Source organism: Nannospalax galili, unplaced genomic scaffold (genome assembly GCF_000622305.1).
Source record: "Nannospalax galili isolate Female #2095 unplaced genomic scaffold, S.galili_v1.0 scaffold1688, whole genome shotgun sequence".
Lineage (NCBI taxonomy): Eukaryota > Metazoa > Chordata > Mammalia > Rodentia > Spalacidae > Nannospalax > Nannospalax galili.
The window spans coordinates 955,188-1,022,999 of NW_008358621.1; the positions used below are offsets into that span (position 1 = coordinate 955,188).

The 67,812-nt window shown below is 51.2% G+C and overlaps 1 protein-coding gene and 1 long non-coding RNA gene across 3 annotated transcripts in view; one reads left to right on the forward strand and one right to left on the reverse strand.

Annotated features, from left to right (window-relative positions):
* Nucleotides 1-3,470: 3,470 nt before the first annotated feature.
* Iffo2 (intermediate filament family orphan 2) lies at nucleotides 3,471-48,899 on the reverse strand. 2 transcript variants are annotated; one of them, XM_008821816.2, is made up of 9 exons: nucleotides 47,936-48,896; nucleotides 16,531-16,591; nucleotides 14,669-14,764; nucleotides 13,422-13,562; nucleotides 12,056-12,195; nucleotides 6,861-6,981; nucleotides 6,639-6,731; nucleotides 5,647-5,777; nucleotides 3,471-4,516 (listed from the first exon to the last, which is right to left on the reverse strand). In XM_008821816.2, exons 1-9 carry the CDS (start codon nucleotides 48,580-48,582, stop codon nucleotides 4,411-4,413), a joined length of 1,536 nt encoding a protein of 511 aa, XP_008820038.1. In that variant the 5' UTR covers nucleotides 48,583-48,896; the 3' UTR covers nucleotides 3,471-4,410. The 2 variants fall into 2 exon arrangements, with proteins under 2 accessions (XP_008820038.1, XP_029413888.1); XM_029558028.1 differs by lacking the exon at nucleotides 3,471-4,516 and adding an exon at nucleotides 4,535-4,777 and having other exon boundaries at nucleotides 47,936-48,899.
* A 13,363-nt stretch (nucleotides 48,900-62,262) lies between these two features.
* The window catches only part of LOC115068223, a 9,544-nt gene continuing 3,994 nt past the window's right edge, over nucleotides 62,263-67,812 (forward strand). Inside the window, exon 1 of the long non-coding RNA XR_003847596.1 lies at nucleotides 62,263-62,359. This is a non-coding gene — a long non-coding RNA (uncharacterized LOC115068223). The remainder of the gene's footprint in view (nucleotides 62,360-67,812) is intronic.

Below are 67,812 nucleotides of genomic sequence, written 5' to 3' on the forward strand. Positions count from 1 at the left end.
AATCCACTTCTGAGGGGGAAGATGAGCTGTTAGCTGTCATGTGGGTGCTGGGAACTGAACCCAGGTCCTCTGCAAGAGCAGCCAGTGCTTGTAATCACTGACCCATCTCTTCAGCTCCCAAAATAAATATTTTTAAAAACCACATGATTTAAAATTCCCCATTTTACCACTGATTGGTTAATATGTTTGCTTTAGTCTTCTTACCCCACCCCCATCAATCACCACACTGAAAAGAAGCACACACCATCTGTTTTAAGACATTTTACTTTATTTAAAAGAAGCCAATATACAGGCTATAAAGGGCACAATATTTACAACAGTACAGTAAACAGGTTGGTTCCCAGTAGGATCAGTAGTCTTTCCGTGAATACAAACCCCTCCCCAATGATATTAGACCCAGCTGACACAGCAACCGAGGGGTAGGGCAGGACTAAAAACCAGATAGATGCTAAAATGTGCATAAGGGGTCATGGTGGGGACTTTGCCTCATGTCTCTGAGAGCTTGGGAGGACACAGAAATGGGGAAGTTGCCCAAGACTCACACTACCCACGCTGAGCCAGACAAGCCCCTCCCAGAGACAGTGTTTGACTTTTCCCCAGACCCCTCACAGGCTCCAGACTCCCCACTCCTCCCTCTAGGAGCATGTCCTTCAAGAGCCAAGCTTGGAGTCCCAGAGGGAAGACCCAGGTATGAGGAATCCCTCCAACACCCTGGTCCTTCATCCAGGGTTCAAGGATTGCAAGCCCAGGCCTTGGCCAGGAGTAGATACAGCCAGGGCTGAGCTCTGAGCATCTCAGCCCCTTTACTCCTGCCCCAGCTGCCTGACAGCCTCAGGCACACTATGGCCCAGGCCCCAAAGAGGTCCTGTGCTCCCTAAGCCCACAGTTGCACTGCTAACCCCACCCTATGTGTCTCAACCCTGTCCCTACAGAGCTTGAGTGGGAAGTTAAGTCTTGCCAGAGGGAAGCTGGGGTAACTAATCAGTGCCTACCCTCTGAAACACCTCCCCAACCTCAATTCTGAATTCCCTACAGCCCACCTGCCCCCAACAGAGCTCCTTCCCAAGACTTCCAAGGAGCTGAGGGACGAGGGAAGGAGAAAAGAGATGAAGCAGGGCCTCACCTCTACTGAAGCTGCTTCTGCTCCAGCTGTGTGTGGATGATCATGAAGATGGAAGGCGAGGTGGAGAGGGGTACCATTATAATACATCCCACGGCAATGTGTCTGGGGTCACCCACAGCAAAATGCCGGGCCACCATGACTGCCTACACTAGATTAAAAAAATCCTTTCTTTTCATAAAAATAGATGAGTCTCTTGCTTTATAAATAGAGGACATTTAGTTTACGTTATACCTTATCTTAGCCCCGTAGCCAGCCCCCTCTCCTCCCACCCCAAAGTCAAGGTGGCTTGACTCTCCACAAGCCATCTGAGCTCTATCCCAAGGTCCAAGGTGGACAGGCCTTCCAGATACACTGGCATGGGGAGCAAAATACGTCTGTTTCCCAACCATTTTTCTCCTTTGAAGTCTCAGAGGAGTGTGAGGACTGTGTGTGTGTGTGTGTGTGTGTGTGTGTGTGTGTGTTTCACAACCAAGCAGGGACCTGAAAGGAGCCATCTTCACTGCTGCACCCCAATCCTGTGTATATAAACCCCCCAAAACTAGGAGAGTGACAGAGAGCAGCACGGAGAGAGCCCATCTGAGAACAGTCCTAAAACACCAGTGTCAATATGACACCAGACTCAGAAATAGAAAACCCCCCCAAAAAAGTATTTACAGCTTTACAAGGATGGGCCAGTTCAGCCCAACTGGGCAGGTGCTGCCCCAGTGAGTGCTGGGGTCTTTCTTGGCAAGCTGTGGGCTCACAGTGAGGGGACAAGCAAGGCCCACTGGCAATGCATTAAAACAAAAAAGAACTTGAGTGGAGCCAGAGGCAGCCAGGCCGAGACTCTGGAACCAGCCCAGGAGGCAAGCCTACCACACTCTTGCTCTGTCCCTCATCCTCCTGCCCCAAAGCCTTGCTTCCCAGGGGAAAGCAAATATTGAAAGCCAGCAGGAGCCTGCCTTTCTCATATGCCCTAGACAAATGACATATGAATAAAATGGAGAAAGCAACACTTACACCACAGGACACCACTGCCATGGTAACTTTCCTCACCCCCAAATACTTACATTGTTGCCTTACTGTCTTAACTCTAGAGATACATGTCACCCTCCCACCACCATGAAGAACAACTCAGGGCCAGCTTCTACCCTGCCTGCTCTACTCTACCACTAGATGGACACTTCCCTCAGCCTCAGCTGAGGAGCCCCACAGGGACAGCCATCTTCCCACCCTCATGGAAACGGAAAATCTTTTCAGCAGCTGAGGTCCAAACCCAATTGGCTCTGACACCCTTTGGTTAAAATAAAAACAATAATAACAACAATGGACAATAATAATAATAACAATAATAATAATAATAATAATAATAAGCGGTGTGTGAACCCTGTAACCTTTAAAACATGGGTTGGTGAGAAGGTGGGGAAGGCTGTCTCTCTTCCCAAACCACTGTCCCTCCAAGTACCTATCAAAAGGGACTGTTTGACTAACAAGAGATGATAAGAGAATGCTTATACCAGGCTGCACAAGGGACCAGGGAGATGTCCCCCCAGTCATAGAAAATAAATGAAAAAAACACGAGAAAGACCACCAAAATTCTGATAAATTACATCAAATCACCAACAGACACATTCTCATTCCCACTATACATACATATGAATATTATACACACTGGTTTTAAGACGAAAAACAGGTCAGACCAATCAGAGAGAGCAAAGGCCCTTAAAGGGCCTGGTACCTGTGGAGGAGAATCAGGACACCACCATCCACTCCAGCCCAGAGCCCTATGCCCCTCCACACATAGCTCTCAGAGAGGGCCAAGGTTCTGGTCCCTGGGCACATTTTGTTCCTTTGACCTCCAGAGGGAACCCCTGGATCAACAAAAACAACATAGGTCATCATACTGGAGTGGGCCAAAACTTAGAAATAATTAAAAAAAAAAAAAAAAAGCAAAGCCTGCTTGCTGAGCAAGTTCCCAGTTGAGACTTGATGGTCTGTCTTAGGGCCCCTCAACTCAGGCCCATTGGAGCCTTGGGGAGACACTGGCTCAGAGTGACTCCCCAATAGGCCAATTGAGCGGGTAGAGACTATGAGCAGACAGACAGCCCTCACGGGGCTCCTGTTCTGGCCACCACAAGCCAGCCAGCAGCCACTTCCCTCCTCTTCCCTTTCTAAGGCTTCTTTGCAGCCAGTGGGACAGTGGAGGGCCAAGTCTCCAAGTGCCACCATGGACAGACCAGGCCTGGCCCCTTCACTTTCTCACAGAGAAATTACAACTTTAGAACCCTGAGAGGTGGCTGAGAGGTGGAGAATATCAAGTCACCAGGAGAATAAAAGACCACCACCCCACCCACCCCACCCACCCCACCCCATAGGGGTTCCAAAGAAAGCAAGCAGGCATGTGGGCCAGCTTGCAGGACTCGGGCTTCATCAGCAACTTGACAGGAGCCTCCCTCTCCCCAGACACTCCTCGCCCTCAGCCTCAGAGACTGCAAGGGACACATCCTAACCTCGGCCTCCCTCCCAGCTCCCAGGAGTCCGGGTGAGGGCCTGCCTTCCCTAATGATATAAGGCAAGCTGCTTTTAGTTTTGTTTTTTGCATAGTAGTTTAAACACAGTGAGGCTCCACCTTCCCCACAGTGCCTTGCTCCAACATCGCCACTAGATCCAGAAAAGAAAGAAAGAAAAGAAAAATTGGTCTTCCCTCCCTTCCAATCACCTTCCTCCCCTTCACTGGGTGAGAAGGCTCCGGGAGGTCCTCACCCCAGCCTGGAGGTAACTGGCTCAGTCCTGGGGAAGGCAGATTCTCCCAAATGACTTTTCAGTCAAGTCAGAGCCAGGACAGAGGAAGGGAGGGCAAAGCTCATGGCCAATCAGAGGAGCAGGTGGGAGGGAGGAAAACCATGTGATACCACACCCCTGGCCCTACCCTCACCTTACAGTTTTATATAAAAAACACCTGCTAGGAAGAATTCTTTGGAGCTCAAAGTGGCTCAGCTTAAGGGAGAAGGCACGGTTTCACTGCATCGTCACACAGAAGTCTGCATTTGTGATGTGGAAAACGATAGAAATTGACAGCACCATTCCGTGGGTGGGTGGGTGAGTGGGTGGGTGAGGAGGAGCACTAGACAGTGGTGGTGGGTGGTGTAGGAAGGAGGGAAGCAGCGGTCCCGAGGGGCCTCCAGAGAAGGGAGGACAGAAGTCTGTGTGGCGAGGACTAGAGCCCAATCCAGGAGCCCTGTTGGCTCAGTTGGGAGAGGAGGCTAGGCCCCATCACCAAGACCACCAGCTGAGCAGGGCCTCTGTCATCAGCTGACCATGGGCTCCACGTCCGCCTCCCGCTCCAAGTCGTCCTGGATCTCATCCGTACTTCCTGAGTCGCTGCTGGCCATGGAGCTGGGGGATGGTGAATTCCTAGAACACATGGAAGCCGGGACTTTCAGAGAGCAGTCTGGGACCCAACAGCCGAGGGACAAGATACTGGACCTGCCCTGACTACATGTCCCTCCAACTTCTGTAAGTTGATGAGCAGAAGGTCAGTGGCTCTTGAGACCCTTTGGGACCCCCTACCCAGGCTTTGGTTGGTCTGGTGCTTGGCTTCTCTAGAGCTCCTTGGGAGCTGGGATCATGGCTCAAACTTGGTTCTTATCCTGCAGCCATCCTTCCATTCCAGGCCTGGACACAAAGCAGGTGCTCAGTAAACCCCAGGTAACTTGGAACACAAAGGGAAGCTACACAGGTTAGGGGAAATGACCCTACAGTTCAGTCTGGGCTCTTCATGATTGCTGAGGGGTCTTTGGCAAGCTCCACTTGTCTATGGTCATAGTGGGTTCTGGGGGATTCTATGTGCAAAAGGTTGGACAGGTTGATCTGAGCCTCTCCACCCCCTGTGCTTCCCAAAGAGCACCTGTTCCCGCCTGTACAGTGACATGGTCATCACAAGGAAACAATCACAATCTACATGAATCTGAGCTTTGTGTCAAGCATTCCCCATGTTCCATCTCACCCTATTATCTGAGCATCCATCCCCCAGCAAGGCCACATGCCTGAAGGGGGCCCCTCTTTGCATGTCATGTCTGATACATTGCTGGTCTCCTAGAGGCACACCCATGTGAGCTGGGTTGGAAGATGGGAAAGGAGGCAGTATTTCTATGGACACAACTCCCCCAGCAATAGTGGGGCATGCCCTGTCCCCTCCCCCTACACCTACTCAGTAGATAATGGAGCCTATGTGCCCCAAGGGCAGAGGCTCAGACTTTCCATCATCAAATCATCCCTGTGGCCTTGCACACACTAGGCCTGACAACGACTTGTTGAGTCAATGGGTTGTTGAAAAAGTTCATGAGATTAGGTACTTAATTCACCTAGTACATAGTAGGTATGCTCTAACCATGCAGGGCTTAGGTGGGTGGGTGGGTGGGTAGATGAATGGATGGATAGATGGACGGATGAAATGCAGTGAAGCTATAAGCTGCAGTCCCAGAAAGTATCCCTAAGGCTCTGTCACAGATGTCCAGGGAGCACAGGCACACAAGGGTGCATACCTGTCTGCGGAGCCTTTGATGAGCCTGCGGCAGGTCTCCATCTGCACATCCAGGCCTCGTTTCATGCTACACATCTCCATGTACTCATGCAGGTGCCGGTTCATGTCGCTCTTGGCTGTGGCCAGTTCCAGCTGGAAGACGTCCATAAGGAACAAGGAGAGTGAGGAGAAATGGACAAGCTACCCCAGGGGCAGCACCTACCACAATCTCCCTCCTCTATTTCCCTGGTGGTTGCGCCATCAAGGCTTCCCCTGAACACCATGCCCTAAAGACCCTGATTCCTGGACGTCCACCTTCCTCTCCCTTCACTCTCTGCACACCAGTCAATATCCTCTAGAAGTGCTTCTGGTCAAAGGAGAATGGTTGCTTAGCAACTCCACAAGTATCCTGTCCAGCTAACCCCCATCTAGTTCAGGGTGACTTCCCTCTGCTCAGTATCTCTAGGCAACTTGCTATCGACCCAAGCTGGAAGCTCAAGTCTCTTTCATGTTGCCGAGCCTTCTCCTGTATCGTGACACCTCCTCCTCCAGCGAAAGCACTGAGCTTCTCCTTTTCCAGCCCAAGAAGAATACTCTCTCATATGGCCAAAGCCAAGCACATTGTCCTGAATGCCACTTCCTGGCTGGGGGTATCACGTAAATCACTTGGCCTCTTTGGACATAATTTCCGATACTTTACCATGAGTGTCCGTACCTACCATAGGGGAGAAAGGAAGGATACCCAGACTGACCAGAGCTGACTTCTGAGTCATGCCAAATGATGCTAGGCACTGGGTAAGCCTATTGTGTGAGCTGTCCTGTCTCAGCCTCTCTAGGGAAGTCAGGGATTGCTGCCCCCACTTTACAGATGAGGAAACCAAAGCCCTAATAAGACTTCTGACTCCTGCCCCCATGCTTGCCCCATTTTGCCCCCATGGGCACCTGACCACCCGGGATCTCAACTGTGTGGCTCCCAGGTGACACAGCAGCAGGCTCCACAGCCCAAGCACTCACCTCAATCTGGCCTATGGTTTCCTGGTACTCCTTGTCTCTCGTCTTGAAGAAAGATTCAGTCTCGTGGATCAAGTTGCCCAAGTTTTCCTCTTGCTGGGGAAATAGGACAGAAGGGACAGTTTAGCTGGAGAGCAGCAGTTGTGGGGGAAGTAGGGATGAGGGATCATGGGGAGGGGGTGCACCCAGTCCCCAGCCCTCAGCAAAGCTGGGCCCCAGACTCGCCTCGCCCTGTAGGTCGATGGTGGGGTTGCAGTTGGTGAAATCCTCCCAGAGCAGCAGAGTGTCCTCGTTCTCTTCCCATGTCAAGCTGTCACAGTCATCATCAAAGTCAAAGGTCTCCCGCCTAGGGGTGACAGCAGAGGGCATGACTGAACAGGACTTCAGGCCATACAAGGGACAGAAAGGGGCACTGTCCCAGTGAGTGTGCACCTCCAAGGTGTACCTCAAAACACGTGGGACTGATAGCCAGAGGGACCAGTGTCATTTATTTTTTTTATTTCTATTTTATGTGTATGAGTGTTTTGCCTGCATGCATGTATGCACACCATGTGTGCACAGTGCCTGTGGAGGACAGAAGAGGGTGTTGGAGCCCCTGGAACTAGAGTTAGTTAGATGGTTGTTAGCTGCCATATGCATGCTTGGAACTAAACTTGGGTCCTCTGCAGAGCAGCCAGTGCTCCCTAGGATGACTGTTTTACTCTTCTTCTTTTTTTAAATTTTATTTTATGTGTATGCGTGTATTGCCTGCATGCAGATAAGTGCACCTGTGTCATGCGATACCCGCAGAGGACAGAAGAGGCTGCCGGATTCCCTGGGACTGGAGTTACGGACAGTTGTTAGCTGCCATGTGGGTGCTGGGATTCGAACCCGGGTCTTCTGCAAGAACAACCAGTGTTCTTAACCGCTGAGCCATCTCTCCAGTCCTGAAAGAGCTTTACTCTTTTAAAACGCAGAATATATCTGTGTCTTATTTGTACAACTAGAAGTCTGGTTTTAAGCCAGGAGTAGAGGAGTACAAGTCTAGAATCCCAGGACTCTGGAGGCTGAGGCAGCAATATCAAGTTCAAGGCCAGCCTAGGTTATATAGTGAGCTCTGACCAGCCTAGGCTAGTGTGAAACCCTGACTCAAAAAAATTCCCCTCAAACACACACACACACACACACACACACACACACACGCATGCACACACACCCTCTAATTAATGCAGATTAAAAACCTTTCCAGCACTCGGGAAGCTGAGGCAGGTGGATCTCTGTAAGTTTGAGGCCAGCCTGGTCTACATAATGAGTTCCAGGCCAGCTGGAGCTGCAGGGAGACCCTGTCCCAAAAAGGTCAAAAAAAAAAAAACCAACAACAAAAGACAAAACCCTTTTCTTCTCAACTCCAAGCTTGTGGTTTGTTTGTATGTCTGTAGAGCTGGGGATAGAACCCAGAGCCTTGGGCATGCTAGGCAAGCATTCTACTACTGAGCTATACCCAACCTTCCTTCTTTCACTCATTTTATAGCTCTCGCTGAAGTCTCTAAGATCATTTCTATCATATTCCTCTCATTACACAGATGAGAAGATCCACACAGCCATGGCACATGAGGGTCTGCAAACTTCTATCCCAGGCTCTCCCACCACCTATGCTACTTCCTCCCCCAGCTCCTTCCTAGATCTCCTAGAGCTGTTCTCCACAACAGTGGGTCAGGACCTAACAGCAGTGGCCAGGAGGAATTTCTGATATAAAGCTTCCTAGAGCACCCCTTGGAGTGAGGCCGAGCTGGCGCCTCTGCCCAGCAGCAGTTCCCACAGGCACCTGTAGGTGGCTCCTGTGAGTCAGGGACCAGGGCTTGGGGAGGGAGGGCACTGGAGAGGGAGGTGCTCCTGCTGCACAGCCCCTGGGGTCCACCCATCATCACATCACATAGTTCACTACTGACTTCACTTCCTTCCCAGTGGCTGGGATCTGAAGGAAAGTCCCACTGAGGGACGGCTAGCCGGAAGAGACAGGAAGAGGAATAAAGCAGGAATGGAAAGCCCCCACCCCCACCCTCCTGGGCAGGCTTTGAAGGAGGCTGAAATTCCTCCTCTCTGCTTTGGTCAGAAGCCCAAGCCACTCATCTGGATCAAAATAAAACAAGGCTCTGACATGGGTGTATCATTTAAAGACTCACTAGAGCTGGCGGGAGGGTAGCCTCTGGGCTAGGCCCAGGCTCACAGACATTTCAGAGTGGAAGAAAGAGATCCTAAGTCAGGTCCCTGCCTACCAGGCTAGAGCCACAGGATGGAGGTGAAGGGAGATCAAAGGACTTGTATTTTTACTTAGACAATTAGAAGACCAGACAAATCTGATTAGACATGGAACCCAATGCAGACTTGTCAACATCCCAGTGCCCAGTGCAGAAGGGATCACTTCTTGCCTTAGAGATGGCCAGTGTTCTAACACTCAGAGGGACTTCTGCCAGGAGCCCCTGATTCAGCTCCTTGGATAGGTACCTCTGCACTGTACCACATTTCTGGTCATCTTAAATGAGTCCCTGGGAGCTTCATGAAAATACAGACAGCTGATTTCTTCTGAGAAGCCCTTTAATTCAACCAAATGAAGGTAATTGTGATCTTTGGGCATCTGACCATGACTTCAGTTCAGGAACTTCCACAGCAACGTTGAAAGAAACCTAAAGCCAAGCCCCTCTTAGGGATGGGGCTCAGCTGGTAGAATGCTTGGCTAGCATGCACATGGTCTTGGGGTCAGTCTCCAGCACCGCATAACCAAGCAAGAGTCTCAACACTCAGAGGGTAGAGGCAGTAGGATCAGGGGTGGGGTTCAAGGTCATCCTAGGCTACATAGGGAGTTTGAGGCCAGCTGGGCTACATGGAACTGTCTCAAAAAAAAAAAAAAAAAAAAAAAAAAAAGGAAAAGGGGAAAAATAAGCCCTTATGGGCTGGAGAAATGGCTCAGCAATTAAGAGCTCTGGCTGGTGCTCTCTGCTCTTCCAAAGAACCCAGGTTCGGTTTGCAGCACCCACTTGATGGCTAACAGCTGTCCTTAACTCCAGTTCTAGGGGCTCCAATGGCTCTTCTGACCTCTGTGGGCATTGCATGACGCATACATTACAGGCAAAACATTTCCAGTGATACAGAATGCACTTACACACATGTAAGCAAAACACACATAAAATAAAAATAAATAAATATGGGGCTGGAGAGATGGCTCAGCAGTTCAGAGCACTGGATGTTCTCGCAGAAGACCTGGGTTTGGATCCCAGTACCCATATGACGGCTAACCATTCATAGCTCCAGTTCCAGGGGATCAAATGCCCTCTTCTGTCCTCCATGGGCATTGCATGACACGGGTGCACTTACATACATGCAGGTAAAACAGTCATACACATAAAATAAAAATAAAAAGTTTTAAATAATAAACATTCTTGGCCTTTTTTTTTTTTGAGACAGGGTCTCCCTGTAGCCCCAGCTGTCCTGGAACTCACTAGGTAGACCAGGCTGATCTTGAACTCACAGCAATCTGCCTACCTCTGCCTCCCAAGTGCTGGGATTAAAGGCGTGCACCACCACTCCCGGCAATAATAAACATTTTTTTTTAAAGAAAATCAATCCCTCTAGTCAGTGGAAGATGAGAACATGAGATGGGGGCACTCCATCATGAGATGAACCAAGAGTCAAGGGGCGTCCTTAATACTACCAACTACAACTATCCAAAGGCAGCGTCATCTGCTTCTTGAAGGGAAGTGTCAGGTGAGGCACTCCCAACCCTACCCTGACCCTGCTTATCTTCCTTATGAGTGTCCAGCTCAGCCAAAAAGGGACCAGACAGGGACAGGGATGCAGCAGACAGAAGAGACATCTCTCCCAAGCAGGAGGATGGCTGGGAGGGAATAGAACACTGAACCAAGTTGGTGGGCCTGGCTCTGTCCTAACCCTTGTGTGCCCCTCTGAAATGGTTTCCTCATCTGTATGCTGAAGGACTAGTGGCCTCATCTTTAGATGGGCCAGCTGGGGAAAAGCTGAGCTGTCAGGGTCCAGGTATCTGTATGCATGGGGCTCTAGAGAGAGAGGGTAGGGCATAGGAGGGAAGAAAAGGAGAGCCCAACCCCAACCTTGACACACCTGGTGTCCCCTCCCCATCCTACCTTGGGGCTACATGGATTAAAGTTAAGAAGGATTAGAGTTGAGAACACAGCACTAAACAGGCCAAGGCCACAAGGCCACCCTGGCCCTGGGGCTCTGGTACACCAGTTCTCTGTAGGGTAGAGAAGGGGTGCCCTAAATAGTGGCATTTGCCAATCTCCTGCAATAGCAAAGTTTAAGCTATAAATGTGACATCCCTGAGCCTGACACAGACAGTGTGCATGCACGCACATGTACACACACACACACACACACACACGCACACATGCACACACGCACACAGCTTTCAAGGGCTGGTACCAACCAGCTCTGGCCACCATTCGCATACTCAGGCCAGACTCTCCCACTCAGGCCGCATCCCCTAGTAGGGGGCACTAGCGACAAGCAGCTGGGGTCTGAGTCCCAGCCCTATCATGTAACCACCCTCAGAGCCTCTGTTTTCCTTGTTTTCAAAAGGACAGTGATTATCCTGCCTACTTGAAGGCAGGTGAAGGTCTGGAATCAGGTGCGCTCAAGTGGAGGGCACTCGTGAATTTGATCAAGGCTTTTCCCATGAGCCTTGTGTGTAAACTCACTGGCCCACCAAGGGAGACTCCAGTCTCTCAGACTGAGCCTGTGGCATGGCCTGTTTGGGAATAGCCCACCAGGGTGACAGCATACCACTGGCCTTTCCAGGATTCATGAAGTCATCAGATAGATTCTACACATGAACAACATGAGGACAGCTCAATCCCTTCATTCCCTCCCTAGCTGAAGCAATATCCCCACTGCCTCTTTTAGCGGGGAAAGTTTTCTAAAGGGAAGAAAAAGGTGGCAGGTGACAAAGGATCATGGGCACATGTGTCTGAATTTGGCAGATGCTAGCTAGTCAGCCATGGACCATGCCATGTGTTGAAACAGAAAGCTTTCTAAACTCTCCATTTAAAAATGAATCCAGGGGCAAGGGAGGTGTCTCAATAGGCAAAGTGCTTGTCTTATAAGACATAAGGACCTGAGTTTAATTCCCATATAACAAAGCTAGGCATGGTAATGTGTGCTTGTAATCTCAGTACTGGGGAGGAGACAATTGAATCCCTGGGGCTTACTGACCAGCCAATCTAGTCTAACTAGCAAGCTCCAGGTCAATGAAAGACCCTGTATCCAAGAAATGCTACCTGAGAAATGCTACCCAAGGTTGACCTCTGGCCTTCAAATGTAGGAAAACACACACACACACACACACATCTGGGACTACTCTCAATCTAGCCACCAGTATGTCCCCTGGCTGAATGAGCCGGGATACTCACAGCTGGTTAAACATACGCTTCATCTCGTCGGTGATGTTCATGGAGCCGACCTCTTCATCTGAGAACCGATTCACCTCCCCATCCTGCTCAGAGATGTCATCATCTGAAGCCACCTTACGGTCTTTCTTTTTGGGAACCACCTGGACAGGGAAAGAAAAAATCAAAGTAACTAGGGTGCTTGGTGGAGGTGGAGGGTTGTGGGGGGTAGCCAGGAAGGAAAGTCGTGCTCAGGGGGTAGATGGAGCATGGCTGGCCGCAGGGAGATGCACAGGTCCTCTAAGAAGCAGGCAGTGTTAGCAAGCATGAGGTGGGAGGCATGCAGGGTGGAGAATACAGACAGGACCAAGCCCTAGGAGGCCTGGAGGTTGGTCTAGCTCAGCTCAGCCTTCACCGGAAAGCCGCCCAATGATCTGGGGCAGGGGCAGGCCAGACCAAGGCACTGTCACCTGGGATGTCTCAAAGCCAGCCAGAGAGACCAAGAAACCCTGACAAAGGCCAAAACACCGGCATGCTTCCAGAACCTTCCTTTTACATGCAGAGACAGGGATGGTTCACCAAGCTTCTGCTCCAAGCAGACAAGATCAGAGAAAGGGAGGGCTGCGTGGCTCTCCCAGGAATCAGTTCCTCTGGGAGTGGGGGTGGTATGCAGCAAGAAGGCATGGGATGGAGAAAGGGCTCAGAGAGGTCCCCCAGCTACATCCAGAATCACACACAGAAAGCAATGAACGACACACCGCACTGCCCTGAAGCATAAGCCAAACCATGACCCAAAACTCAGGAAACAGTCTTCAGAGAATGCCTTGATATGCAGGACCACACTTGGACCCTCTCCAGGACTGCCTACCGGTGTCAACCACCTGCCTTCTCTCCTGGGCACCTACCTGTGCACAGAAGGTCAGGGGTTGTCAAGAGATACTTTAGGGGAATGAGAACTAGGCAAAGACTTGCTCTTTTGGAATTCTGAGGCCCAGCTGTCAGAGCTGAAGCCAACTCCCCATCACCAAGTCAGAGCTCCCTCATCATGGGGACAATGCTTGGTCTCAGAAGATGAAGCAACATGACAGGCAGAGGGCACAGGGTAGACCTGGGGACAAGTACTGGAGGTCAGAAGACCCGTGTCCTGGTCCAGATCCACCTTTCCCTTTCTTGGTACATCACACTCTACCCCTAGGACTTCCGTCTCCTCAGCTCTAAACTACAAGTCCCTGGGTCTGTATGTACCTGGGGAAGCCAGAGGACCAAGTGACTACTCTCGGGGTGGGGAGTGAGTGGGATGTGGAGGGAAAGAGGAGGCGGCTGTGGTGGAAGTCAGGGCTCCTCTGAAAGGGTTGGGGTGGAGGCTGGTGAGCGGGAAGGCCCTGGTCACCTGAAAGATCTTGGACACGTCTTCCGAGTTCCGCTGCTGTGCGACATCGCACAGCTTGGCCGTGATATCGATTCGGCGGCAGATGTCCATGTCCACCTTCATGGCCTTTTCTTGGATCTTTGTGTCCAGGTCTGTCATGGGCTGCAGGGAGGACAGCAGGGGTTACATAAGCGAGGGACGGAGCAAGCATGAGGGGGCCAGGCAAAGGAGTGGGGAGACTCCTAGGGGTGGGGAGGCCCCTGGAGTCAATAGGAGGGGATTGATCCTTTCCTGGGGGTGAAAGGTAGGTTGGCACTGCTCAGGGTGGGAAGGGACATGGGAGCCTCAGGACGGAGGATGTGAGACCATGTGTCCCCCTTGGGGCGGCAGGGCACAACATCAATGTTCATTTAGTTGGATCAAAGAAAAAGCAAGACCACGCTTACTGTCAAAAGATACCCTTCAAGGCTGGGGCACAGCTTGCTCAGCAAGGGTAAGATCTTGGGTTTGCTCCCCCAGCAACAGAAATTTTTAAAATGCAGAAAGATGTCCCTTCTTTTCCCACATCCATGCCCCACTGTGCCCCATAGCAGGCCTGCCTCAGATTCTTGCCACAGCTGACAGCAGGCATCACCTAGAAAGAGTGGGGTACCCCTGCACCCAAGTCTGGAGGAGCCAGGTGACCGTCACCTGGGCTCCACAACGTCTTCTAATCACACCAGTCTATGTGTTCCTGAGAACCAGGAGCCGAGCCAGGCTGAGTCACTGAGTCTCTTTTCTGATGGGCTTTCCCAGCAGACTGCCCAATGCCAACCACTGCCCCATCCACGGTCAGTCACTCAGAGGGGCCACAGATGGCCAAGAAGATGCACACACCAGTCATTCCCAACTTGACAAGGCTAACCTATGAGAGGCCTTGGGCCTGGATATTCTCAGATAGGCATGGCCCAGACCACATGGTCACCCCATGCCAGACACCAAGGCATGGGAAGAGTAAAGCATCACAGACAGACAGACGTCAGGGACCCAGGGAGGGTGATGGGTTAAGCAGCGGATTAATGCACCTCTACTCAGACAGAGGGAAGCAATGTGGGGTGGGGGGGGGCAGGGAGGCGCCTGGTCCCTGGATGTATCCCTCATCCTCAGAACAAACCAGCCAGCCAGTACTGTAACTACAAGCCGAGCTCGAGCCTCTGAGTGAATGAAGCGTTTTTGCATGATGGGTATAGGAAGGATATAATGCCTGGGGTGGTGACCAAGGCACTTACGTCACTCATGAGCCCCTTGAACACTACCAGCTCAGCCTTGAGCCGCTCAATCTTCTCGTTCATCTCCTCTTGGATGGCCTCGGCTTCCTGTGCCGCCTGTGGATGGACAGAGATGGGCAGGCTTTAGAGGAGACGAGAGGCTGGATACCTGTGTCCAGAGCCCTGGGCACCCCATGTCCAAGCAAGCTGAGTACCTATGTTCCTTCCCTCAGCCCAGCCTGGCTGCTGACTGCTCCCAATACTTTCTAAAAAATCATTTATGGCAAGTTACAAAGCATGGCAGGTAACAGGAGAAAGAAAGACGGTGGCAAGGAGGCCTGATCCAGGCACTTTAAAATACAAGGCCGTGCCCCGACCTGCAGTTGCCCAACTCTGACCATCTTTGGCCCAGAAAATAACAAGTTTATGTTGGTCAGCCTAGGCAGGCATCTGGAGGTGTGGGCTCGGGAGTGGGTGTGTTTGTATAAAAAAGTCTGGAAGGTCTTATACCAATTGATAAATGAGAGAGCAGAACCATGGATGATTTTGATTCTTTGTGCTTTTATGAACTTTTTCGATGACATGACTACAAATGTTATAAAAAGGTAAAAAGGACAACTTCCCCCCCTTTTTTAAATTTTTCTTTATTATTTTTATTTTATGTGTATGCGTGTATTGCCTGCATGCAGGTAAGTGCTCCTGTGTCGTGCAATGCCCACGGAGGTCAGAAGAGGCTGTTGGATCCCCTGGGACTGGAGTTACGGACAGTTGTTAGATGCCATGTGGGGGCTGGGATTTGAACCCCGGTCTTCTGCAAGAACAGTCAGTGTTCTTAACTGCTGAGAATGCCCACGGAGGTCAGAAGAGGCTGTTGGATCCCCTGGGACTGGAGTTACGGACAGTTGTTAGATGCCATGTGGATGCTGGATTCGAACCTAGGTCTTCTTCAAGAACAGCCAGTGTTCTTAACCGCTGAGCCATCTCTCCCGCCCCCATCCCCCCCTTTAAAAAAAGAAACAGGGTCACATGTAGCCCAGGTTGACCTCAAACTGGAATGTAGCTAAGGATGACCTTGAACCTTGATCCTCCTGTCTCTACCTTCCAAGTTCTGGAATTACAGGCATGCACCACCAGTCCAGTTTAGGCAGGTGAGGCAAGCACTCTACCATCTGAACTACAGCCCCAGGCCGTGGATACTTATTTCAATGTCTCTAACTTTCTTAGAAAATAAACACTTTAAATATTGGAAAAAAATTTTCTGATTTTTTTTTTTTTTCCTGGTGGTGCTAGGGATCAAGTGTGAGGCTTTGAATAACAGGCAAAGTACTCAGTCACTGAGCTGCATCTCCTGCCCAAATTTTTGTTGTGTTTTATTGAAACAGGGTCTCATGAAACCCAAGCTGGCCTCAAACTCATTACACAGCCCCAGGCTGGTCTTTAAAATTCTCCTGCCTCAGCCTCCCTAGAACTAGGGAAACAAGCCAAGAGTGAAGTGCGCCACTCAGGGTTCCCCACAGGCACGTAAGAAACTGAGCCCAAATGCAAGGTGGCTAGGGGAATGTTCTAGGCAGGCAACTGCCACAGAGCCTGTTGGGGCTGGGGCTGATGTGTCTCAGGCTCTCTCCAAGACATCAGTCCCAACCTGGGGGACTTGCAAGTGGACGATCAGAGACATCTGGATACCACCTAGCCCAAGCAGCAGGTGAGGAATCAGAGGCCAGACAGGGAAGTGGCTGACCCCACATCATCCAGTAAGACCCAGATTTCCTGAGTCCTGTGCCTGAGCTCCTCTGCCCTGCAGGGCTCTCTGCTTTGCCCCTCAAAGCCTTCACCCCACAGCCATCCCACAAGCCTCTCCTGCTGGGGACTCTGAGGGCACTTACCTCCTGCAGTGTGTCCACCATGGTCTGAAGGTTCATGCGCTTGGCCAGCTCCTCCTCCCACCTGTAAAAGCCAAGAGGGACAAAGAGGTCAGAGGTTCTCCTCCTGGCAATCCCCCAGTTCCACCCTCATCACCCACACAGGGCAGGGAAGGTGCCTAAGAGAATCCTGTCTGCCTTCCAGGAGCTCCCAGCTTGGGAGTGGAGGGTGGGAGAAGACAGCCAGCTTGGTGCTAACCGTGAGGCCAGTTGGTAGCAAGTGCCACCTTCATAAGCATGGCACTATGGGACACAGACAGGAAGGACCACTGCCCCATGCAAACCAGGAAGGGCTGTGCAGATGCTGCTGCTCCTGCTATTGCTGCAAGATAGAGCACTAAAGCTGGGCCTCAGGATCCTGCTCTGGGCCTGCAAGAAACAACCTTCCCGTGCTGAGCACTGTACTCCCAGGGCCTGTTTGCTTTGCAGCCCACCCTAGCAGCCACAGAAATTGCCTAAGTAGGTGTTGCTATCCCATCTCACAGATGCAGAGATTGGGCTCAGAAAGGTTAATTGTTCTGCTCAAAGGCACACAGCTAGTCCAGAGGTGGGCACAGAATTCAAACCTAGGTCTATCTGTCTTATTACAGGAAAACAACACAATAAAGAGCCCTCCCTCACTTCTTTTTTTAAAAAAAAATTATTATTTTTACTTTATGTATATGCGTATATTGCCTGCATGTAGATAAGTGCACCTGTGTCATGCAGTGCCTGAGGAGGACCAAGGAAGTTGTCAGATCCCCTGGAACTGGAGTTAGGGATAGTTGTTAGCTGCCATGCGGGTGCTGGAATTCAAACCTGAGTCTTCTGCAAGAACCTTCAGTGTTCTTAACCGCTGAGCCATCTCTCCAGCACCCCCCCACTTCTTTAGCATTGATGATGATGATGATTTTGTGCTCTCTCGCTCTCTCTCTCACTCTCTCTCTCTCTCTCTGAGACAGGGTCTCTTTATAGTCCCAGCTGGCCTGGAAAACCAGGGTGGTCTTGATCTCACAGTGATCCACCTGCCTCTGCCTCCAGAGTTCTGGGATTAAAGGTGTGTATCATGCCCAACACATTTATTATTTTTAATATTTACATGTAGGAGTGTTTTGCCTGCATCTAAGTACACCATACATATGCAGTGCTAGCAGAGGCCACAAGAGGGCGCTGGATCCCCCTGGAACTGGAGTTAGGAACAACAGTTGTTAACCGCCATGTAAGTGCTGGGTACTCAACCTGGGTCCTTTGCAAGAGCAGACAGTACTCAACGGCTGAGCCATCTCTCCAGCCCCTTCTTTAGAATTTATTATTTCCCAAACCCTATACCAAGGACACTGTACTACAGCTTTTTTTACGCATGTGTTGGTTAAAGATGAACAGGAAAGAACAGAGGGGTATAAGCACAAGAGGAACCACTGTGTAACCCAGCATTAACCACAGTGCACCCCAGCATTAACCGCAGGATGGGGAGGAGCAGCTCCAGAGAGCTGTCACCATCTGGGAGGATTTTAACAAAGGAAACAGTACCAGCTCCCCACTTCCTCCATAGTGGCATATTCCACATAATGCAATTCACCCACCCCCCACCCCCCCACTCCCCCACTCCCGTGCATGGGATGTGTGCCACCATTACCATCCCCAAGTCACAGCAGATAAACAAAGCAGGCCTGAGAGCCCCCAGCCCAAGGTGGTATGAGGGCAGGGGGAGCCTGGACTTAACCTCCAAGGCTGAGCTCCCCACCAGAGTCCCCTCCTTGCCCCCAGGAGCTGAGGCGGTTCCTGTTCTCCTCTGCCTTGGGAAAGACAGACAGCTTCTGTCTGTCTTGCCCCATGCCGCCCTCCCTAACAAGGCTGCAGAGCAAGGAGGTCTGAAGTCTCTTAAGATGCTGTCAGGCCCATCTAAAAATAGGCCAGGGGGGAGGACTGGATGAAGGGCCGGTTACGTCACCAGTTTTTGAAAACAAGAGAAAACGGATACTGTTTGCACACACAGAGGAAAATTCCTCCTCTCTCCACACAAGCCAGCCCTACTGGGCTCCCGGGGGGACACGTGCCCTCCTAGTCCACTTCCGTCTTTACCAGTCTGACGTTAGCCGCATGGCAAGGCCCATGTCTGCCATGGGCTCCAGAATCTGGATCTACAGAGTACAGAGGACACAGAGGAAGCCACAGGGGGCAGGGACCTCAGGGCCTCACATGGGCAGGACCATGTCATTAGATGCCCCTATACAGAAAACAAAATGAGATTCTGGGTGCACAAGTCATTTGCTCAAGGCACATAGTACATCACAGACAGGGTTGAGTAGAGATCCAGGCCATCTATCACTAAAAAGGGCAGGGTCATTCTGAGGGACAGGAGTGCTGGGCTACCCTCACCCCTGCAGGCAGCCCAGGGGCATCTGGAGCTTCCTTCAAGAGAGGTGATGGCCTAGGACACAGGTCCCAGCTGAACCATCTCTCCTGGCCACGCTGCTCCAAGCAGGAGGGCAGAGGAGGGCAAAAGAGGCAGAAGAGAAAGAGAGACGTGCAGTTAAGTCTGACTTCTGGGGTCAGCCCCTCTCACACCAACAACAGGAACAGACTAGCAGGAGTTGAGGGAGGGAGAATGAAACACCACTGGTCCCCCAGACACCCTAGAATGCAGTAAAATTCCCCTAGCTTTCCTTCCCAGCAACCATCTAGTCAGAGGCCAGGCAGGAACCAACAGACCTTTTACACAGCTGGAGAAGTGACTTGGCCCACCCCAACTCAGAGTGTGAACTGAGCCATGTATCTGGATGTCAAGACAGGAACAACAACCATCAGTTGGCAGACCTTGTCTGGGTCTCACATACGGGATTCATTCCCTCATATACACATCATTGGTTTTCATGTAGATTACTAATACACTGTGGTAAAGAGTTTTTATCCAAAATCACTTTGCAGATGAAGGAGCTGGGGTTCTGAGAGGTAAGGTGACATATCCAGTCACACTGCTATGTAGGTGGCTGGGTTAGCTCAGCTCTGATACAGCTAGATCCTGCAGGGGAGTCACCCAGCCATTTTGTCCCCACATAGAGCCCAACTCAGCAGGTCTGCCCGAGGCAAACAACTCCCAAGAGATGTTGGTCTGCAGATGTTGGCTGGCATTCTGGGTGGCCACATGACCCAGTGCCTCCACTTCCCAGTCCCCGTTCCTCTTACCTGCACCCACCCCCCCATCATCCTTCCCAGACTGTACCCCAAGGATGGGTTTGCACAAATGACATCGTGGGCCTTTTATTTCCAAAGCCAGGCTAGGAAGCTGGTCCACAGACCCCAGATGGAAGCCAGACCCTGCAGGTGGATAGCAGCTGCCACACAGACTGAGCCCACAGCCCCTTACAGACACTGCCCCCAGGGGTGATGGAGGGAAAACCTGGCTCAGCCAGTCGGAGTGCTGATGGTGCAGAAAGCTGCTGCCCTTCAGCCACTGGGCTTGCCAGGGTGAAGGGCCAGACGCACGGTGGATCTTCCCCAAATGCCCCATGTTCACTGCGATTTAGCCCAGAGCCAGGGAGCACCCAGCATCACCAAAAACTGGTCAACCAAGTTGCTGGCTGGGGTGTTAGCCCCTGCTCCCCAAATGCCATCCTGCCCCTGCCTGGAGCTACTACCCACGGAGGGCAGAGGGGCGACTGGCACATACAAGGACAGAGCAGCAGAAAGACATAGGAGAACCTGCTGTCAGAAGGTGATACACATTTAGAGACTTGGTGGATATGCTTTCCTGCAAGCCTTTATTCCCCAACTCTCAGCCCTACAGCACAGCAAATGATTCTCCCATAGTCACCACTGCTAGGCAAGCACACCACGGTGTAGCTCTGAGCTGGACAGAATGATCAGGGTCATCTTCAAGAGACCACCTTTTGGGCAGGAGGGTGAGCGGTTCTACCTTAACCTGACACTTCATCCTTTTGATTTCTCTCAGGTGTGGGATGACAGAAACAAGAACACAAGAGGACCACCTCTAGGTGTGTTTCCATGTTAGGCACCCATCCGTGAACGCACAAAATAGCACTTAATCCCCCAAGGACTGTCTCCACGGTGCAGATGAGGAAACAGGCTTAGCCATTAGGTAATCTTTCCCCTTTCCCTCCCTCCTCCTCTGCCTCCTGAAACCCTACCCCCTTCTCCCAGGCTGTCCCAAGTGTTATTTTCTCTCCAGCCACATCTACTTCAATCTCCACAACAGTTTTCCTTCTCAGAATTCCACAAACATGAGGTAACCAGGCCCAGGAACCATGACAGGTCTTCCTAGGTGGCCTGGCCATCGTGTGCTGTGGCTTACAGATCTCCCCTGAAGGGGCCAGCCCCATTAAGACAGGGAAAGCGATGAGCCTCACCACGAGGCTACCTCCACCTCCACCGTCTTCACCACACCATGGTCCTACGGCACCTATATCACCTTGTTTTGAGCAGCCTGGGCCCTAACTAGATGGGTAAAGAGGTATTAAGAGGTAAGATTTCCAGAGTGGTGGGACAAGAAGTACAGAGAGCGGGTCTAGAGTCCTTGTGTTGGTCAAAGAACTAGTTATAGTCATTCCATGCTGCATTCCCTGCACCTAAAGCCCTACCACCCCTTGGTAAGGAGCGGAATATTTATTGAATGGAATGGGAGTCTATTCTTCTACCATGTGGGAGTCTGTGCTGGATAGCTTTAGTGTCAACTTGACACACCTGGGTTGAGGGAGCCTCAGTTGGGGAATTGCTTCCATGACTGGCCTGTGGCCATGTCTGTGGAGTATCTTCTTGAACATTGAGTGATGTGGGAGGGTCCAGCCCACTGTGGATGGTGCCACCCCTGGGCAGGTGGGCCTGTGTTGTATAAGAAAGTAGGCTGAGCAGGGGCCAGGGGAGCAAGCCAGTAAGCAGTGTTCCTCCATGGCCTGAACTCCAGCTCCTGCCTGCAGGTTCCTGCCCTGAGTTCCTACCTTGGGTTCCCTAATGAACTGTGACCTGGGAGATATAAGTCAAATAAACCCTTTCCTCCCCAAGTTGGTATTTTGTCACAACAGCGGAAAAATAAACTAGAACAGGGTCCCAAGATTGAATTCAGGTTTGGCAGCAAGCATCTACACCTGCTGAGCCATCCTGCTGGCCTTTATTGAATGGTATGGGATGGATACAGGGACTGGATGGATAGGAGGTAGATTAATGGATGAATTGGATGGATGGGTGGATGGATGGATGAATGTATAGATGGGTGGCTGGCTGGCTGGCTGGCTGGCTGGATGGATGGATGGGATAATGGATGGGAGGACGAATGAATGGATAAGTAGATGGATGAATAGATTCAAGCATAGTCAAGCCCTTTCCTCCAGCCTAAGCTGTGCCCCTCAGCATCTTATCTTTGCTTCCTGGCCTGGGGATTCCACAGTCAAGTTCCCAGCACAGACAGGCTCTCTCTGTGTCCGCTTGGCTCCACACACCTCTCTGGAGAGACAGGGGGAGGGTCAGCCAGGGCTGGAAGCCTGTAAGAGAAGGAGGAATCTTCCCCTCCCATTACCCACAACCATCCAAGGCCAGGAGGGGAGGCAGGAACCTCAGGACAATCAGTACAGGGAGAGGAAATGACCACACAAAGTAGCCCGGCTAGCTGCTGCTGAAAGCTGGGCCCCACCACCATCTTAGGGAAAGAGACACATGTGGGAGGCTAGTGGCCTGGAGGGGGAGGTGAAAGCCTTTATAGCCAGATGTGGTCTCTCAGCATTCCTGAGGAGCCAGTACCAGGACCACGTGACAGATGAGAAGTCTCAGCTGGCCACTGGGGGAGGGGGTAGCTTCAAGGCTAGCTGCCTAAGCCAGGGCCAGTCACTTCCCCTCCTCCATCAGCTCAAAATGACACACAGACCCAGGAAGGAGCCCACGAAGCCTGGCTCCAGAGGGGTAGAGGCGGAAACCCAAGCTGAAGCTGCTGGTAGAGGGGCTGACTCACAGGGCTTTCACTTCCTGTGCTGTCACAGAAAGAGGCTCAGGAGCCTGAAGGAAAGTGGGTACAGCCCCCGCAAACAGCGCTCTGGGGACAACAGCCTGGGCCCCTGAGTCCTGCATTACCTGGACTGTAGGGACAGTTCTGTAACCAGCTGAGGATATTATAAACAGACACTATAGAAACAAAGGACCCCAAGAATGGAATTTCCCCCAGGAATCTCATGCTGGGACAAGGAAAAGGCTCAAGCCAGAGTGGGAGAATCTTGTCTCCCAGAGGAAAGAGATTTCACAATTCTAAGAATCAGACCACCTTGCAAGATGAGACTGAAGGCCAGACAACCAAGGGTCAGTGGTGGGTGGGACCACATCCTGACCAGGGATGCTTAGATGTGCATGTCCCCGGCTCTATTTAAACTTCAATCTCACTTTAAGACCCCAAAGATGGACTGGAAAGGGTCACTGGATCTCTTTGTCTCTCTTCCCATTGTGGCCATGTTGAATAAATCTCTGTTTTCTGCTTTTCACTGTTAATTTGGCTGTTTTAATCATCTTCTCAAGAATGGGTGGCAGACCTCGGCTTCTCAGAGTACAGACTGTGACCTCAAGGGTTGTAGCAGCTCCACTCCTGCCCCAACACTCCCCAGCTGAGCAAATCCATCACCCTCTCTGGGCCTTGGTCTCCCACCAGAAGTGGGAAAACACCTCCCTGCTTCTGAAGGTGGTTGCGAGAACCACCCTGCATGAGGAAGAGGGTGAAAACCCCAAGTCCCACCTCTGGCATACAGCAGAGCATCACCACCCAGCAGCTAGCTCAGTTTGGCTCCAAGAGCAGGCCAGGCAGGCAGGGAGCTGGACAGGAGCCTCAGGGAGCCAGGAAGAAGCCTCAAGAATGGTCACACCTCTCTGGAGAAGGCAAGCAGCTGACACACCCAGCCAACTCACTCAGGCTACGGGAACAGCTCAGGTGAGGCTGGGCTCAAGCCATCAATGGAAAACTTCATTCTGGGCCAAGCGTGGGCCTGACCCTGGGTAGGGTAGGTAGAGGCAGATAGCAGCTTCCTTCCTGACAAGTTTGGCCATGCCTTCTTTGCTCCATCCTCCCCATGAGGAGTTCACCCTCCAGCCCTGTGGCAGGGCCAGGTACAGGCAGTCAAGGGGCACTGTCCTGTCCCTACCTGGTCAGGGTCTCCCAGCAAAGTTAAGGCCCAACTGGATGCCTATCTGTACTATACAAGAGTTGCAGCACAGGCCAACCAGAGAGCCTCAGGCTGCACAACTCAGGATGGACTCTCTTGGGAAAACCCAGAGCCTCACCGCTTCTCTGCATCTTCCTAAGGCCATCACCAACCTCAACTGAGCCCAGGGCCTCATTCCACACCATCCCCTTCTGTACCTCGAACCCATTCATGTTTGCAGCAGAATACAGAAAAAAGGGGCTGGGAGGGAGGGAGGTTGGGGCACAGTGACCAAACAAGTCCATGCCCCAGGAAGCTAAAGGCTAAGCCACAAATCCAGGAGCCACTTCCTTCTTCCCCTCCTGACTTCCTCCTCCTTGGACTGTTAACACTTCTTCCTAGGTGATGACAACCAGGAAGCCCAAGCCACCTGCCAGCAGAGACCCCTCCAACCCCCAAGTTCCCATCCACCTGTACCTGCCTTGACCCTTTGAGAACCACCCCACCTCACCACTTCTAGGGAGCACCTCTGATCCTGAGAAAGGGATGTCACACAGACATGCCCAGTAGAACCGCCCAGCTGTGCTCCTCTGCTCTCGGAAGGAAACACAAATTAAATGCCAGCTGATTGTCTCCACGGAGGAGGTATTAATTTAATGTGAACACTTAACCCAGGCAGCCGATCCCATTACAGGCGGGCGGTAATGGCCTGGGCAGGCTAAAGCCTGGGTGGCAGGCTGGTGAGGAGGCCAGCTTTTAAAGAGCCTCCATGTTGAATACAGCCCTCCACCAGCACGATGGCAACCACCAGAGTCATATGGGCCTGTTCCTAGCCTGAACCATTCTGCAAGACTGCTCGGAGAGAGGGTAGACAGTCTCGTGCCACTCTATGCAGAGGAGGATGTGGAGCTAAGGAGGCAGATCCTGTTGAATACTGGCTGTGTGCATAATTCACTGCATGACCTGGGCAAGACCCTTCCTGACCTCGGCTTGAGTTTCCCAAATCTGCAATAACATCATCAAAAATCCCTCTGAGATCCAGAGACTCAGCTCAGTTGATAGAGCACTTGACTAGCATGCACAAAGCTCTGAGTGCTAGCACTTAATAAACCAGGCATGGTGGTGCACAGCTGTAATCCCAGCACTCAGCAGGTGGAGGCAGGAAGATCAGAAATTCAAGGCCAGCCTCAACTACACAGGGAATTCAAGACCAGTCTGGTAATGTGGTTTCTTGGGAAATGGCATCTGCAGGCTCTTTGCAGACTCTGGACATGGTCCTTCACAGGAGCCTGGATACTGTCCTGGGTACTGCCAAGCTCAGCTGCCTGTCCTTACCAGTGGACTGTCCCTGAGGCGCCTCCCTAGCTACAAGCAGGACATGGGCTGGCAGCATGCACAGGCTCATTCATGCCTCTTATTCTTCCACAGTTTCCAAGCCACTTGCCAGAAGCTGCTCAGGCCTTACAGAGCCAAAAGATTATGGACATCGCCTGCCTACTAGTGACCAAGGACAGCCTCTGCAGGGCAGTTGGTGGCCTCTGGGCTGTGTGGGGAGCTATCAGGTCTTAAGAGGCAGAGGGGCAGCATGACAGCCCTAGCTAGCCCCTGGCCCTGCCCGCCTCCAAGTCCCCCAAGGTGGCCGGCAACAGGTAGAAGTCCTGAGTCTGGCTGGCCTCTGTACCCTTAACCAGCTGGTGATCTTGAATAAGTCTCTTCTCTTCCTCTAGAGTCCCTTCCCCTTTATCGATATCATGAGGTCAAATTGCATTAATTCTCAGCTTCAGACCAAGCCAGAAACCAATTTCTATGGTCCCTGGACAAACACCCCACAACCACACACAGCATTCTGACGAAGCCCAAAGTCCCAAAAGCCAGCTGGAACATCAGTCCCCAAGGTCAAATCAAGGTGTATAGTACAGAGAAGAACAGGGGCCCTAGAGCCCAAGGGTCCTGGATCTAATGCCAGCTCTACATACACCATGCAGCTCTGTGCCCAGAGAGGTCACTCACTCTCTCTGGTGCCCAGAACACTGCCTGACATGAGCACGCAGTCCCAGTCCTCATCCATACTGTCATCACCCCCAGCCACAGTCACTCAGAGAGTGAGAACATGCTCCAGGAACAGGGTAAGTGGCAGGCCAGATGGCACCCAGGCTATGTGTCCCCCAAGCCCCCAGGTGCCACTCACCTGGGTGGGGGACCAGCAGCACACAGGCCAGCAAACATCTTTGCCTGCCCATACCTCCAATGCACCCCAAGAATTAGAGGTCTCTGATCAGCCTTTTAGGTCTGTCCCAACAAGGGTCCCCATGGCATCAGATGAGGCAGAAGCAGGACAGCCTGTATCTCTGCATTAGGCATCTCTAATCAGAACCTACCCCAAATGCAGGTTGCCCCATTCTGAGAAGGAAAGGGAATCTAAAAGAGTCTCCCAGCAAGGAAGCTGTGTTCCAAGTTGTAAGACACTATGAGGTTTCTGGGGTACCATTTCCAACCTCTTCTAAGGGCAAGACACCTCTATCACCTCCTCCAAGAAGCCCTCCACGCCTTCCCCAGAACACATCACTATGTCCACCCTGGAACAGTGCAGAGTGTCTGCTTCAGGCCAGCTCAGCCAGTGCTGTTTCCTGTCCCCAGGGTACATTCAGCATGATTTTCCCATATGCCCACTTGGGAGTCAAGAGCTCAACACAGGGGCTGGAGAGATGGCTCAGTGGTTAAGAGCACTGATTTCTCTTGGAGAGGACCTGGGTTCAGTTCCCAGCACCCACATGATGACTAACAACCATCTATAACTCCAGTCCCAGGGGACCCTATGCCCTCTTCTGTCTTTCAAGGGCACTGTATGACATGGGTGCATTTACATCCATGTAGGCAAAACACTCATACACATAAAATAAATAAAAATAATTTTAGAAAGAATATCCTGATCCCGCTGAGCAGAGGTGAGTTCCAGGGCATTTCCCAAGGCAGGATTTCTGAGTTCTATAACAAAACAGGAAGCCCTGGGCCCTGAGTGCAGGGATGGGAGGCTGCCCACCCCAGGCTCTAGGACTCTTGGGGGCCAGGAGTGGCATCTAAGCTCTGCCCATAAGTGAAGGGCCCCATCCAGGCTGTCTTGGCCCACTGCTACCCAGGGGTATTGAGGGAGGAAACCAAGAACCCCCTCCACCACACACACACACCTAAACATCAGCGACCTCCGCAGAAAAGAACTGTGGCTTTGGAGTGGCAGGGGGACTTATCTTGTGTGACTGGTTACAGCTTGAGTGTGTCCCTGCAGGATGGCATGTTGAAGCTTGGCCCTTGGTGTGCTGATGTGACAAGTGGCTGAACCTCTGAGGGGTCTGGGGGGAGTTGGCTCAGTTTCTGGGATGCTGCCCTCAGGATTAAGAAGGTTCTCATGGGACCTGGATTAGTTCACTCAAGAGATTGTTTCAGAAAGGTGAGACTGGCTCCTCCCTGTTCTCTCCTTTCCCATCCCCCCAGGTGATCATTCCCCCTTAATAGAGTCCCTCCATGAAGCCGTCCACCATGATGTAACACACCCAAGGGGCCTTGCCAGAGCTAGCACCATGTTGTTTGGACCTTTAGTCTTCAAATCTGCAAGCTAAACAACTCTTAAGTTACCTAGTCTTGGGTGTTGTTTTAGCAACAGAAAACACCAACACACTGTCCCTCTGTATCATTTTAATTTTGAATGACATCATGTATACTTAGTCAAAAAGTCAAAACTACTCCAATTTTAAGAAAACAAAACACCTGCTCATTTTCCCTTTGTTTTAAATTGTAGGAGTGTTTTACAATGATACAGGAGACAGGATAAAAAAAAAAAAATTCAACACCCACCCAAATCCTCCTCCCCAAAGAGAAACTGTTAACACAAGCCGCACGACCTTCCCAGCTTTATTTTAGGAAAAACTTTTTGCTTGTATTTTCTTTCCTTTTCTTTTTTTTTTGTTTGTTTTTTTATTTTTTTGGTCTTTTTGAGACAGGGTCTCCCTGTAGCCCCAGCTGTCCTGGAACTCACTATGTAGACAAGGCTGGCCTTGAACTCACAGAGATCCACCTGCCTCTGCCTCCCGAGTGCTGGGATTGAAGGCATATATTTTATTTTTTAAAAAATATTTTATTATTTTTATTTTATGTGTATGAGTGTATTACCTGCACATAAGTAAGTGCACCTGTGTTGTGCAGTGGCCGTGGAGGACAGAAGAGGCTGTCGGATCCCCTGAAACTGGAGTTACAGAGAGTTGTTAGCTGCCATGTGGGTGCTGGGATTCGAACCCAGGTCTTCTGAAAGAACAGCCAGTGAGCCATCTCTCCAGCACCTTCCTTATATTTTCAAAGAGTGGAAAGGGATTCCAGTATGGTTACTCAAGTCTATAATCCCAGCACTTGGGAGGTGAGGGTAGGATTGTGAATTTGAGGTGCAGCTTGGGCAACAAAGTGAGACCCTGGTTTCAAAAAGGAATAAAGGGCTGGAAGGATGGCTCAGGGGTTAAGAACACTTGCTGTTCTTCCAGAGGACCCCGGTTCAGTTCCATATGGCAGCTAACAATCATCCATGACTCCAGTTCCAGGGGATCTGAACACTCTCTTCTGGCCTCTGTGGGCATTGCACACATGTGGTACATGTACATACATGCTAGCAAAACATTCATACACATTTTTAAAAATATACAATAAAAAAAAGTGGAAATGGGGTCAAAGCAGATGTAGTTGTCAAGTGTGATTCCCACTCAACAACACTTTCATCCTGGCAGGTGAGCAGCTGGTAGGTGGCACTCAAAGGTCTTTGGCTATCAGTCCTGTATCCTAGCAATGTAAACAGTGCAGGGACCATCTCAGTATATTCACACCAGCACACAGCTCAGTTAGCCTCAAAGTGGTTGCTATGTCCAAGGGCAGACTTAGAAAAGGCCTCAGTGCCCCTACAAAGTGCTGGGTGTGGCAGGCTGCCTGCTTGTGTGGCACAGCAAATGCTGACACTGCTCAGGGAGCAGAGAAAAAGTGGGATCCCCAGTCCTCACCCCGGCTCCAGCAGCAACATTGCTCTGAGCCTCAGTTTTCCTGGGGGTCAAAACACTGCCCCTCCAGGAGGCTATCTGCCCTTCCTGTGGAGCCCAGGTGAGGGCACAGAATCATCAGAACCATAGGCCCCACACCTCTGGTGTGAAAGAACAGAGGTCCCATATGGTGGGTGACCATCCCTACAGAAAGAAGCCACAGGCAAAGGTGGGGCAAGATAAGACAGCAGGAGCACCTCCAGGCTGTTACATCACTCCCCAACCCCCACTGCTTCACCCCCCAGCCACCCACCACTGGCCTTTGTGTGTGAGTTGATCTCTGCCTGGTAGGTTCTAGACACACACACATACACACAAACCCCATTGTCTTTTCTCCCTCTCCTTTATCTAATGCCACCTGAGGACCCAGTTTATATACTCCTTCCTCCAAAAAGCCTCCCCTACCTCCTAGGTCAGGGTCAAGCTCCTGTTGTGTACCCAGCTCTGAGTCACTGGTACAGAGGACTTTCTGTTACCTGTATGTCTCCTCCACATAAATCAAGCTTCTACACAATCTGGCCTATCTCAGGGTCATGGCTGCAACTTCAGTGCCCAGTCCAGAGATCCACACTGAGCAGGCACCACATAAATGTTCACTGGGTAAAAACAGGCCATGGGGTATCATTTCCACGGCCCTTCCTGGGAGATCTGGTTCAAGGTTCTGTTGTCTGTAGCCTTGGCCATGGCCTCCCCTGATTTGCCCAAACAGCCTCTGCAGTCCAGGCCAGCTCTGCCACTCTCCTGTCCACCTTGAAACCTGGGCCTGGGAATGTTGAGGACACCGTTGTCCTTGCTACCCAAGCCTGCCCAAACTCCCAGTGACCTTCCCCCTCCTTTCTCCAGTGGCAGAAAACAGCAGGGGGTCTGGGCACCCAATCTCCAGACCCCCAAGCCCAGAAGCAGGAGGTCCCAAGGGCCTGTGCCCAGCAGGGTGTGAGCCCCACCCAGGGATATGTTTACAGCCTTGAGAAAAACAGCAACTCCCAAGGCTATTCTGGAAGGCTAATATGCACCTTGGGCCCCCGCAGTGTTTACTGAGGTGACCAGTGGCACAGGTGAGTGCAGGGCAGTGTGAGACAGCAGCTCAGGTGACTTTCCACTGGAGCCATGTCAGGGTCTCAGGTCTCAGAAAGCAAGTAACTCTCATCATCCACCGGCAAGCAGGCTCAACCACCTCCCCCGCCAAGAAAGGGTCCCAGGCCCCAGTATAAAGCAAGGCTCTGCAGGCTTGAGTCAAACCACCAGCTCAGGCCTCAGTCTCCTCATCTGTACAGGGGAAGAGACCCCGCCTGGATTAAATGAGGATGGTGAACACAAAGTGGCTCCTGGGAAGGCTCAGAAAAAAAACCGTGGAACACAGGATGCCATGGCGTCTGACAGGACACATGGTGCTGGGGCTATTCATAAAGGGGAAGGAGCTCTGAGGTGGGGGAGGGCAGGCCACCGGGAGCTTCCGGTCATGCTGCTGGCAAGGGGACAGCATTCCTGAGCTCTTCTGCCTGAGGAGAGTGAGAGGGACCCACCAATTACCCACGGGTGGGTGCAACTGCAGAGGGGTTGCAGCGGGGAGCACCTGCATGTGTCTTCCCATCACCCTAACTGGGAAGGGGCAGGCTCCAGGCTCGGCTGGACAGGAGGACAAATGACTCAACACCATTCAAGGGGAGACTTGTTTCTTCTTACCAGCCTCCAGTTGTCATGGCAACCCTAACACTCAATTTGGTATGAATCAGTGGGGAGGGCAGAGGTGGGCACCGGGCACTCTCGCTCCAATACACACAGGGTTCCTGTCATCTACCCACATAATTTAGATCTTCTCTCTACACAGAGAGAAAGAGAGCTCAGTCCACTGAAGGTAGGGGATGAACCAGAGCAAATACTCCCAGAGAACTTCCTGTGACATCATGGTCCCTGGCAATGATAGCCCAACTCAGCTAGTGAGCTGGTAAAAAGGACTTTACCTCTCTGAGCCTCAGTTTGTTCATCTGTAAAATGGGGGTAACAACACTGGCTTATAATGCTCTGAAAAAGATCATGTACCTAATAACACTTGCTCCTGCTGGTGAGCAGGCCCTGTTTATGAGTTAAATTAAAGGGCTATCAGAGTGTCCAGGCCCTGAGTGTGCCTGCAGTGTACCTTTCCACCCTTGCCAGCTTTAATCCTCAGTTCCTTCTCCCCCCATGCTAGGACTGGGGTGCTGTTTGGTGCCCTGAGTTTCCGATTACTGGGCACACAGTAAGTCCTCAAGTGCTGCTTGCTGAGTGAATGAGCTCATAAGCTGAAGCCACAAGACAGTGGAACGCCTGGTCCAGGTACATGCCCTGTCTTGCCTGCACTGACTCACTGTGTGACCCTGGGTCTGCCCTTGTACCTCTCTCGGCTTCTTTACAAGAAGCTTGGGCTCTGGGAACACTGTACACCAGCTACTCGGAGCAGCATGGAGAGTGGCCAGAGGCCAGCATGACAGAGGTGGGCCCTTCCAAAGGGGCCTGGACTCACAGGGCCAGACATGGGGTATACACTGCCCACAGGCTCACAAAGATATCAGGCAGGTCTCCTCCTGGTGACTTTGCCTTGGGACAGATGGGACCCAGTATGGCATCTGTCTGGCCAGATGGCCCAGCTGGCCTAAGGGGCCAGGACACCAGCTGGGAACCTAGCCCTGGCCAGAAGAACTGTTTAACCCTTTCTTGCCTTGCCACAGGCCACAGTGTCTTCAGTGCATGTGCACACTCGTCTCCTAGCCAACCCCCTAGGAAGTAAGGGGCCTCCCTGGGGCCCAGTGGAGATCTAGGGTGAAACCTCAGGCCTCATGGCACAATGGATGTTGTGATGCGGTTCAGGGAGCAGGGAGGCAGCCCAGGCGCATCCCATAGCTGTGGGGACCTCTGTGGAACTGCATAGCACTGGCTGTTTCCCTCCTAGGGTACCAGTCGAGGACAGAGACCCCCAGCCACCACTCTTAAGCTGGGATGCCCAGGCTTTGTCCAAACAACAGAAACATGGCTGCTGGCAAAGGCAGGCACCCAACCCTGCCACATCGACTGAGCAGCCACAGCCACATGGCCCAACCTCTCTGGGCCTCAGTTTCCCTAGGGGAGGCCAGGGAGCCACGCCACTTCTAGTTCAGAGGGAACTGTGAGTCCATGGGAAGAGTGGGCCTCCCTCTCTGGACTAGAAGATCCTCCTACAGACTGTGCCCCAGCCTGTGTTTAATGCAGGCCCTCAGGAGGATGACGAGGGAGAGGTTTCAAGAGGAGAGTTTGACTGAGGCCTGGACTAGAGGGCTGTGGTGCTGCCTTGAGTGCTCAAGGCAGTGATGTTCAGATGAGCTCTGGGGAAAACGAAAGGGGACTGCAGCATACAGGACCATAGCTGGAGACCAGGATGCGCTTCCCAATAGGAAAGCCCTGCTGGAAGGATGACTAGAAGCAGGCCCTAGGCGGTATGAACTTTAAGCATGATTTGCAGTGATTCTAGCTTCCAGGTGAAAGGATCGAATGACCTCTGGACTCCGATACAGTCCAGCAAGGAAAAGGCCGCCTGTCCTCAGGGTTCCGGGTAGCTTGATGCTAAAGACCACCTAAGAGCTGATACCTAAGCTTGGCTCCAACCTGGGCTGCACTCTGGCATCTCTGGATGTGTCTCAGAACAGGCTGAGCCCAAGAGCACTTCAAAGGAGTAGAGAGGAGCAGGTTACACTGCCTGCCAACCAGGGTGACAGCTGCCTGTCAACCCAATAGAGAGGGTAGAACACAGGGCTGACTTGAATGCCAGGCAACCTCGAGCAAGTCACTGCCCCTCTCTGGAAAAAAGGGGAGAGGGGACTAAGCAACCTCCAAGGCTCTCCAAGCTCTGATTGATAGTCATTGGGAAAGCTTCCATTTCACATAATGTTACCCCCCATGCTGAGGACCTAAATACAAGGAGTCCAGAAAAATGATGGATGGATAGGTGGGTAGATGGATTGGCCTGGATTGGACCAGACTGGACTGGACTGGATGGATGGATGGATGGATGGATGGGTAGGTGGATAGGTGGGTGGATGGGAGGAATGGGACGGATGGGTAGGTAGATGGATAGATGGATGAGTGAATGGGTGGGTGGATGGATAGATGGATGGATAGATAGATGAATGGATAGGTGGGTAGGTAGGTGGATAGGTGGGCGGATGGGTAGATAGATGAGTGAATGGGTGGGTGGATGGATGGATGGATGGATGGATGGATAGATGGATGGATGGAAAGGTGGCTGATTGAATGGATGAAAAGTTGGGTGGATGGGTGGATGGATGGGGGATGTGGGTAGATGGATAGATGGATATAGAAAAATGGATGGATAGATGGGTGGAAAGATGGAGGGTGGGTGGATGGATAGGTGGAAATTTGGATGGATGGCTGGCTGGCTGGATGGCTGGCTGGATGGATGGATGGACTGACTCACAGATCACCAAGTGAGGGGATCCTGAAAAAGAAGAGCAGAAGGCCTTAGGTGCCCCCTGGGATGGCTTCTTACACCTGCATGCAAGGCCTCTCTGGAGTAATTTCACTATCACTAAAGACCCTCTGGTACCCAATCCCCTTCTCTAATATGTAGGTATGTGAGTATACCTACACACTCCAAAGGTTGTGACTCAATTCAGAATCCAGAAAAGGGAAGTTAGAGCTGTGCTCGCTGCAAAGCTGCCCTGGCCTTCTTCCAGACTTTTAAACACATTCCCAAAGCTGGAGGTGAGATGTGGCTCAGTGAGGGTGGGACCTGAGGCGATCCTTGAAGCCAAGAGACTTGAACCCATGAGCACATGAGCCAGCTCTGCTACTTTCTGGCTGTGATAAGCACCCAGTCATTTCATTTCCAGGACTTGGTTTTTCCATCTGTGCAATGTCCAGCTGCCTCCTAGGAACATGGTGCAGGTGGGCATGGTGCGGGTGGGCATGGTGCGGGTGGACATGGTGAGGGTGGGCATGGTGTGGGTTGGGCATGGTGATGGGCACGGTGAGGGTGGGCAAGATGTGGGTGGGCATGGTGATGGGCATGGTGCGGGTGGGCATGGTGCAGGTGGGCATGCTGCGTATGGGCATGGTGAGGGTGGGCATGGTGTGGGTGGACATGGTGAGGGTTGGCATGGTGAGGGTGGGCATGGTGCCAGTGGAGAGAGCATATCACAAGGAATACATGGCTGCTCCCGGGAAGCAAACACAAAAGAGTGATAGGGCTGAGGGCAGTCAGGCCTCCTGGGGCTTCTCTGCCAGGGCCCTGCTTCCCCTCCACCTGGTCTCCCACCTGGGGTGATATGCCTGGGCTCAGCCTGGCCAAAGTTACAAAGCAGCCTTTGTCTGGAAGGAAACCCTAAACCACTGCCCTGACGTCAGCCCTGGAAAACAATGCCAAGCCAGCCTTCAATGTCACCCTTCTGCCAACGCCTGAGAGATGCCTTCCATGAGGTCCCAGGAGGCCACCTGCCTGTTCCCTAGGGTCCCAGAAGGAACCCCTGTAACCTAACTCCTGCCTCTCAGCCCCAGGGCTGGAAACATGGAGCCCATTTCTCAACTTGGTGAAGACCTCACCTTGCCTTATAGTCAGCAGAGGAGACAGTGACACTCCCAAGATCCCAAGAGAGGCAGGGAAGAGACACTCCCCCATTCCTGTCTGTGCTGGCACAATCCTGAGTGCCAGGCCATGCCATCCTGGTTACCCTATGCTGACAGTATGATGGGGAAGAGAGGGGATAGGACCTCCTCTTTGCTGGCTGTGCTGGAGAGAGGAAATGTCAGAACACAAAAGGCCAGTCTGCCTCAGGAAGGAGGTGGAAGCAGTCCAGTCCCCATTGTGCAGGGCCTGGGAAGGGCCAAGGACAGAGCAGTACTGATAAGAACCAGCACCTTGCTTAGCACTTGGCACACACTCTGCTACCAAACCCTGTGACAACCTATGGCTAAACAGGCCATTCCCACTTTCCAGATTGGGAGAACTGAGGCTGGCTGGAGCAATGAGGTAAACCCGGATGGCCTGAGCCCAGCGGGAGCTCCACCTTACCCTAAGGAAGAGAGGGCAGGGCAGTCTCTTTAAAACTCCACAGTTTCGGGGGCTGGAGAGAAGGCTCAGTGGTAAAAGAGCACTGGCTACTCTCGCAGAAGACCTGGGTTCCAGTCCCAGCACCCACATGGCAGCTAACAACCATCCATAACTCCAGTTCCAGGGGATCCGACAGACTCTTCTGTCCTCCTCGGGCATTGCATGACACAGGTGCACTTAAATACAAACAATACACTCATACACATAAAATAAAAATAATAAATTAAAAAAATTTTTAAAGAAAACCCCACAGTTTAACAGTGCCTTAAGGCTCAGGAAGGAACAACCTACAAGTTGGAGGGCCTTGAATTTGGCACCAGGTGAATACTGGTTCTGCCAGTCCCAGCCGGCAGAGGTTAGGCCTCAGCTGCCCCGGGTCAGGTACGTCCTGGTACATGCAGTATGTTTTCTTTAAAGGTAGGTGTAGACCCACTGCCACAAATAGTAAGAGTTTCCATACAAAGGTGTGAACAAATTTGAATGTTCTGCCTTTCAGGCACAGCCTCCACACAGAGGCTCTGGGAACATGGTTTTATGGGGACTGGAAGTTTGAGCAACATCTCAGGCTATGGCCCAGTCCCCATGGCTCAGGCCCTGTGGTCTCTCCTGCCCACTCCATCCAAGAGGAAACTAAGGCAGATCAGGATGATGAGTAGGTCAACACCCCAAAATCCCAAAACCAGTCTAAGGTTGTGTTAGTGGCCTTAGTTATAAGCAAAGGAACCCTGTAGGTGACCTCAGATGGGACAGGGTCCAGGCTCTGAGGCCACTTCACCCTCCCCCACCCTCTACCCACCCATCCCTGCCTCCAGCTGCAGAGTACTTTCCAAACTAGATATTTTCTTCAAGCTTTACTTTGGCAACCCGTGAGGAGGTGGATCTTAGCTCAAGAACTTCACAGGAGTCCTGCTCAGGTCAGGTGAGAAACCCTAGGTCCCACCCCTACTCTGTGTGACCTCAAGGTCCTCCCCTATGAAATGACTTGGGGGGTGTGAGTAGGGCAGAGAGAAAATACTGAAAGAAAATTCTATTGTCTTTCTTAAAAGCCAGTAGGCACCCCTGCCCACTGGGGATGGCAGGGTTGCAGGGAGCAGATCTGCTAGAAGGAAAAGGCAAGTGAAATAACCTTGCAGAGTGCCAGGAGCCACTGGGCTACTGAAGTAGCTGCTAGGCCAGGAAAGGTAGGAAGAGCAGCCTGGTCCCCACTTCCCATGGCATATGATCTCAGGCCCCAGACCTGAGGGTCCCCAAAGACCAGCAAAGGCCAGCAGACCCCTCTAAGACCTGGCAGTCAGCCTCTTCTACCCCACCACTATGTGAAGACCCCTGCCCACTGCATAAGGGACCTGGGGGCCAGGGGCAGGTCCTGACTTTGAGGGCTCAGGGTATATATACACAGAGGCTCTGGATATGCATGCCACATGTGCATACGCGGCACAGACAGGAATGGGGGTGGCCAAAGCTGCAGCAGCAACAACCACACAGCCACACATCAGGGTCTGGCATCTGGCTGAGAACAGGACAGAAGCCCTGTCCTTGCCTAGCCCTGCCTCAGATAGGGGTGGAGAGTCAGTCATGAGGAACAGAGACTAGACAGAAAGGAAAGCAGGGCAGTAAAGGGGGGCAAGAAATAGCAAAACAGAAACCAGGAGCCCAGGAGACCATGAGGAAGGAGGGACACAAAGCAAAGTGTTAGAGAAAAGAGACAAGGGCTGGCCGGGGCTCCATCCGCGGCTGGCCGGGGCTCCGTCCGTGCCTGGCCTAAGGTGGAGCCCCAGCCTATGTCCTTGGCAGCAGCCTTGCTTCTAGTCCTCTGTGAGCTTGGTTCTCCTCACCTGAAGCCCCTTCCTCCACAGACAGACCTTTGATATGTAACCCAGGTGAGCCTCCTCCAGGAAGCCTTCCTTGACTGGCCCTTCACTGTGCTCAGGGTACTTTCTGGGATCCTGGGGTTGGGACACCTCAGGGTCTCACATTGTCCCAGCCAGGTCTCTAAGACTTTCTGCTGCAGCCTTTGAAAAGCTTCCACTGGCAGGATGGCCTTCTGCCAGGACCACAGTGGGCCAGGGCAGAAAGGGGGCTCTCAGTGGGCCCTGGGAAGATGTACTGGCCCTGCTCAGAGAGTAATTTCACAGGGTCCAGTCAGACCAGTGGCTCTTCCCCATCTCCCACAAGACAGCCAACAGGTGGCAGGGAGCCAAGAACTGTTTTAAATAACCCAAGTAATAAAAATTAAGAGGGCGGAAGGAAACGTGTCCATTGCAGGGGGCCTCTCCCTACCAAGTGACAGATGGGCAGGGCAGGGCTGTGTGAACCTACACATCCTAAAGTCAGAGCACGCACACAGGATGAGCGCACTGAGCGAGCATCTCTAGGGCAGCTCGGAGACAGCTCTGCCAATCACAGCCATATGCAGAGGTTTCTGTCCCGCCCAAAGCAGAAAGCCATTCTGTGCCCACCCTGTTCCTCTCTCCAGAAGCCCCAGCCTCGGTTGAGGATCCAGAGCAGCTGTCAGAGCCTAAACACAGTCATCGCATTGCTCCTCCAGCAGTGCACCCAGTGCACCCAGCACCTTTCCCAGATTAGGAGATGGAGGCTCAGAAATGCAGACTCTGCCAAGGTCTCATAGCCAGTAATCAACACAAGCACCCTGCAGGCTCCTCTTGTCCCAGCATGAGTCCTGCAAAATCACTCAGCTCCAAGTTGCTTCATTTAGCAGCTTTCTGTCCAGCACTGTGTGCCAGCTGATCTTGGGGTCCAGGGGAGGAATGACTGCAAGGGCAAAAGCAAGGACAAGCATTCCATAGGGCTTGGAGTAGCCCCAGGTTGCACTGGAGGAGGGTAGGATCCAGCACTTCCAGCAACTTAGACCGCCCCAGGCACTGCACACACCAGTTTGCAAGGCCCATTCCTTCCTAGACCTCATTGCAGTTAGTCTACACATAGCCTCAAGAAGTCAGATTGCTCATCACCCCATTCACAGAAGGGAAAACTGAGGCTCGGGGCAGGAGAGCTGCTCAAAGCGGGCTTACTCCCCTGAGCATGGTGCATGCAGGGTGAAAGGTGGGTCTAGAGGCTGACTTCCTGGGACTCAGCCAGTCACTTTTGAGCTATGGCTCAGCCCAGTTCCCTCAATGATTCAGATTCAGCATCTCTAGAATGGGCTGAGGATGGTACCCAACTCCCAGTGTTGGGGTGAGGGTCCATGAATGAGATGTATGAATCACTTTGAATGGAGCCTGACAAAGGGTGAACACTATATAAAATATGTGTTTAAGAAATTAACTAAAAAGCCAGACATGGTGGTGCACGCCTTTAATCCCAGCACTCGGGAGGCAGAGGCAGGTGGATCTCTATGTGTTCAAGGCCAGCCTCATCTACATAATGAGTTCCAGGGCAGCTGGGACTACAGGGAGACCCTGTCTCAAAAAGAACCCCCCACCCCCCAAAAAGAAAAAGAAATTAACTAAAAAGCCAGACATGGTGGCACATGCTTTTAATGCCAGCACTCCGGTGTGCTGCGGGGGGGGAGGCCCATGGGGGTGGATCTCTGTGAGAGTGAGGCCAGCCTGGTCTAGTGAGTTCCAGGCCAGTTGTGGCTACAGAGGGACCCTGCCTCAAAAAGACATTCCCAAAAAGGTACTAACTAAGAAATGTTTATTGGGCTTCTATGAGAGGGCACTGTTTAACAGGCACCTGTCATGTGGCAGTGCATATGACACTATAGCATGGCATGACACATTCGCCTGTGTCCCAGGACTCCGGCTCCAGGCAGAGGCTGTCTGCTTCCCTGGTGTCCCACGTGGAAAGCATGGCAGGTGCTGGGCTGCTGCTATCAGGAACACAAGTCTCAGGCTTCTGTGTCACCACACCCAGGAGGCTCCTGGTCCCCAGCAAGAGATGACTGACAAGTTCCCAGAAGTGAAAACTAAGAGGGAGGTCCCCGTTTCCCATGCTGCCCCCAGAATGCTCAGTGCACCCTCCTGTTTGTTGTGAGCTGATCAGAGTCGTTGTGCAACGGACAGACACCCTGGGACTGGCAGGGCGGAGGGAGCACTCACTGGAAGCCTGGGGTGCATGATAAGCCTGGTTTTGAGGCACACTGGGGGACACCTTCTCAGTAAGCGGCCTCCATGCCTCACTGCTGCCTGGACTGAGGCCATGCAGGAGGCACTGAGCAATGTGCACTCCTCAAACTCAGAGTATGAACACCCCCCATAGTGTGAGCACTGAGCAAGCATCTCACAGGCAACTCAGGGACAGCCCTGCCCACCCAGCTGCACCACCTTCTATGGCCAACCAGGACTCCCTCATCCGGAGCTCCTCCCTCCGGAATTAGGATCCTCCTCAGTGAAGAGCAGGGGCTGGATGGCCTGGACAGCAGCTCAGAGTTTGAAGCCTGCCTCTGCCAGTGACTCATTTGATTCTTAAGAAATAGTTACTGCAGTGACAGTCAGAAGGCTCCCCAGCACAGCCTCTGCCACCCACCGTGACAATATTTTGACAATCGTGGCGAAGACCCTGCTCCTGGGCCTGCTCCTGCCTCCTTACCTTGGGTCAGCCTTCAGTGGCATGGAACAAGTTCACAGCAGGAGAGGAACACAGGGATCTGGAGGCACTGGTGGGGCTCGGAGAAAACCTGGGGGAAAGTCCTTTACCTAACTGAGCCATCATGGCAGCCCCTCCTCCTTTGGAGGCTGAGTTTCAATAAGTACCCCAGGCTAGCCTTGAACTCACTCCTGAACTATGTAGCCCAAACTCACCTCACTTAGGACAATCCTCCTGTTTTAACCTCCCTAATGCTGACAGAGAGACAAACCGAGGTGTGATAGAGGAAATGGCCATTGTCAACTCCTAACCCTCCAGGAAAGTTACAGATAGAACACTGGGCGAGCCCACCTCCCCACAGTGCCCATGCCAGGTAGGCAAGTGAAGCTCCCACCATCCCTAGGCCCACACCATCATCCAGGAGGCTTAGCCAGTTCACAGCCCTCCAGAGGCCCAGAAGTTCTTGCCAAGTTTAAGCTAGGTGACAGCTACCTGCCCTTGTACCAGGGACTACAAGAGAAACCACATCCTGCCTAGGAAGCAAGCACCAGTCCCTGGCATGGGGGGAAGGGTGTTCCCCTGATACGACATCACAAATGTTCACCTCCCATCTGGTCTCAGACCTTCCCTGTACCTCCCAGGATGTTGAAGCCCAGAAGCCTGCACAACCCCTAAAGCTTGGAATAAAAGTCAGGGACCACCTGCTCAATTCCCAGTAGGTGCCCAGTGCTTAGCCTCTGTTACCCACAGAGCTGGCCCAGCTCCCACACCACCCTGCAAAATCTTCCTATGTAGGCCGTTTGGGGATCTTTTCCTCGTACATACGACCTGCTGCAGCCATGTGAGTGAGCCCACTGACTCCCCACAATCTGTAGACTCAGAGCTTAGCATCCTCAAATGATTGATCAACTGACTGACTGGTTTTATTTTTTATGTGTATGAGTGTTTTGCCTGCATGTATGTAAGTGCACCATGGGCATGCAATGCCTACTGAGGCCAGAAGAGGGTGTCAGATCCTCTGGAATTAGAGTTATGGACAGTTGTTAGCTGCCATGTGGGTGCTGGAAACTGAATCCAAGTCCTCTGCAAGATCAGCCAGTGCTCTTAACTGCTGAGCCATTTCTCCAGCCCCCTAATTTTAAAAATTATTAAATTTTTAAATTTTAAAAATTAAAAATTTTTTATTTTTTATTGCATTTTTGTGATTTTCATACAATATAGTTTGATGATATTTAGATCCCCTCCCCCATCAGCACCTCCCATTTGTTTGTTTTTAAGAGAGTTCCTCACACTGTAGCCCTGGATGGTTTGGATCCTGCTGTGTAGCCCAGATGTCCCCAATGCCCTCAAATTCAAGGAGATCCTTCTGCTCCAGCTGGGATGACATGTGTATGTCACTACACTCTGCAGCCTTCCTATTTTAAAGATAAAGAAACAGACTGGGAGAAGCCTTGTTCGGACTTACACAGCATTTCACTCTTGTGCTGGGCCTGGGCATCATTCCAACTCTTAGAGCTGCTGTGTTGGGACTACAGCTGGGTCTTCTGATTCCAAGCACTGACCTTTTCCCCTTCCACTTAGTAAGGTGGACCCCTGATGGCAAGTCTGCATCACCTAACCTCAGTGTCCTGGAAGTCTAGTAGCATACAGCAGCCAGACCCACTGTCCTCTCGAGCTGCACAAATATTTACTTGGCACAGATCCTGGCTGGCCTGAGCTCTGCAAGCACCAGAAGAAAGCTGGGAGTCAGGCTTGCAGAGCTCGAGCAGATGGGGGAGCAGACACATCCCAGGCAATTAGAGTTCAGTGTGGGGGCTGCAAGGCCCCTGGCTGGCCTGAGCTCTGCAAGCACCAGAAGAAAGCTGGAAGTCAGGCTTGCAGAGCTCGAGCAGATGAGGGAGCAGACACATCCCAGGCAATTAGAGTTCAGTGTGGGGGCTGCAAGGCGGGAGGAAGTGGGGTCTCAGAACACTGATGGCAGAAAGCCAGAGAAGAAGCTCACACTTTATTCCAGAGCACAAGGGGATGGAGGGCTGTACCCTGTCCTGTCCCAGACCTTCAACCATCTGTGACAAAGAAACTATATGGGAATGCCAGCCTGGCTACATCTGTCCGATGTCAACAAAAGTCAGGAGCACAAAGTCCCAGCCCCCAGGATCTGATACCTACCAGGATTTAGATTGATTCTGCTGAAGCCACAGCATCTGGTTGCAGCAAAGGACATGTGTAAGACTCTTTCTGCTCTACCCTTCTGTGTCCTTCAACAGTGACAGGACAGGACACGTGCAGAGATTTGAGCTGCAGCCCAATGCAAGAGACCAGGTGCATGTGCCCACATGTGAGTGCGCTTGCATGTGTACATGTGTGTGTGTGTGTGTGTGTGTGTGTGTGTGTGTGTGTGATTGTGCATAGGGGCTGGGGTGGGGTTAGGCATGCATATGGTGGGCCAAGGCGGAAGCCGTGCCTGCATTCCTCCGGGAAGGAAGGAATCTTCAGAGTCAGCTGTCCCCTGGCTTCTTTTCTGGGACCTTCCTCCCTTCCCTCCCTCTATCTTGAGACTCTGAGAGTCCTTTCCAAATCTGTCCCCAGAGAGATGCCTAGCTGGCCAAGAGACTCAGTAACCCGGTTCTCCAGTGAACCAAGGTCCTAGAAGGAGGGGTTGGAGATGGGGTTCTTTTAAAGGAGCTTAAGACAAAGGATTGGTGGGGGGAAGCTAGCGATTTCCGGAGGCACAAATCACTAGAGAGTAGGCAACAGCCCTTCGGGCAGTACAAAGGGGCAGCCCAGCTTCCCTCCACCCCCAACACCATCTCTGGCGCCTTCCATGGGACAGAGAGAGAGAGATGTGTCCTGAAATGGATTTGTTGGGCAACCCAGGGCTGTGCCCAGAAGGCCTCATAAATCAAGGGAACAGAATCTGTGGGCTAAAGTGGAGGACATCCTCAGCCTCTCAAGCCTCAGCTCAGTTACTCCTCAGTCCCTCCAGGACCCACAGTAGTACCCCTATGTGTAGAGGGGGAAGCTCAGAGAAGCCAAGAGACTTGCCCACAGTCACACAGAGTGACAGACCCAGAATTTGGACCCTTTCCCTATTGGTGGGAACTTCGGAAATTAGTCAAGTGGTAGAAGGCAAAGCCCAGGGAGTCTTCTGGGCACTCTTTGGGCTTAGGACATTCAGGGCCCAGCACCCACCTGCTGGAGGGCCTCCCTGGGGCATGCCTGGAAAGGCAGGGACTCTCCAGCTGGCCCCTCACCATCTCTTTTTTGAGCTGTCTCTTCTGGCTCACAGCCAGCTCCTTCCGTCTCGAAATCTGAAATAACTATGAGAAAAATCCCTCCTACCTAGGAAAGGACTCTTAAAAATGCTGAAAACAGCCACATGGAAAGGTAGAAAGCCTTTGAGAAGCTCCTGCTGGACACAGAGGTGGGCATCACATCAGATGGGTGGCAGGGATCCCATGGGCAGGTGGAGGGGCTGCCCAAGTCAGCTTGGGCACAAGCAATCCCATCAGACTCAGTTTCCCCATCTCTAAATTCAAAGTATAGACAGAAGTGAAGCGGCAATTCCTTTTTCTTTTTTTCAAACACAGAATTGTTTCCAAAGGGAATCTCATCCTACCCTTTGGAGTCCTATAGGAAAGGAGCCTGTGGTTGGAGTGGGTTAAATCTGGGGGCTCAGCTTCCCATTGTCCCCAGAATCACTCCCAAGTACCTTGCTACAGGCTCCAGGACTCTACAGGGCCCACTTTAAAACTATGAGGAGAAAGGAACACAGTAGTCTCTTCAACCCTCCAACAGTCCTCCCACTCACCCCAGGGACCAGCCAGGAGGGCATAGCTCTGCCAGTTCACATGTGGGGAGGGAACAAAGTCAAACAGCCCTTGATCACAGTGGGCCGGGAAGGTATAACTGCTTTACGACCAGGCACACCAGACCCCCACATCCCCAAAATCACCCTGTTCACAGTCAGCGAAGATGGCTCTACCAGCACTGGTTCCTTCCTGGATCAGCCCCAGACAACTTTGCTACCAGAGCTAGACAGAACTTTTGATTGCCAATCTCAAAGTGATCCAGCCTCCTTCTCCAGCCAATGGTAAGAAGGGAAATGTTTGAAATACACCGCAGTATGGACCTTGATCATCCAAAACAGAAGGACAGGATGCTCAGAAAAGAGACAAAAAGATCAGCCACGACATAGGCCCCAGGGATCACCCAAAGGAGTCGTCTAGACTCAAGGTGGAGGCTCTGAGGCTCAGAAAGGGCAGTATTCGGCCAGAAGTCACACAGCACCTAGTGTCAGAGCTGGACCAACAGTCCAGGTCTCCTGGAGGCCAATTCAAAGAACTCCCAACCTATTATAAAGTTCAGAATACCCCAACAGGACTCTCCCAGGGAAAACCCCCAACTTGCAAACTCAGAATAGGAGATCTTGGTGGCACTGGGTGGTCACAGAAAGGAGTGTTTGTTTTGGTTTCCAGATCAACACTTGACAACTTTGCCCTCTGTACAGTCCTGGTGACCACATTTCCCACGTGGTAAAGAGCTGGTTGAGCTGAAGGGAAACCAAAGAAGTGGTGAGCAGGGTGAGGGCGGGGGCACCTGGGCCAGAGGCTCTGCTTTAGGTTGGTGCAAAGAATGGGATGGATACTGGTGACGTCAGATCATGTCAGACAGTACTCGAGTGACTTAAAACTTGGAAAACAGTGCCTATGTAAGGCGAATGGTTAGGCAGAGCATAGTCTATCATCCAGTAAATGTGATTCAGCAGCAATAAGGAACATTCTACAGATAGATACATGCTACGACATGATGAAAGCCCAAAACATTATCTACGTGAAAGCAGCTAGACATGGAAGAGAGCCTGTTGCAAGACCCCACATCTGAGTCATCCAGAAAAAAGCACATCGGCAGAGACATGGGGCAGATCTGTGACTGCCTAGACCAGGTGTGGAAGGGAATTGCCTGGAAATGAAGGAAATTTAGATAATGTGAGTGTTCTGAAACTAAACCCTAGAGATGGCTGCAGGACTCTGAATTTTCTAAAATCACTGATATACTTAAAATGGTGACTTTCAGACAGGCCAATTATGCCTCAATAAAGCTGTGAAACTATGTCATCTTTGGAACGGTACAGGTGTATGTGGGTAGAAAGCAACCATAGTGGGACTCCAAAAGCCTGTAGCTTAAAGAACACTGGGCTATGTATCCTAGCTTGCCCTCTGGGGAGCAAGTGGGGGTTTCTTCAGTCCCCTACATCGATCCCAGAAGCCCCGGAGCCCTTCTTCTTCAGTCATGGCCTATCTACACCACACCGCTGGGGTTCCAGGCTAGACACCCTTGGTGGTCTACAAACCAGACAGATAAACACCTTGGTCTTACCTCCTAGACTGTGACCTCTTATGGCCAGGGTACCAAAGGTAGGCTGGCAACTCAGATTTAACATTTTATTTATTTTTATTTTATGTGTACGAGTGTATTGTCTGCATGTATGTAAGTGTGCCTATGTCATGCAATGCCCATGGAGGCCAGAAGAGTGTTGGATCCCCTGGAACTGGAGTTATGGATAGTTATGTGCTGTCATGTGGGTGCTGGTAACTGAACCCAGGTCCCCTGTAAGAGCAGCCAGTGCTCTTAACCACTGGGCTATCTCTCCAGCTCCCATATATTTTTAATTTCATGCTTTGAAAATTCTGGGGATGGAACCAAAAATCTCTTGCAACCTAAACAAGTGGTCCTCTGTGGAGTTTCAACCCCAGTCCAAATTCTGATACCTATATTGTCAAGTCTGGGCAGTCCCTTTCAGATCACATGGCCCAGAGATTTTTTTTAAATTGTTTTTACCTCCCTCCAAAAGGAAAAGTCTTGAGAAGCTCCAATACAGCAAGTGAGAAAAGAATTCTATAGACTCAAACATGTAAATTATTTGTTCTGGGTTCAACTGAGGCAACTGAGGGGCTGTTGTTGACCCATCACTGACAGTGGGCACCATGGGTGACAGCTGTACAGTGAGTTTAATTCTATTTCCAGTTCTGGCAGAAGAAGGTGAAAAGTAGTTTGCCACATACAGGTGAATAGGCGCTGCCAGAACAGCAGAAGCAGCTTGCCTGGTAGGCAGACAATAGTGTCCAAAGAGAGGCTTTACTGGTGGAATCTGGTAGTCAACATTAAAAACGTAAAAGTGTGTGAGAGCATTTTCATGACGGTGCTAACATCTTGATGTATTTTTTTTACTTTTTAAAATATTTTATTATTTTTTTATTTTATGTGTATGAGTGTATTGCCTGCATGTAGGTAAGTGCACCTGTGTCCTGCAATACCCTCGGAGGACAGAAGAGACCGTTGGATCCCCTGGAAGTGAAGTCACGGACAGTTGTTAGCTGCCATGTCAATGCTGGGATTCAAACCTGGCTCTTCTGCAAGAATAACGAGTGTTCTTAACCGCTGAGCCATCTCTCCAGCCCCCTTTTTTTTTCCATTTTTAAATTACTTTTGTGTGTGTTTGTGTGTGTGGATCAGAGGACAACTTACAGGAGTTGGTTCTCTTGTTCTACCATGTAGGTCCCATGGACCTACAAACTCGGTTCTTCATGCTTGGCAGCAAGCACCGTTATTCACTGAGCCATCTTGTTGGCCCTTGCGTATATTTGTGACTATCCAAGGAACTTTCCCTAAAACATCACGAGGAGGCCAGGTCTTTGAGGAGCACAACTGTAGTCCAACCACCTTGCTTTATAGACAGTGAAACTGAGGTCAGGGAAGGCAGACTACTCACTCTGGAAAACATCAAGGTGAGCCTAGAATCAACTTCAGAGAAGCTAGTCTTTGGGATTCACAATAGAGAAGGAGGGTGGCACTCGCAACAGAAAGGCGGGAAGCAAGACATCCGCATCTCACCTGTCTCAGCAGGGCAGGCTCATTCCAGGACAGTGCCAGAAGGTGACATCACACCCCACACCCTGGGTGCAACCTGAACAACTCATTGCTCAATGCCAACCCGTCTCCCTCTAAGCTTGGGCATGATCTTTCTATCACCTTAGTAGCCAGGGCCAAAAAAGCATACACACAATTAAACAAATACAGTGCAAGCCTGTGGCATGACTACATAGTCAAGGGTGGCAGACAGGAGGGCCAGCCCATCCCTCCTCTCGTTTCACCATAGAAAGCAAGTAAGAGCCTCTTTCCCTGGCCTGCCCTGATGGGGATGAGCACCAAGAGCATGAAAGGCACAGGGACATTCCAAAATCTAAAAAAGATAAGTATCCCAGGAGAGAAGAGCATCAGCCAGCAAGCCAGGCCCTGCACTGGGAGAAAGCAGTTTGAAGTCACTGCTTATCTTGGGTAATAACACCTATCTGATTACTTTACACCTTGCAAACAGCAGCCTCATCCCACTCTCCCCTGGAGCACTGTGACTTGAGTTTACTACTCCCATTTCCCTGATAAGTAAACAGGTTTCCAAGTCTCCCCTTCAGGTGATAGGAGCTAGCACCTGAATTCTTCCCAGTCAGTAACCAGCTCCAGCAGGAGGATAACAAAGAGACTCAGGCTCAGCCAGCTCCCAGGGAAGATTGTAGGGATGGAAGGAGTGGTCCCACTCCCTTCAGAGGCAGTTTCACATCATTAGACAGGAGTCTAAGACCAGAGGGCCCCTCCTCCCCCACAGACCTGAGACCTATAGCTGACAGGCAGACCCTCTCCTGTGTGAGAAAGCTGAGCAGACAGTATTGGCAGCCAGGCTACAGGCAAAGAACAAGATCAGTTCTACAGCCAAGGAATCTATGCTGCACAGAAGCACACCAGCCAGTCCTGCAGGCAGTCTGCCCCAGACCTCCAGAGAGAGCCCATGGTCTGGTTCCACCCAATGCTCAGTCCCCCAGCCCAAGGTTCTCTCTTCCCTGGGGGCTTTTAGTGCTGAGTTCATGGGACCTCAATAAGCCATTTGATTGGGGGGTGGGGGGGTTGGAGAAGAGAAAGTATTTTGCAAAGGCTTGTGGCTGGTTCTGATTCTGCAGGCCAGGGGGTTAGGCCTTATAGACCTGAAACAAGACAGCTAGGGACATAGATCCATCCATTTCCACAAATGTGATGGCATTAAATTCAAAGACTAAAAAGACAGCACTTAAGAGTTTCTCTTTACATCCACTACGGGGAGTTTACCACCTACATCTATGGGGAAATATCTTTATCTGGGCTGGAAGGCACACAAGGCCAGGACTCCAATCAATGGATCAAATTTTTACTTTCACCAGGATTAGCCAAGCCTCCTTGAGCAAGTCACTTAGCACCTCTGCACCTCAGTTTCCTCATCTGCAATATGGGGACGAGGCTGCCTCACACTGCATTGTCATGTGGACAAAATGAGATCACCGTAACCGCTGCTGGTTATTGCGTCCCTAGGAAACAATGTGCCCGGTCGGGGTACGGCGCCCAGGTCGTCCCGCGCCTGCGTTCTGGGATTTGGATTAACGGAGTCTTCCCAGCAGTTGGAAGCCCACCTGGCAGGCCCAGGTGCCCGCTCTGCCCCGGCCCTGGGTCCCGGGAGCGGCGGGGGGAGGTGACCCACTCACCTCCGCTTGTACTCGTCCCGCTCGCGCTTCACCTTGGCCAGCACGTTGTAGAGCGCGCGGATCTCGGGAGTGATGGTGTCTATCTGCACGCCTACGCCGTCCGGGTGCACCCACGACACGCCGGGGCCCTGCACCGTCTCCACGCCGCCGCCGCCGGTGCGCCGTACCTGCGTGTAGCTCCAGATGGTCCCGGGCAGGCGGCCGTAGTGCTGCGGATGTGAGCCGCCGCCGGGGGGCAGGCCGAGAGCCACCGCGTTGGCGTTGGTGCCGGTGGCCGCGCCGACCGCCTGTGCACCCGGAGCGGCCGGCCGCAGCAGCTCGGGCCCAGTCTGCACGGCCTGCTCGCGGGAGAAGGTCTTGTAGCGCAGCCGGCGCTCGCGCTCGCTCTGCTGTTGCTCCAGCTGTTTCTCCAGCAGCCGGTTACGCCGCTCCAGCTCGTGCACTTTGGCCAGGAAGCAGCGGAAGCGCACGTTGAGCCCCTTCAGAAGGTGGATGTTGGAGCCCAGGTCGTCCCGCAGCGCCGCCGTCACCGGAGAGGGGCCCGGCCCGGCCCCGCCACCCCCGCCGCCCGGGCAGCCGCCGCCTCCGCCTCCCGGCGGGCAGCCGAAGGCCAACGCCATCTCCCCGAACAGCAGCGAGTTGACCATGCGCCGGCTGCGCGGCTCAGGCCCCCGGGCCCGGGGCTCCAAATGCGGCTCCAGCTCGGGGCAGGGCTCCCGGCGCGGCCGGGCCAGGGCGGGCGCGGGCTCCAGCGCGGCTGGTCGGTTGGGTCCAGATGCGCGCCAGATGCGGCCTCCACAGTCGAGGGACCAAGGCGAGGGCTGAGCCGCGATGGGGGACGCGGTGAGGACCGCGGTGGAGGCGGCCGTGGAGGTCGCGGAGCTGTGCGACGCTGGCGAAGGTCCGGGTATCTCGGCCGCGGCTGTCAGAGCTGCTGTGGAGGGGCCACGGCTGCAGCACGCAGAGGACTCTCTGCCGGCACTGCCCCGTCTGCGGCGGGCTCCGCCCACTGCAGGCGCAGGCCACGCCTCTGATGCGGAACCCCGCCTCCTCCCAGGCTGGTTCTCTGCAGAGGCAGGCGTAGGCCCCTCCCCCTGCCGTTACAGGCCACGCCCTCCCAAGTCCGTCCTCGCCAGGCTCAGGCCACGCCCCTACAGAGACCCGCCCTCAGCTCGCGCAGGCCACGCCCCCAGGCTCGCCCTCTGCAGGCAGAAGCCCCGCCCTCTCCACGGCCCCGCCCCCTCCCTCTGCAGCGTTCCCCGAGTTTAGGCTCCGCCCCCGGGTCCCCGCAGCTCCGCCCCACCCCTAGGCTGCGCGACTGTCGCTGCGGCGTAGTTGGGTTGCGGCAGCTCCGGCTCCGCCCATCAACCCGGCCGGGCCACGCCCTCCCCTGCGTCGGACGCTGCTGGCCTTGCGGGGTTCCGAGCGTCTTGTCCGGAACGCGGTGGGCACGCAGAGCTGCGCCAAGCACGGCGCCACAGCAGGGGCTCCAGCCTCTTAAAGGAGCCGGCAGCCCGGTTACGCTCACTTCCCCGCTGAGGGTGTCCCTCCTCTACCGTGTCTGCCCAGCGGGCTCGGCTCCTCAGGGCCCGCCCCCACGCCCCAAATTCCCCTGCCCCAAATTCCCACGGATGCAGGTGACCATGAGACCAACAGGGTCAGAAGGTGCACGGATGCCCACCCCTTATTCACTCGGGGGCGGCCTAGCGGCCCTTCCAAAATAAAGCAGACCTTCCGCCCTCGAGTCCCCCACCCGGCGGATCCGGGGCTCCTTACCTCCTGCCCCCTCGGGGTTCCGAGTTCTCGGCCTCGGCAGTGAGGAGCCAGCGGCTGGTCCCCAAGCAAATGGAAATGCAGGGGTGTGGGAGATGCTCATCCTGAGCTGCTACTGGAGTCCAAGACTGATCACCTCCCACCACCACATTCTCACAGGCTGTGATCCAGCTGGGTCCAGAGCTAGGCTTTGATCAGTCATTTCATCCGACCACCTTACTGCATCGTGGGGGAGCACCTCTGGCCCCATTCATTCATTCATTCATTCAGTGTCTTCATACCCACCACCCTAAAATCCACGGTCTCCTGCAGTCTCCAGGTATCTCCTGAACTTGCAAGCATTAGCAAATGTCAGATACTTACTTAGTTATCATCCCACTTTTACAGAACAGATCGCTGAGAGCTGACCAACCATCTCAAAGCCTGCTCTAACCAGCCTTCCACACTACTGGTCTTTGGTCCTCACCACAAACTTGAGAGGGAAGGGACCCCCACCTCTGGACGCCTGTGATTTGCGGCTGCACTTAACCGGATATGTTACCACAGTATGCTGTACAGTCACCTTTTTTTTTTTTTTGCATTGCCATTTAATGTTTGTCCTCTTACTAATTTGTCTGTCTTGGCGCTTTGTCCGGCTATACTAGACTCTCTGTGATTCAGTCATTGATAAAAATCACAGATATTTCCATATCACTCAAGTTACTGTAAATAATCTGGGGCACTAAGCTGCCAACACTCTGAAAGTCTTGTTGGGCTTATCACAATATCTGTTTGTTTGTTGTGGTGCTGGAGATAGACTCCAGGTCCCCCCCCCCATAAAGGTTTTTTTGTGTTATCCCAATAACTGTTTGTTTTTTTGTGTGTTTGAAAAGAGCCCCCGGGCCCCCCCCCCCCGCCCCATGCTAGGCAAGTCTCCTACTACTGAGCCATGTCCTCAACCTGAAATTTCATTATTTATTTATTATTTATCATGTATGTATGTGTGTGTGTGTACATGTGTGAGTGCAGGCACATACATGCCATGGCATGCTTGTGCAGGTAAGAGGACAACTCTGGGTGTCAGTCCTCACCTGCCTTGTTTGAGGCAGGGTCTCTCATTCAATGCTATGTATACCAGGTAAGCTGACCCTGGAGCTTCTGCAGAGTAGAGTCTCCTGCCTCCTTCCATCTTGCTGTAGGAGCACTGGGATTATAGGCATGAGCTACTACATCTAGCTTTACATGGGCTCTGGAGATTTGAACTCAGATCCTCGAACTTGTGCAACAAGCACCTTATTCACTGAACCATCTCCCTGACTCTCATTGTTTAATGAACTAACAAAGAAGCATAGGTGACTGTGCTGTAAATTTGCCTTTTAAATACTTCAGTGTCTGTATTTAAAAACTGTTTTTGTTGTATGCATTCTTAATGCATCACAACATGTTTCTTGTTTCTGTTTTTGAGACAGGGTTTCATATAGCCCAGACTGGCCTTGAACTCTTTATGTAGCTGAAGATGACCTTGAATCTCTGATCCTCCTGCCCCTAACTCTCCAGTACTGTTATTACAGGCTTGCAACACCAGCCCCAGCTTATGCACCAAGGCCTTGTGTATACTAGGCAAATGCTCTACCAACTGAGCTACATCATAATGTATTGGTCTTGGTTTGGGGGTGGGGTGTTTTTGTTTTTGTGGAGGTTTTTGGTGTTTGTTTTGTGGTTTGGGGGTTTTGTCTGTTTTGGGGTTTTTTACTGGGTTTTTTGTTTTGTTTTGTTTTTTGAGACAGGGTCTCCCTGTAGCCCCAGCTGGCCTGGAACTCACTATGTAGACCAGGCTGGCCTTGAACTCACAAAGATCCACCTGCCTCTGCCTCCCAAGTGCTGGGATTAAAGGCGTGCACCACCACACCCAGCCCATAATGCATTTTTTTATTTAATTTTTTAAAAATTTTATGTGTATGCGTGTATTGCCTGCATGTAGGTAAGTGCACCCATGTCATGCAATGCCCACGGAGGTCAGAAGAGGCTGTCGGATCCCCTGGGACTGGAGTTATGGACAGTTGTTAGCTGCCATGTGGGTGCTGGGATTCGAACCCGGGTCTTCTGCAAGAACAACCGGTGTTCTTAACCGCTGAGCCATCCCTCCAGTCCCATGCATTCTTTTTTAAAAATATTTTATTTATTTTATGTGTATGAGTGTATTGCCTGCGTGTGTGTGAGTGCACTTGTGTCGTGCATTGCCACAGAGGTCAAAAGAGGGCTTCAGATTCCCCTGGAACTGGAGTTAGGGACAGTTCATAGCCACCATGTGGGTGCTGGGAATTGAGCCCTGGTCCTCTACAAGAGCAGTCAGTGCTCTTAACCCCTGAGCCATCTCTCCAGCCCCACCATAATTCATTCTTATAAATCATTTTGAGCAGGACTGCTGACTTCATCAGATATCTAAGAGGTCCATGGCACAGAAAGGGTTAAGAAGACATGCCTGGGAGAGGCTCCCTGCAGTCTTTTCAGGAAAGTTCTGTCTTGCCAAGTTACCCTGGAGTTGGGGTGTCCCTCTTGGAGAGGGACAGCCTTGTCTTGGCCACTGAGGGGCTTAGACATCCATGATCCTGGGTGTACTCCTGCTTGGGCACCTGTCCTGCCCTGGAAACTGAGGAAAGTGCTAGAAGGGAGCTGCTGGGATGCCAGGACCCTCCTGAGTCAAGGGCAGGGTGTGAAGGAAGAGTTGGATGAACAGGCCAGAGCTGAAGAGGGTTACAGAAGTGGTACCTGAAACTGAAAGGTTTCAATAGATCCCTAGGGATGCGGTACCTACAAAGGAGATCCCTGGGGGGCAGCTCTGCAGCAACATGCATGCATCATGTCTTGCTCTTTGTGTGTAAGGTGAAAGGGAAACATACCTACGAAACAGCCCTCCAGCTGAGGGACTAACAGCCTCGGTTTGGCAAGAATTAAGGGGTCCCCCAATACAGACTTTTGCCCAAATGAATTTCCCCACCCTCCAGCCCAGATAGAGCTGGATGCCACTGAGGCCCCAAGCCTTGCTGCCAAGCGTCAGCAATGCTCCACAGACGCCAGCTAGTATTACCATAGCTTCGCTTGTTGATTGGTTCCAGGCACCAGGAAGCATCTTCCACAACCCCCCATCCAGTAGCCCTCTCCAGTGACTGAGTTCAGACTGCTGCCAAGGGAAATAAGCGATTCCCTCTCCCCTGCCTCCTTCCACCACCCCCAGGCTGCAGTTTCTAGAACATTCCAACCAGGCTTCTTCTCAGTAAAATGAAAGGGTACAGTAAACCACAATGGCACCGAGGGGAAGGGGGTGGCCAAGAGTCCTCAGGGTGCCAGATGGAGCAGCACTGGCTAGTTTCCAAGATGCCCATTGCTCCTACCCCAAGAAACAGCGATGACAACAGAAGCCCCCCCCAAAAATTGTCAGAAAGAGCAACTTGGGCTCAGCAGTCACATCCTTCCAGGGACCTCCAGGCTACACAGGACTTCAGTTGTCTGTCGGCTCCACAATTATTCTTGTGGATTCACCTTCCTCGAAAAGGGTGTGGCTCTCATTAAAGTCAGGGGGTCAGAGTGTCCCACTGGCTGCCTTGACAGGGCTAAGTTTGGTCAGTAGCCTTGAGGGGCTCCTAAGATTGCTTCAAGCACCTTCCCAGTGAGGGATACTAGCCCAGGAATCACTACTTTATGCAGCGTGGTTGAGAGCAGGGAATCCAGAGCCAGACTCCATAGATGATTAATCATGGGACTTTGGGCAAGTTATTCAACCTTTCTGTGCCTCAGTTTGACCTTCTGTAAAGTGGGATGGTGGCAGTTCATAGCGTTCCTGTGAGGGCTGAGTGACATGCCCTCCCAAATTCCTCCCACCTCAATACATGCTGGGCTCTGTCCTGGGTGGTGGGGAGCTCTGTGACAGGCCACCAGGGCCTCCAGGAGGCTGCACCGGGTCACTCCAAGGAAGCCACAGGTTTGGGGGACCACCTTCTCAGCCTCACTCCCTGACTCCCACATGATAGGCATCTATTGAATGTACCTTTCACCTCAGTGACTTCTACATCATGTATTAAAGACTGTTCTTAGAGATGGGAAAGAGACACACAATTCACAGCACAGCTCAGCTTTGAATCCAGCCTGGACCTCCAGTCAGCCCCTCCGGCTCTGACTGTAGCCCCCTCCCACGACATTTTAAAGGGACCCGAGGAATGAGCTATGTCTTTGGAAACCTGCAAATGAGTAGAAGGAGGCATAGAGAAGTAAGGGAGGTGAGTACCATCAGATGATCCCAGAGCCCAGGTGACAAACAAGACCTGTACTCCTGCTGCAGGGCCTTTGCATATGCTGGTCCTCCTCCCGGACTCAGCCCCCAACCTCTCCAGTTGACTGGCTCTTGCTTATCCTTCAGTTCTTTGGAAATCTTTTTTTTTTGTCTCATAAGTATTTTATTGAATTTTTGTGCATTTTATATATCTTAATCATATTTAGATCCCCTCCCCTTCTGCACCCCCATAGTTCCCCCACTGGATTTCATGTATTCTGTCATATTATAGGTTAAGGCCTATCATTGCTTTGACTTTTTCTAGAAGTAGAACTCAGATTTGATAAATGCACAAATATTAAATGTATAGCTCAGTGAATTTAGGATGTGTTTATAGTCACCAGACTGCTTCTCCCATACCTGAAAACTCCCGCTTGTTAGCTCCCACTTGTGGGGACTTTTCTCACCCTCATTCCCTTCCAGTCCATTCTAGAACTCCGTGTCCTGGGGCAGGATGTCCTTGGCTTCTTTCTCTCAACCCTCTGTATGTCAGATTCGCCCACACCATGCCTGTGTGTGTGTGTGTGTGTAGCAATGTTTTTGTTCTTCTGCTGTACGGTGTCACATGATGTGTATACATCAGGGTGGGCTTCTTCTGTCCTGCTGCAGGTGGGGACATGGGTTGTTCCTTAGCATGGGACGCTGGGAGAAACTGACCTCAGAGATGCTCTCGGTGAACTTAAGGACCTGTCCCTTTCAGAGTAAAGACCTAGAGTCCCAGCTGATGCAGATAAGTTCATTGCTAATAGATACTGCCTCACAATTTTCCAAGTCAGTTTTACACTTCACCAGCAGAGTGTAAGTGCTCCCATCCCTTCATCCCCTTTGTTTTAGACCGGCTCACTGAGTGTGGCAGCAGCTGAATTGCCTCCTAAAAGTCCCAAACCAGCACGGCAGCCTCCCACACCTCTCCCTGATCCTCTCCGGGACAGCCTCGTTTCTCTGTCTTCCAGTTCGCTGCCCCCTCATCTCTCACACCTCCATCTGACCTACAACTTCCCCCGGCAGGAGAAGCCAGCCCATCACCCCAGCCCTAGCCTCTCCTCCTCCAGACTCTTCCCATCATAGCCGGAAGTCCTCTCTGAAGGACACAGGCCCCTCCCTTTGCTGTGTGCTGATTGATTTGAAGCCTAGTACTTAACCAGGTGGCTCTTCACTGGAGGTGTGGTACTCCCCCACCCCACCTGTTTATGCGTCTACAGAATAGGAATCGGGGCTGGGAAATGGCTCTGTTGGTAAAGTGCCTGTCATGCAAGCACGAGGGCCCAGCACTCACATAAAGCCAGGCACTGTGCATGAGTCTGCAGCCTTAGTGTTGAGGGTTGGAGAGAGACAGATCTCTGTGGTTCGTTGCTCAGCCAGCCTAGCCAAATTGGTGAGTTCCAGGTTCACTGAGAGACACTGTCAAAAAATAAGATGGAGCCAGGCATAGGGTGCATGCCTTTAGTCCCAACACTCAGGAGGCAAAGGCACACAAATCTCTGTGATATTGAGGGCAGTCTGGTCTAAGTAGTGAGTTCCAGGCCAGCTGGGGTTACAGGGAGACCCTGTCTCAAAAAAAGAAAAAAAAAAAAAAGAAAAACCCCCCAAACAAAAAACAAACAAGGGACTGGAGAGATGGCTCAGCAGTTTAGAGAACTGGCTGTTCTTGCAGAAGACCTGGGTTCATATCCTCTACAGGCACTGCATGACACGGGAACACTTATGCACATGTAGGCATACCACTCATACACATAAAATAAAAATAAAAAAATTTTTAAAAGACGGAGGAACTGGATTTATTCAGCAGTTAAGAGCACTGGCTGCTCTTGCAGAGGACCTAGGTTAGGTTTCCAGCACCCACATGGTGGCTAACAACTGTTGCTAACTCCAGTTTCAGGGAATCCAATACCCTCTTCTGTCCTCCACAGGCACTGCGCACACATGGTGCACTTCCATACAGGCAAAACACTCATACACATAAAATAAAAATAAGATGGAGAATGACCAAGGAACACACCCCACACCAACTTTTGTCCTCCTCCGTGTACACAGGCACACACATGCACATGTACCTGCACACACATATGTACACACCTCCATGAACATATACATGCAACGCACATACACACAAATATAAAATAAAATAAGGCAAAGAGAACAGAAATGATGCGATGCCTCACAGGGTTGGGCTGAGAGCTCTGTCCATGCTGTGTGTTGTCCTTGGAAGGAGGCAGAGGGAAGTCAGTGCTGTATCACAGCCACATCGAGGTCACTCAGAAGCCCACAGCCTCTCAGGGAGGTGGCCTTTCCTGCCTCTGTGCTGTCATCTAAAGGCATTGCTGCCCTAAGAGATGGAGCCCTGACCCCAGGAGAAGGCATGCTCTGAACCCCTCTGTTGTTTGCCCAGTGGCTCATCTGTCCTCCCTGTGCCTGCTCACATCAGTTCCAACAGTTTATATGTATATGCGTTGTATTGGATGGAGCCTCAGTCCCTCCTTATAAATTTGAGGGAAGGACTCCCATGTCCATTTTACAGATGGAGATGTTGAACTGGGAGAGGAGAAGGTAGGTAACCATGGGGCCTGGAAGGCAGAGGTCCAAAATGTGGAGGCAGGTCCCACATGGATACTGTGATGTTCCATATCCTGCATGGATACTGTGATGTTCCATATACTGCAGCTCCCTGTGGACATGGGATAAGTGGGTTGTTGCCAAGGAAACCCTGCGGGATCCAGGGACTACTAGGCAGAGAGAGAGGAGGGAGTCCTGGTTCTGTTGTCCCCCCGCCTCTCCGCAGGCTTCCTTTCCTCCCCAGCAAAAGGCATGTACATTGGCCTTCCTCAGGCTTCTGGCTTACAGGTGGTTGTGTCAAGCCTCAGGGAAAGCCCTTGGAGAAGTGCAAGGCAGGTCCTTTTGGCCTTGTAGTCCTCCTTCTGTTGCGACAAAGGTCTCAGTCACAGGGACACCTCCCGGAGGTGACTGGAAGAGAGGATGAGTCAGAAGCCCTGTTCAGGGAGCCCCACAGCCAAGTCCTGCCAGAGCCATGAAGAGGAGCGATGCCCTGAGTCCACCCAGGCCTCGATGACAGAAAGGTCTCCTGCTGTCCTCAGCACAACTTGAAAATCACTCACCATCCAGAAGTCATTTGAGTCAGCCTGGTGACCTCCCAGGTGACTGTTTTGTTACTGTAGAGGCTGCCTTGGACAACATCTGTCCTTACCTGACAGCCAGACTCAAAACAGATGAGAGGAAGGGCCCAGCAGCACACGTAGGCCTTGGCCCACACCTGAGATGCCATGCTTGGGCCAGTCCAGAGGGGCATCCTGCCTACACCATATAATGGAGAGACGTTCTCTGTCTCCGGCTAAAGTGAAAAGGCACAGTATAAAAGAGTGGGGTTGGGTGCCACTCAATGGTAGAGCATTTGCCTAGCATGCTCAGGGTTGTAAGGTTCCAACAGCCAAACACTACATGCAATAGTCCATTTCGAAAAGCATGCTTGTTTCGCAACTGCGGGGCTGCCCAAATGGATAAATCTGGGAAAGTCTAAGGCAATCCAAACTCAGCAAATTATTTTAAGTTTTTAAAATCCCTTTATGTGTTTTCTGAACTAATAATGATAATGAGGATTGGGGTTATAGCTCAGCAGTACAGCATTTGCCTAGCATACTCAAGGCCCTGGTTTGGTCCTTGGCACCTCAACAATAATAATAAATATATAATATAATATATAATTTTATTATTATTATTATTATTATTATTATTATATGGCAGCTAAATATGGTAGTATAGTCCTGTAATCCCAGCACTCAGGAAATTGAGGCAGGAGTTGAGGCCAACTTAGGCTATGAAATGGAACTCTGTTTAAAAAAAAAAAACAAACATCCAATATAATATTAATTGCGAGGGAGGAACACTTTGCGGCAAGCAAATGGTATGCACTCTACCAGCCTCCTAACAGCCATTCAGTAGAGATGGGTAAAATTCTCACCTCATTTTATAATAAGCACATCTTACTTTCAAAAGGTGTTGTGTTATTTTTCCCAGGGAGAAGTGAACAAACGTCACCCCAGGTAAAACATCAAGACAGATCAAAGAAACAAGTCCACCCAAGTTCAGCTTGGTGAACCAATGAATTTATTGGGCTTACTTAAAAAAAAAAGATTTATTTTTTAAATTTAAAAAATTTTTTGTGTATGAGTGTTTTGTATGTGTGACCATGTGTACAAAGTCCTCAGAGGCCAGATGACTGCATCAGATCTCCTGGAAGTGGAGTTATGAACAATAGTGAGCTGTCATGTGGTGCTGGGAACTGAACCTGGGTCCTCTGCAAGAGCAGCTAGTGCTCTTAACCGCTGAGCCATCTCTCTGGCTCCTTATTGGGCTTACTAACAGGAGCACGAGTGACCCTCAAACAGCTGCATCACCAAAGAGTCCTACCCCAACATGGGTGGAGCCTTCCCTTTGGTTAGCCTTTCACCTCTTGTACACTGGTCTAGCATTTCCTAAGACTACATGCAGTGGGGCAGTAGGACATGCAGGTGCAAGGGGGGCTGCAGGAGGGAACAGCTGTAATCTCAGGTGAGGGTCTGATGACTGTCCGTGCCCCCTCTTTCTATGAGGACCTGTCAACATGCTAATCTGATTGGAAGTCTCTGGCAGGTAGTCACAGCTGTTTCGTCAACATGGTCATAACTGCTGTGCTCAGAGGCCAGCACGCCACAACACGACAAAATGGAAGAGCTGTTTCTACTTTCCAGTAAACCTCACTTATGGGATATAAGTACAGGAAAGGCACTGGGCCCTGTGTGAGCTCTGAAGATGACTTCAAGAATGCTCCAACCTCAGGTCCCTAAACTCCTAGGTCACCAGGTCACCTCTGGCACATAGACCAAGAGGCAGCAGACAAGTGAAGTGAGTACCACAGCCCAGGACACCAAGGCGTGGCTTTGGGGACGCTGACTTAAACATTAACTGGGCACCTACTATGTACCTCCATTCTGTACATTCCAATGTCATGACAGCCCTGGGAAGTGGGTATGACACCCATTGAGCATCTGAGGAAACACAGGCTCAACTAGTTCCTGTCATTTCCCCAGGGCTCTGGAGGTGGTCATAGCAGCCTTAGGACTTGAACTCCTGTCACCACAGTCCCTACCACCTGTCCTCACCCCACCTCCCAGCCATGCACAAGGGGGGGGTGCTGAGGATAAAGTAGCTCTCAAATTCAATTTGCTATGAAAGTGTGAGGACCTGAGTTCAAATTCCCAGAACCCATGTAAAATCTGGGTGCAATAGCACACATCTGCTGCAATCCAGTGGTCCTATAGTGAGATGGGAGGTGGATGGGAAAATTCCCAGAATCTCACAGGTCATCTAGCCTGGAGTATGCAGTAACAGAGACCCTGCTTCCAATGAAGTGGAAGGTACAGATCACACCCAAGGTTGTCCTCCGATCTCTACACACATATTATGGCATTTCTACACACACACATGCACACACACACACACACACACACACACACACACACACATACACCTGAGTGATGGACTTCAGAGAACTTCTAAGGTTGATGATCATGGAGCTAGCTGTCCACACCCATACCTAGAAGCTGTGCACCATCCCAACCCCCAAGCCTCGCCCTGGGTCTCTTCCACCAGCAGGTCTTGAGTTGTATCCTTTATAATAAACCGGTAAACGTAAGTAAAGTATCTTCCTGAGTTCTTTGGGTCATCCTAGTGAATGATTAAACCTGATTTACAGCTAGTGGGAGAGAAGTACCAGGAGCCTGTGACTGGCATGTGTCCAGTCGGCAACCTGTGAGGTCTGCACCAGCTCTAATTGGAATTGTTGGGTGCTCAGTTGTGTTGAGAGGTGGAAGAAATGGCGAGGAACGTGGAGTGTGATGGTGAACACCGGTGATCTCAGCACTTAGGAAATAGAGGCAGAAACTGCAGGAGTTCAAGGTCATCCTCAGCTTGGTAGTAGTTTTGTAGTGAGATCCTCCCAGCCAGCCTGTCTTGAGAAACGAAAGCAAACTGGTGTCCCCACATGATCTGGTATCCAAAAATAAATAAATAAATAACAAGCTGGGTGTGATGGCACATGCCTTTAATCCCAGCATTCAGGAGGCAGAGTCAGATAGATCTCTGTGAGATTGGGGCCAGCCTGATCTGATCTATGATCTACATAGTGTGTTCCAGGCCAGCTGGGGGTTTAGGTAGACTCTGTCTCAAAAAAAAAAAAAAAAAAAAGAGCCTGGAGAAATGGCTCAGTGGTTAAGAGCACTGGCTGCTCTTGCAGACCTGGGTTCAATTCCCTGCACCCACATGGGGGCTAACAACTGTTCATAACTTCAATTCCGGGAGAATCCAACGCTCTCTTCTGACCTCCGAGGACATTGTACAACACAGGTGTACTTACACACATGCAGACAATACACCCATACATGCAAAATAAAAACAATCTTTTAGAAAAATTGTGTGTATGTATGTATGTGTGTGTGTGTGTGTGTGTGTGTGTGTACATATGCCTGTGCATAAGTGTAGGTGCTCATGTAGAGGACAGAGAACAACCTTAAGTTTTGGTTATCACCTTCTACCTTGTTTGAGCCAGAGTCTCTTGCTCTCTGTTGCACGCGCCAGGCTAGCTAGCCTTGTAGAGGACCCAGGTTTGATTCCAGAGATGCTCCTGCCTTCACCTCGAAGCTAGTCATAGGAACACTGGGTTACAGATGCACATCGGGGCCTCATGTGTGTTCTGGGGATCTGAACTCAGGTCCTCACTCATAAGCAACAAGCACTTTGCCCACTGAGCCATCTGCCCGACTATGCTTAGGATTTTATTAACTCAGGGGTCTGCACTGGTGTGAGCTTGTCACTAAGCAATCTAGAGGCATGCAGCAGAAGTTGATGGGCGTCCTGAGGCTGGTCAGACACACTCCAATATCTTGTTTAGAACTCAGAATGCAGCTGTCACCAGCAGACACTGCCGGTGCAGCACCGGACAGCTCAGGCCATCACATCCATGCTGAGGCCATTGGGGACTGCAAGGATCTTAGGCCGTACAGGTACAACATTAAATAATGCTGATTTCCACATCGAGACGCCCCTTGTTCACACCCTCTGTGTATTTTCCCTACATTTGACAAGGAGAGCATCTCCTGGTGATTCTCATATATCCTCAACACCTTTCTGTCCCTTTTCAATAGACAACAGGCCCAGGCTTAGGCCCTTGGGTGAGAACTGCCTGGGATCCCACAGCTCCAACCTGCTTTTATCACAGCTGATTTTGGGGAGCCTGTTTGTGGGGGGATTATCTTGATTATGTCAATTGATACAGGAAGATCCAGCCTAATAATGGACAGCACCATTCCCTGGGCTTGGGTCCTAGACTATATAAAACAGCAAAAGGAGGGCTGGAGAGATGCTCAGCGTCTAAGAGCACTGGATGCTCTTGTAGAGGACCCAGGTTTGATTCCCAGCACCCACATGGTGACTGACAACCGTCCGTAACTCCAGTTCCAAAGGATACAACAACGCCCTCTTTCTGATCTCAGTGGGCATTGCATGACATGGGTGCACCTACCCACATGCAGGCAATACACTCATACACATAAAATAAAAATAATAAATAAAATATTTTTAAAAGGAGGGGGGCAAAAGGAGCCAAATGCACGCACGCACGCACCCATGCACACACACACGCCTTCGCTTCTGCTCTCAATTGTGGATGTGACCAGCTGCTTCAAGTTTCTGCCTCGACTTCCCCTCCATGATGGACTGTGACCTGGAACCTGAAATAAACCTTTTCTCCCCCAAGTTGCTTTTGACACAGTATTGCATTACAGCAACAGAAAACAAAACCAAGGCAGAGGTCTGGGATTCCCAGACAATTCCCCATGAGAAACACTTTGAAAACAGCCTGTGTCCCTCTCCCATAAGCTGTGCCAACCACCAACCACCCCTGCATGTAGGCCTGGGTTGTAGCACAGGATCACCCTGTCTGGTGCTGGCACTCCTCAGACATGCAGCCTGGGCTGGGTGCACCATCCCCAAAAGTCCCTGTTCTCCCTCTGGGAACATGACCTGCTTTCTCCTGACCCCAGACCTTGGCTGGCTTCCTGGCTGTGCTCCTGTCTCTTCCCACAGGCCAGTGGCACCATGATTGGCCCTCTGGGTAACACCATGATTGGCCCTCTGGGTAACACCCTGTGGTGGCCTGACCCAGCTCTCTAGAAGTCATTCATTAGTTCTCTCAAAGGACACTGTCTCTGCATCTGCTTGAGGAACAACCCTGGGACACAGACAGGACAAGGCACACACCTGATGAGCCCACACATCTGCAGGAGGAAGAACCGGAAGTGAGTGAGGGCCCTGACATTATGTAGAGGTGTGACAGGTGAGAGCAGAGTGGGGAACGGAAGTGAAACACACCTTGAGGGAAGCTCAGTGTGGGGGTTCAGGGTAGTTCAAGCCAAGGGAGCAAAAGAATCCATGGGAGAGGGGGGGCAAGGCATTCTGGGATGTGGGGGTTGAAAGAGCAGGACCGGGGGCCCTGAGAACTAGAGTCCTGGAAGATAGGGAATGTCTTTCACAGAGTTTGGGGCAGTGGGAGCAAGCTGGGAAGGGGCTGGTCAAACAACCACACTGGTGTACCCCTCCTGACCCTCAACCTTGAAGTCTCCTTTGTGCCTTAGGACAGCCAGGCAAGTCATCCACACGCCTAAGTAATGGGGTACACCTTTCCCCTCACCGCCCGGAGCCTCCTTCCCCTCCTCCTCAGCTAAGGGCCTGCCTTTCTTTTACTTTCTGAGAAGGCAAAAGCAGCCAGAAGACAGCCCACATCCACCCATCTCCTTATCCCCATTCTGTGTTACCATAGTGCCCCCCTCACTCTCCTGCCCCCCCACCCCCATCATGAGTAGACTCTGGACTCTGCTCTTAGCCAAGGCTGGTCCAACCCCTGGGAGTTGGACGGCTTCTGATCAGAGGGATGCTACTCTGTCATCCCTATGCAACTCTACCTTAAAAACCTCAGCTACATTCTTCTTCCCAACCTTCCACCCCTGGTGGCTCATTTCTCTATTTCCATAGTAAAATTTTACCAAAGAGTAGTATGTTATTCCCAATTTAAAGAATTAAGTCAACAAAGCAAACTCAACACAGAGCAAGAAACTAACTATGAAGTGACTGTGACCTGAACTTCCAGGAATGAAAAATATATAAATTGGAATTTAAAAATCAATGATTAGGGGCTAGAGAGATGGCTTAGCGGTTAAGAGCACTGACTGCTCTTGCAGAGGACCCAGGTTTGATTCCCAGCACCCACATGGTGGCTACAAACCGTCCTTAACTCCAGTTCCAGGGGAATCTGAAGCCCTGTTCTGACCTCCGCAGCATTGCATGAGACGGGTGCACTCACATACATGCAGGCAACCCACATAAAATAAAAATAATAAAATATTAAAAAGAAGAAGAAGAGGAGGAGGAGGAGGAGAAGGAGGAGGAAGAAATCAATGATTAAAGCTGGTCCTGGTGGTGCAAAGCAGCACTTGGGAAGCAGAGACAGGAAGATCAGGAGTTCAAGGTCATCCTTGGCTACAAGTTTGAGGCCAGCTCGGGTTGCATGAGACACTGTCACAGAAAACAAGCAAGCAAGCAAACAAAAAACCAATTAAAGAGTGTGGGAGCTGAAAAGATAGGTGAGAAACTGGGTGCAGATCGGAGGGAATTAGAATGAACCAGAGAGAGATGCGGTTAAACACGGAGATAAAGGTGATTATAGAGAGGGGACAGGGCAGGCATCCCATTGGAGTTCCCTATGGAAATAAAGGAGGAAATGGGAGGAGTGGGGCTAATAAATTCCCTCCCCAAAGACACCCTAATCTCTGGAACCTGCGAATGTTGCCTTGTGTGGCAAAATGGAGGAAGGAGATTTTTGTAGATGTAATTAAGTCAGGTAGCTGGGCACAGAGGCGCACCTCTGCAATCCTAGCATTTGGCAATGGTAGGAATGATCAGGATTTCAGGGCCAGCCTGGGCTACAGGAGACCCTGACTCCAACAAACAAAACAAAATAAATCAAGTCTGTATAGTAGATGGAAGAAACTGACCTGCCTTATGAGTCAGCACCAAGGGCAGTTATGTGTGTTCTGTGTTGTAAGAAGGAAGCAGAGGGAGGTAAGACAGTACGAAGACAGAGCCATGAGGGTCCAAACATGCTGCCCTTGAAGACTGGAATGATGCTGATCACAAGCCAGGGAGTCCTGGCAGCCACCAGACACCTGAAGAATCCAAGGATGGACTCTCTCCTAGTTCCTCAAGGGGAAACGTAGCCTGCTGATACCTTAATTTCAGCCCAGTGATACTGAGCTAGGTAGGACTTCAGCCTCCTAGATGATAAGGTCATAAATTTCTATTGTTTTTAGGCACCAAGATTCTGGAAAATGTATTATAGCAGTCACAGGACACCAATAAGAGAAAAACATTCAAAATTAATTTTTTTCTATTTGTTATTTATTTGTGTGTATTTTTGTATACGTGTGCATGTGTAGAAGTCAGAGGACAACTTGCAGGAGTTGGTTCGCTCCTTCCACTATGTCAGTCCCAGAGATCGAACTCGGGTCCTCAGGTTTGGTGACAAGGGCCCTTATCTGATGAGCCATCTCACTGGCCCCATGAAAAATTGAAGGTTAAGAGTTTTCAGAACTGATGGAAGATATGAATTGTCCTAGTCAAGAAGCTTAGTAAATCTCAAGAAATGTCAGTACAGAGCTTTACCTGTCCTGCAGGAGGACATGGCCAAAGACTGAATAGAAAAAACGGATTCCCAACAAAGAAACGGGCACTGCTACAAAGTTCATTGTTCAATGACTTTACCCAGAAGACACAAAATAGGGCCAGTAACTGTCTAGGATTGCAGATCCAGGAAGGCTATCGTTCAAAAACAAGGACAGGGCTGGTGAGATGGCTCAGCATGTGAGGTTGCTTGCAACCAAGCCTTGCAACCTGAATTTGATCTCTAGAGCCCAAACTCCAAAGCTCACATCTTGGAAAGACAGAACTAACTCCTGGACAGTGTCCTCTGACTTCCATTTGTGGCCTGATACACCCACGCAGCTTATACATATATACACACAAACAGTAAATAAAATTTTAAAAAGAGCAAGGACAGAGGTTTCTAACAAGCCAACACTGAGCGTGCTGGCCACCAGCAAACCTTTACCAAGGGACCTGGCAAGATGCACCCCTTGGGGGAAAATATTCCAAATGGAAAGTCTTAGAGGCTAAGGCAGAGCAATGAGTGGCGAAAGAGGTAACCCATAGGAAAGTATAAATATTAGCTATGTAAATGTAACAGCTGCACAGATGCATTCACTGTTCAGTGCAGGTTTTGTTGTTGTTATTGTTATTTTGAGTCAGAGTTTCATGTAGCCCAATCTGGCCTTGGACTTTTTATGTAGCTGAGGATTACCTTGAACTCCTGATCCTCCTGCCTCAGTCTTCCAAGTTCTAGGATTGCTGGCGTGAGCCACCATGCTCAGCTAAAATACAGTTCTAATAAAGTTCCAAAAATATATTTAGGGTCCATGACAATCTCGCTGTAGTTTGTAAAGGAAATCAAGGGGCCAGTAAGTATTATTTGTCTGTTTTTCATATTTCTGTGACCAAAGCACCCAACATAAACACATTAAAGGAAGGAGGATTTATTTTGGCTCACCGTTTCAGAAGTTCCACTCTCCCCAATTGCCTGGTCCCATGGGCATGGGCAGAACATCATGGCAGAGGGAGTGCTGGAGGAGATGTTTTGTGTGTGTGCGTGTGTGTGTGTGTGTGTTTGAGAGAGAGAGAGAGAGATTGAGCCCAGGGACAAGATACCTTAAGGACCTACCCCCAGTGACCTACTTCCTCCAGCTAAGTTCTATTTCCTAAAGTTCCTAGAAGTTCCCAAGGTAGAGCCACCCTCCTGGGACAAAGTCCCCAACACAGAGACTTTTGGGGGACATTTCATATCCCAACCATAATAGAAGCCACGACAAAGAGGAGGAATAAAGGGGCTGGGGATGTAGCTCACTTGACAGTGTTTTGCCGAGCATGCACAGAGCCTTGAATTTGATCCTCAGAACCACATCAAACTGGGTGTGATGCCACATTCCTATAGTCCAGCTTTCAGGCGGTAGAGGCAGGAGGATTAGAAATTCAAGGCCAAGTTGGGCATAGTAGCTGGGCCTTTAATCCCAGCCCTTGGCGGGAGGGGAGGAGGCAGAGGTAGGTGGATCTTGGGAATCTGAGGCCAGACTGTCCTGCATAGCAAGTTCTAGGTCAGTCAAGGTTACATAGTGAAACCCTATTTCAAAAAACAAACAAACAAAAGAAATTCAAGCTCATCCTTGGCCACATAGTGAGTTTGAGACCACATAAAACTCTATCTCAGAAAAAAACAGAAGAAAACTGGGAGTGGTGATGCGCAACTTAAATCCCAGCTCTCGGGAGGCAGAGCCAGGAGGATCTCTGTGAGATGGAGGCAAGCCTGGTTCATATAGCGAGTTCCAATCAAGCTGGGATTACAGGGAGGCCCTGTCTCAAAAAGACCAAAACAAAACAAAACAAAAACCAGGCACACATGTGCACACACAGAGGAGGGAGAGAGAGAGCAAGAGAGAGCGAGAGAGAACGAGAGTGCGAGAGCGAGAGCGAGAGAGAGAGAGAGCGAGAGAGAGAGAGAGAGGAGAGATGACTACTAGATGGCTCAATGGGTAAAGGAACTTACTGCACAAGTCTTGAGACCTGACGTTGATCCCTGGAATCCATGTAAAGGTGGAAGGAGAAAACTGACTCACAAGTTTATCCTCTGCCACACAAGTGGTGCCCACACACATATACATCATGCATGCATACACCCGGAATAAATACAGAGAGAGAAGGAGGCGGTGGAGCGGGGCCTGTTCTACCAAGTATCAATACACAGAGCAAAACGAGAACTAAGACTCGTTTCAAAATATCAGTCCCTGGGAGAAGGGGACATTGACTAACCAGTGGACCAGACCAGAGAGCATGGAAGTCAACTACTCAAGTATAATGGTGACCTCTGTAGAGGTCGTGGTTGCAGAATAATAAACCTAGAGCCAGAGTAGCTGCCTATTCAAGTGGAAAAAACAAAACAAAACCCTGAAATTGGATCTTATCTATGAAATCAATTCCAGGTAGATTAACATCCTAAATACGCAGGGAGAGACTTTAAGAAGGACAGACCAGAGATTGGTCCCATGACCTCAGGAGAGAGACGTATTTGTCTAAAAAGGCACAAGAAACACAAACCACAACAGAAAACACCAGCAAATGCCATAGTTGAAAACTGGGGCTGGATGTGGTGGCGCATGCCTTTGGTCCCAGCACTCGGGAGACAGAGGCAGGAGGATTTCTGTGAGTTCAAGGCCAGCCTGATCTACATAGCGAGTTCTGGGCCAGGGAGGGCTACAGGGAGACCCTGTCTCAAAAAGACCAAAAAAAAAAAAAAAAAAAAAAAAACTGGGGCTGGAGAGATGGCTCAGTGGTTGAGAGCACTGATTGCTCTTGGAGAGGACCCTGGTTCGATTCCCAGCACCCACACGATGGCTAAGAATCATTCTTAACTCCAGTTCCAGGAGAATCTGATGTCCTCTTTTGGTGTCCAAGGCATTGTACAATGGGTGCACTCACATACATGCAGGCAATACATTCATACACATAAAACAAAAATAATAAAATTTTTAAAAAACTCAAAAAGAGCCAGGCGTGGTGGCGCACACCTGTAGTCCCAGCACTTGGGAGGCAG

What these genes read in the sequence shown, in the direction of transcription:
- Iffo2 (XM_008821816.2), bottom strand. Translation starts at nt 48,582, where the DNA reads ATGGTCAACTCGCTGCTGTTCGGGGAGATGGCGTTGGCCTTCGGCTGC. An exon ending in TGGTGGACACACTGCAGGAG is followed by an intron (nt 14,765 to 16,530) that starts GTAAGTGCCCTC and finishes GTCCATCCACAG; the next exon opens with GCGGCACAGGAAGCCGAGGC. An exon ending in CCATCGACCTACAGGGCGAG is followed by an intron (nt 6,732 to 6,860) that starts GCGAGTCTGGGG and finishes CTATTTCCCCAG; the next exon opens with CAAGAGGAAAACTTGGGCAA.